This window comes from Heterocephalus glaber, unplaced genomic scaffold, assembly GCF_053883595.1.
Source record: "Heterocephalus glaber isolate CG9 unplaced genomic scaffold, H.glaber_assembly_v1.0 deba00001673, whole genome shotgun sequence".
Taxonomy (NCBI): domain Eukaryota; kingdom Metazoa; phylum Chordata; class Mammalia; order Rodentia; family Bathyergidae; genus Heterocephalus; species Heterocephalus glaber.
Genome location: NW_028258410.1, coordinates 5,366,353 through 5,438,441, shown reverse-complemented (window position 1 = coordinate 5,438,441; position 72,089 = coordinate 5,366,353). Strand labels below are relative to the sequence as shown.

General features: G+C 38.8%; 2 pseudogenes; one reads left to right on the top strand and one right to left on the bottom strand.

Moving 5' to 3' along the window:
* The first annotated feature begins 1,542 nt into the window (after positions 1-1,542).
* Positions 1,543-2,506, top strand: LOC106009059 (olfactory receptor 10AG1-like; annotated as a pseudogene).
* A 62,861-nt stretch (positions 2,507-65,367) lies between these two features.
* LOC106009060 (olfactory receptor 2T1-like) lies at positions 65,368-66,316 on the bottom strand (annotated as a pseudogene).
* Positions 66,317-72,089: the final 5,773 nt, after the last annotated feature.

Sequence of the window (72,089 nt, the reverse complement as noted above, 5' to 3'; positions counted from 1 at the left end):
ATGAGACAAACTTGATGGTGTCAAATGGACAGGTATAGTGGACTTGAGAAGAAAGGAAAATACAGACTTCTGGAAATTTGGAAAACAAGCATCAAGAAAACGCATTAATTAAGAAATTTTAAAGCAGTGTAAAATGCTTCATATTGAATAATTTTAATATAAAAGAGCGAGATGTTTTTGTTTTAATTTTGCTTAGATTTTTACTTGATTTTTAATTTTTAATTAGCATGTGTTTGCAGTACAATCATTTCACAACCATCTTGAGAAATGTGTATATGTACACAACACAGCTGAATTCTTTTTTTTAATCCCCTTCTATCCCACCTCCCTTTCTCCTTCTATAAATTTCCTCCCTCATTTATACATATTGATATTATTAATTTACGGTATCTCTCTTGAGCAATTCAAATCACAAATGAAGAGCACAATCAAGTATGGATATTACAAGCCAAAGACAGTTATCTTGCAAATGGGAAGGGGTCAAAGAGAACTTGAATGATAGGATTTTGGCAGAGAAAGGAGAAAGAGTACAATGAAGATATGGTTCGATTTCTAGTTCCATTTCTGTACTTTGACATCTACAATGGCCAGGGTATATCACTATTTACAATCAAGTTTCATCAAACTCACACTGTAAGAGGACAATATTAGCAAAAGAATATAGAGAAAAGAAGTTGGATTTGATTAAAAGGAAAGTATATAATAATGGAAACAAAAAAAGGAGAAGACAGGACATAGAAGAATAGTATGATGAATTAGTCACGCTTTTCACTAAATTCAAGTTTAGTTAATATTTATCATTCAGGGGAAAGGAGGTGTTAATAGAGAAAGTCATTATTATTCTGAGTTTAATAGATTTAATATTTGGTATATTGGATGGGAGAGGTACACATAGAAAAATAGCAATCATGCACTTATTTGCTTTGTAATGCAGAACAGATTTAGGAATACTGCTTCCACTGGACTGCTAAAGGAGGATATAAAACCCAATTTTTTACTAAGAATTAAAAAAAGCTTCCACAGAATGGCCTTGAAAGTAAAGAAGATGGGTGCTGGGGATTTAGCTCAGTGGTTTTGCCCCCTGCTGCGCAAGCATAAGGACCGGAGTTCAATCCCTGGTACCAAAAAAAAAAAAAGAAAGAAAGTAAAGAAGATGGAATACAATTATCAATAAAGAGAAAACCAATAACCTTGGCAAACAAGAGAAAAAAAAAACCTGTAAACCAATTCTAATTAAGGGCAAAGAAGGAGATGATATTGGTCTATGTGTTCTAAAGACCAGTAATAATGTGCATTTCTCAATACTCTTGGGTATCATGACAGCCAAGTGTAATAAAGTGTTAAATTTAATCTATTGAATGAAACTTAACTGCATGTTACTTTACCTGTGAAGTTTCAAATCTCATGTCATAGAAGAAGCAATGAAAATTAGAAATAGCATAAGAGATCAAGTAAGTATATCTACAGACCCAAGTAAGGTAACACAGCAGGGCATGTCATTTCAAATACAAGTGCATCGGTCAGCCTGAATACACCATATCTACAGAGGATGTGCAAATGGGAACAGAAATATCAAATACCACTATACTGTTGGAATTTGTTCTCTTGGGGTTTTCTGATATTCCCAACCATCAGTGGATCCTCTTTGGAACGTTTTTACTCATGTATCTGACAATTCTGATGTGCAATAGCCTTATAATTCTATTAGCAAAAGGTGACCCTGCTCTGCAGACACCTATGTATTTTTTCCTCAGCAACTCTTCCCTTGTGGAAATCTGTTATGTAACAGTCACGATCCCAAGAATGCTCATGGACATTTGTACCCAAAAAGGAAATATTTCCGTGGTTGCCTGCGCTACACAAATGTGCTTTGTCCTCATACTGGGAGGCACAGAATGTCTCCTGCTGACTGTGATGGCCTATGACTGCTATGTGCCCATCTGCCACCCCCTGCATTGTGCCTTTATCATGAACTCCAAATTCTGCCTGCAGCTCATGGTCTTCTGCTGGATCAGTACCGTTCCTGTTATGATTGGACAAACATGCCATATTTTCTCTTTCCCTTTTGTGGGTCTAACAGAATTGATCACTTCTTTTGTGACATCCCCCCAGTACTCAAGCTGGCTTTTGGGGACACATTTGCCAATGAGACAGCAGTCTATGTGGTGGTGATGGTGTTTGTCACTTTTCCCTTTCTGCTGATCATCATCTCCTATGGAAGAATCATCTCCAGCATTCTGAGAATGCCCTTGTTGGGCTGGAGGGCCAAAGCCTTCTCCACCTGCTCCTCTCACCTTACAGTTATGGTCCTATTCTATGGAACAGCCATCATCACTGATTTGCAGCCCAAACCAAGGCATGCTGAAGACAAGTGAAAGCTCTTCTCTCTTTTCTACACCATTTTGATCCCAACATCTATTCGCTGAGGAACAAGGATGTCATGTTGGCCCTGAGAAAACTACTAAGTTACCAGCATGGGGTTAAAGACTTGAAAACTCAGAAATAATATGCTGATGTGTTGATTATGCAGCATTCCAAATGTATTCAGAAATATCCAGATGTTTCCTGCCTAACTATAAATTGCTAATTTATAACATGATTATCAATTAATGTTATGTAAAATGATCTTGATTTTAGATATTGTTTTTAAAACCTTGATATAGTCAGCATAAAATTTTCACACTTTTGAAGACCATTAATCTCGTTTTGCAGGTCAATCCTTTTTCTCTTTATATGAGTATTGATCTATGATCTTAAACAGCAAGGTCCTCTGTTTTATCCCCTGGTAAAGAAAAAAGTATACATATGTTTATATACCTAGTTTTATATATTATCTTATACCACTAATATGTATAATATAAAAAGTTTTATTATTTAACTGTTATAATTATTTTAATATGTTTGAAATTTATCACTTATTCACTGCTAGACTTCCAGTGTACTATTTTGATCTAGAACACAAAATGGTAGAATACCAATGTGGAGAACAAATTTTATATGCTAATTACTCAAACATCTCTAGTTGATAGAAAATAAGCCAAAAGAGTTAAGTGCCTATTTTACTCTTTTTACACATAAAATCTAATGAAAAAAATACATTCTTTGATGATTTTCTGATATTTTCAATCTCCAATGTTTAAAAATATTTTCTAATCTATGTCAGAATCCTAGGAAAAATGGGACCTACAGTCCAATTTTTCATACCTGGGATCAGCCTAGCAGTTCATACTCCATGCATTTTCTCATTGAGTATCTTTTATATTTCATATTCTTAGATATTCATGACCTTATGGACTCAGCAAACATTTTGTTTCCTTGCCTTTGCTGTGCACTCATGCTCTGTCCTTAGTCTTGAAAGATGAGGGTTTCCTCTGGACAGTGAAGGCTGTGACAGCCAGGGGATTGCTGGTGTCCATGCCCAATGCCTTCCATTAGGGACCTCAAGCTTTGTGTCCAACTAACTACAGACTCTGGGGTCAGCAGAGTTTGGCATCAGATATGGAGTATATGGCAGATTTTGCCCATGTTGTTTGAGGAAGCTATGCAAATCAATGCCTTCTTGTGGGACTTTCTCTGAATACTAAGGCTATGCTGGTGAGGTACTTTTGTGAGCGAGACACTGGTCAGCACAAGTGTCATCCTGTTTTCACTGATCCTTTCTGTGATGATGCTTGATGCCCACAGGAATAAAACCATCCCACCATCCTCAAGTTATCCTCAACACCAGGAGAAGTCAGAACCTCCTCCACAGGCCTATCTCAGTGCTGGCTTTTTAAAGTATGTTTATGATGCAAACACCAGATATGCTTCCAAAAGAAACACATTTTTAAATTTTTCTATAACTTTGTTACTCTAACCTTTGACCTGGAGTTATATATTCTTAGAAATAAAGATCTCATTGTGGACTTGAAAAAAATGCTATTGTATAACATATAATGATTCATTTTCTCAATCAAATCTTGCCATTAGTTAGAAATACAGCTACTAGTTTAATTTCTATCTTAATAGAAATTGACTGTAATATATATTTGTTAACTTTATACTAGACCTTTTGAAATCAGAGTGATTCTAGGAGAGGTTCCATTCAAAATAAGGAATTAACTTTTCAGTGAATCTTGTGTATATCATATTCCTCTATTACTGCAGTAGTCACTAATGGCATTTGACTCTTTACTAAAAAAATGCAGGATACAAGGTCTAGTAAGTTATATCACTATATTTCTCCTAAATATCACAGGGCATTATTGTTCTTTTCTTATTAGTATTTTAAAAAGATGTCAGCTACTGAAGAGTAATCCATGTGGCTGATGGGATTACTGCCACACTACTCTAATCTGAACTACTTAGAACTGAGGAATGATGATCTTGTCTTCCATGCCAGCTTGGGGGCCTCAGAGAGCCTGTCTTAAACTCAGAATGAGCAAGGGCTGTCTGTGGATGGAGTTCAGTGATAAGGACATCAGGGTTGGATAACTTCTCCTGGAAAAAATAAAGGAGTAATAAGCGTGTCCATGTCTTGGGGCATATTCATTGAATAACTATAGAATTTTTATATGTTAAAGGCATCTGTACATTGAGTTGGCTTCCTTATGATTTAAAACTTAATAATTTAATCTATTTTTTAATCCAAAGAAAGATTTCCAATGGAACCTCAACAGAAGGGTTTCTATACAAAGATTTTAGAGTGTGCAGTGTATGTCAGTGGTGATAAGGAAGAAATGTATTTAAACCCTGGGCTGGAAACAAACTGAAGTGATGCAGTGTTATAATATGCTACAAAGGGATTCATAATATAGAAGTTCCTGACTCCTAGAAAGCCTCCAAGTGTAACCAGAACCAAGAAAGTAGGCTGGAAATGAGAGCCTACCCTGTAAATTGTCATTACCATTCTATATTTCAAATATGAAGTTTTTATAATTAGTAAAACTGGAGATGTATATTGCAATATCGTTCATGTTGTTCATGATAAAAGTTCATTACTTCTTTAGCTAGTATAAGTTAGGCTAAAAAAGATATAAGTGTCAATATGTGAAGCATGCATGTGTTACAGTGAGCAAAACCTTGCTTCTCTAATTCCAAGCCTGGGTAGAGGAGAGGAGGGAGGAACATTAAGAAAGGCAATGGGCATCAAATGCACAGCTTGGGATTTGGCCATCATTCCCCAGTGACTATTGTTAGAGTGAAATGGTCATGTGCTCTCCATAGCATCCTTGCCTTCTGCAAGATCTGGTGGGGTCACTGGGTGAGTGGTCAGGGATTTTGAATGCCAGCCCTAGGGTGACTGTTGGCAAGAGAGTATTTGGAACAACAAATGGAAATGATGTTTTGCAGGAGCCTAGAGTTAAATATTAAGATGCCATGTGTGAAAGCAGCAGAAACAGAAGGAAAAGTGCGATACTCTTACTTACAGAGAATTTAATGTTTTTGCAGAGATCTAGCTTGTTATGAACATGTACACTTCAATTGTTCTGGTTGGGGGGGGAGAACTATATCTAAATCCAAGAGAGTAAGTATGAAAATTTTTATGCTGCTAGGATTTCTGTATGGATATTTTCTATAATTTCTAGAATGCTGCAAAACTCAGAATCAATAATTGATAAATGATGGAATGGAAAACTTTAAGCTCAAAATTTATACACTCAGTATACAAATTTATTTTTTACTTTCCTATAATGAATTAAACTGAAACAAATGTGACATAACTTTAAGATTATGAAAACTACATATGTATAACATATTTAGTGTTAACAATCTACCAACCAAGTATCTATAATTTTTATTTGTAATAAATCCACCTGAATGATAAAATATTGTTTTGTCTATATTTTTAATAACTTCTGTGGCCCATTATGCACAGTGATGCATTCTATTTAAAGGGAAGCTAAACTGTAATTTGCTTCTCAAGCATAATTTTAAAGAAGATACTTACTTACTAAAAATGAGTTAATTACAATAACATCAATAACAATTTTCAAGCCCTGAAATTTGCCTACCTTAGTTATCTTTTTTCCCTCAGATTCCCAAGTTAATTTTAAATGAAATGAAGACATATAAAATAAAATGCTGATCACAAGAAGCTATACCAATCTGTATTTTTAAGCTTTGGATTCATATTTACATTTTATTCTAACATATTGTAATTACTTATTTATAAGGAAAGGTGTTACATGCATTTGAAAAGTATACTATAGAATGTTTTTTTAGTTCTTTTATAGGTACATTTTAGGTGTACAATTTGTTTACATTTATCATTGGGTGTTTGTACCTGTACGTGATATATCTTGTTCTTATTTTTTCACCATTACCTGTGTGCCCTTCACCCCCTCCACCCTTCCCTATTTACATAGATTTCATTTCCATTTTTTTTCTTTTCTAATAGATTTTTATTTCCCTCTTTTCCTTTCGCCTTCCCCTCCCTCTACTCCTTCATCTTTGGACCTTTTTTTCCTATTTCAAATTATCAATTATTCATTTGAACTATTTTAACCCTTGTTTACAATATCAGTTTCTCAAACTAGAGAAACTATTCAGCATTTACACATGTGTGTCCCATTTATTTCACTTAAGAGTATGGCCTCGATATGCATCCATTTAGCTATAAATGACTCTAGTTTTTTCATTCTTTATGGCTGAGTAGTACTCCACTTTATAAAAAAACCCACATTTTCTTTATCCAGTTTCCACTTGATGGGCACTTGGGCTGCTTCCAAGCTTTAGCTATTACAAACTGTGCTGCTATGAACATGGGTGCACATATATCTCTGTGGTATGATACTTTTCATTCTTTTGGTAAGATACCCAGCAGAGGAATAGCTGGGTCAAATGGGACCTGTAGTCCTAGATCTTTGAGATATTTCCATACTGATTTCCACAGTGGTTGCACCAGTCTGCACTCCCACCAACAATGGAGAAGGGCTCCTTTCTCCCCACAACCCTGCCAGCATTTGTTATTTGTTGATTTCTTTATAGCAGTCATTCTTTGTGGGATGAAGTGGTATCTCAGTGTTGTTTTCATATGCATCTCTCGAATGATGAATGACGTTGAACATTTTTTCATATATTTGTTTGCTACTTTTACTTTTTTGAGAAATGCCTGTTCATTTCAGATGCCCATTTTTGAATTGGGTCTTTGAATTGGGGTGTCTGATTTTTTTCAATTCTTTATATATTCTAGAGAGTAGTCCTTTGTCTGAGGTACAGCTGCTAAAATTTCTTTCCCTTATTGTAGGTTGCCTCTTAGCTCTGTTGGTGGTTTCTTTTGCAGTGAAGAAGCTTTTTAATAAGATGAGATCCCAGTTGTTGATTCTGCTGGTTCCTGTGCTGCTGAGGTTTTGTTAATGAAGTCTTTCCCTATGCCAATGTCTTCAAGAGTTCTACCTAATTTATCTTCCAGAAAGTTTAGGGTTTCTGTCTTAATATTTATATCTTTCATCCACTTCGATCTTAGTTTAGTGCATGGTGATAGGTATGGGTCTAGTTTTAATCTTTGGCAGGTTGAAATCCAGTTTTTCCAGCACCATTTATTAAATAGGCTATCTTTCCTCCAGTGAGGGTGGTTGGCTCCTTTGTCAAAGATGAGGTAGCTGAGTATGTCTGGAGTTGTTTCTGCATCTTCTAATCTACTCCACTGATCATCAGGTCTATTCCTTTGTCAGTACCATGCTGAATTTATCATAGTAGCTTTGTAGTATAGTTTCAAGTTGGGGATTGTGATACCCCCAGCCATGTCTCTGTTGCTTGGAATTGCTTTAGCTATTCTAGGTCTCTTATGGTTCCAAATGAATTTTTGGATTGTTTTCTCTATTTCTGTGAAGTATATTGTTGGAATTTCAATTGGCATTTCATTGAATCTATATAGTAGTTTTGGAAGTATGGCCATTTTCAGTATACTGTTTTTTCCTACACAGGAGCAAGGGATTTCTTTCCATTTTCCTTTGTCCTCTTTGATCTCTTTTTTTCAGAGTGCTGTAGTTTTCAGTGTAGAGGTCTTTTACTTCCTTTATTAGATTGATTCCTAGATATTTCATTTTTTGGGATGCTATTGTAAAAGGAATTGTTTCCCTAATTTCTCTCTCAGTGAGTCTGTTACTTGTTTATAAGAAGGCTATTGTTTTTGAGTGTTGACTTTGTATCCAGCTACTCTACTGAATCTGTCATATAAGTCTAGATGTCTTCTGGAGGAGTTTTTTGGGTTTTGTATGTAAAGTATCATATCAGCAAACAATGACAGTTTAAATTCTTCTTTTCCTATCTTTATTCCTTTTATTTCTTTCTCTTTTCTAATTGCTGAGGCTAATGTTTCCAGGACTATATTGAACAGAAGTGGTGCTAGTGAGCATCCTTGTCTTGTTCCTGATTTTAGGGTGAAAGCTTTCAGTTTTTGACCATTTAGTATGATGTTACCTGTTGGTTTTTCATAGATATCCTTCATCAGGTTAAGATAGAGACATTCTATTCCAATTTTCTGTACGGTTTTTATCATGAATGGGTGTTGGATTTTGTCAAATGCTTTTTGTGCATCTATTGAGATGATCATATGGTTTTTGTCCTTGACTCTGTTAATATGGTGTGTAATATTTATTGATTTACAAATGCTAAACCATCCTTGCATCCCTGGGGTAAATCCGACTTGGACAGGGTGTTAGATCTTCCTGATGACCCTCTGTATTCTGTTTGCCAGTATCTTGTTGAGGATTTTTGCATCTATGTTCATTAGGGAGATTGGTCTGTAGTTCTCTTTTTGGGTTGGGTCTTTCCCTGGTTTTGGAATCAAAGTAACACTTGCTTCCAGGAATGAATTTGGAAGTATCACTTCCCTTTCGATTTCCTTGATTAGTTTAAAGAGTAATGGCATTAGTTCTTCTTTACATGTCTTGTAAAATTCAGCAGTGAAGCCATCTGAACCTGGGCTTTTCTTCGTTGATAAATATTCTATTACATTTTCAATTTCACTCATTGTTATTGGGGTGTTTAGAATTTGTATATCTTCTTCATTTAACTTTTGTAATTCATATGTATCTAGGAATCTGCCCATTTCTTTTGTGTTTTCCATTTTATTGGAGTAGAGTCTCTCAAAGTAAGTATTGATGATCCTCTGGGTTTCTGTTGAATCTCCTGTGACTTCACCTTTTTCATTCTTAATTGCATGTACTTGTGCCTTTTCTATCCTTTTTCTGATAAGGTTGGCTAAAGGTTTATCGATTTTATTTATTCTTTAAAAAAACCAACTCTTTGATTCAATGATGTTTTGTATTGTTCTCTTAGTCTTCATTTCATTGATTTCTGCTCTGATCTTTATAATTTTGTCTCTTGTATGAGCTTTGGATTCATTATGCTCTTCTTTTTCTAGTAGCTTGAGGTTCTGCATTAGTTTATCTGAGTTTTGTCAGTTTTCCTAATATGGGCATTCACTGCTATGAATATCCTGTGTAGAACTGCTTTCATTTTGTCCCTTAGATTCCTTTTTGTTGTACTGCCATTTTCATTTACTTGTAGAAACTCTTTACTTTCATCTATAATTATTTCTGTGACCAATTTGTTGTTCGAGAGGGTGATATTCAATTTCGATGTGTTTGTTGGGGTTTTGCAGTTTCTTATGTTATTGATCTCCAATTTTATTGCACTATGGTCTGATAATATACAGGGGGTAACTTCAATTCTTTTACATTGACTTAGACATGTTCTATGAGCTATTATGTGGTCTTTTCTGGAAAATGACCCGTGTGCAGCTGAAAAGAATGTGTATTCTGATTTTCTGGGGTGGAACACTCTGTAAACATCTATTAAGTCCATTTGTTCAATAGCTTGGTTTAGTTCTAGAATTTCCTTGTTAACTTTTTGTCTAGATGATCTATTTGTGATAGTGGGGTATTGAGGTCTCACACCACAATTGTGTTAGTGTTTATTTGGTTTTTCATGTCTATTAATATTTGTTTTGTATCACTGGGGCACTTGTATTTGGTGCACATATATTTAGGATTGTCATCTCTTCCTCTTGGATTGTTCCCCTCACATGGATGTAGTGACCATCTTTGTCTCTCTTAATTAGTTTTGCTTTGAAATCTACTTTGTCTGCAAATAAGATTGCTACACCTGCTTTCTTCTGGGTTTCTGTGGTGTGGAGAACTCTTTTTCATCCTTTCACTTTCAGTTTATGAGGTTTTTTTGAGTTAGGTGTGTTTCTTGTATACAATGTATTGTTGCATTTTCCTTTTTAATCCATTCTGCCAGTCTATTTCTTTTGATTGGTGAATTGAGGCCACTAACATTGAGGGTTATAATTGACAGATATTGACTTATCCTTGTCATGATGTTTTACTTTTGTTGGCTCTTTTATTTCTTATTTTCCCCCCTTTCCCTTTACTGTCTTACCTTGTCTGGTGGCTTCCCTCTGTTAGACCTCATGGAGTTGTGACCTTAATTGCTTTTTTCTAGGATATTGTTTAGAATTGATTGTAATGCTGGTTTGGTGTTCATGAAATTTCCCAGGTGTTTTTTGTCATGGAAGTATCTAATTTCACCATCGATTTTGAAAGATAATTTTGCAGGGCACGGCAGTCTAGGTTGGAAGTTATTTTCTTTTAGGGCTTGAAATACTTCACTCCAGGCTCTCCTTGATTTGAAGGTTTGTGTTGAGAAGTCTGCTGTGATTCTGATGGGCTTTCCTTTGTAGGTGATTAGTTTCTTTTCTCTAAATGCTTGTAGGATTTTGTTCTTCTGTTGGGTTTCTGGGATCTTGACTATTATATGTCTAGATGTAGATTTCTTTTGATTATGGCTAGTTGGAGTTCTATATGCCTCACTAATCTGTATGTCCTCTGTCTGGGAAGTTTTCCACTATTACTTCTGTGAACAGTTTTTTTATGTCAATTGTACTTTCTCCCTTTCTTTTATGGACTCCTATAAGTCTTGTGTTATTCTTCTTTACATCATCTAGCAGCTGCTGAATTGATTTCTCATGGTCCCTTACTATTTTTAAGAAATCTCTATATTCATGGTCTCTAACTGCAATCCTGTTTTCTATATCTGATATTCTATCTTCACATTCCCTTAATCTGCTCTGGATACTTTCAATGGAGTTTTTGATCTCCTGAATATCTGTTTGAATCTGTTTCAAGGATTCCATTTCTTTCTTATGTTGGGAGATCATGGTTTCCATTTATTTCTTATGCTGGGTATTCATGGCTTCCAGCATGTTTCTGAGCTCATCTATTTTTTTTATCTGTTTCTGTTCTAGATCTTCTAATCATGTCTTTCACTCTGCTCACCATCTCTGTAGATATCTGGGAGATTATTTCTGCTTTGAATTTTTGTAGAGCCTCATTCATCTGTTTTGTTAGTTCCTGTGCTATCACTTCAGGGTATCCAGGTGGTTGATTATGGGAATTTTCCACCTCATTTCCCCCAGGATTTACCCTTGGTGGCATGGTAGTCTGAGTTTGTGCCTTGCTTAAATGTCTTCTCATTTTTGTTTTTGGTACTGTCCTTGGTTTAACTCCTGGCTTGATAGTTTGAAATTGCTTATTGTAGGTATCTTTGTTGCATGTAATTAGAACACTTATGGAATGATTGCTTCTCAGAGGTGTCTTCCAGATATAGCTGGTTTTCAAGTTTTGATTCTCTAATGACTCTAAGGCTATCTCATTTTCTTTATACTAGGAAGGTTCATTGACTAGGTCAATAACAACACCTTAGCCCAAGTGATACAATCAGCAACACCATTGCATCAAGTACATCTTCAAAAATGACATTTTGTGGTAGTTATTAATCTATCACCTTTAGCTGTGTGAATTAAATCAAGATCAAGGACCAATCCAACATATAGTGAATAAACTCTTGAATTTAACAACTTTACCCTTTGAGATGGGGAGTTAGAAGGGGTTGGGGAGGGAGGGATAGATAGGAAGAAGGATAGGGGAAGGTTAGCAGTGTGGCCAGAGGACATAGGTGAGAAGGAAAAAGAGAATAATAGGAAAAAGAAGAACTCCCAATGAGGACCAAAACAGTGACAAAAGAGGAAGATGAACAATGTGGGAGAGCAAGAGACTGAGTGTAAGAGAGAGTGAAAGAAAGGAGAAAAGAAAGAAGAAAAGAAAAGAAAAAAAGGAGAGAAAAACAAATATTTGCAAAGACAAGGAAGAAAAATTTAAAGATAAGAGGAGCCAAAGAAAAGAAAAGAGAAAAAAAATGAGTAACACTAATTTTGGAAATAAAAAATAACAATGAAGATGAAGGGCCTCTTTCAGGGTATGTCTCTGCTCTCACAATAGATAACATGGGTAGCAGTGTGCAGATATAAGTCAATAAGTCTTAGCAAACTAGTCACAGACCCATGAGATTCAGGCAGATTTATGGCAGCGAATCCTGAGTTGAGCTCCCTGTCCTCCTGTAGGGTTGAACTCTGCAGAGTTGTATTGCAGGTTCCAGCTGCCCTTCCCCTGAAGATAGTCCTGGTCCTGAGGGAAGGTGAAGATGACTCCAACTTACCTAGTACAGTGGTCTGGTGGTCTGGTGTCCCCTGTGTCTTTGTAGTATGGAATCAGGTGGCTGTACAGAGAAGAGGCCAGAGGAGCCAAAAGGGGGTGTCCAGTGGATTGCTGTTAGGGCGTGGGCTGAATTGGCATGTTCTGCATGACTCATGACCATGGTAAGGCATCCACAGACCTGCCTATCTGCAGCCGGCTGATTCAGCATGTTCTGCATGACTCGTGACCTTGGTATTTGAGAAGACCCAGCTGGCTGCACTGTGCTCTTTGCACTTGCTCTTCCACTCAGCTTAGGATAAGTGACAGTGTGATTAGACAGGGGAACAACTCAGGCCTGAGGACACTGAGATCCTTGCCAGCCCTTTATGCTGCATCTACTAAAAGGCTTTTGCTACACTCAATGATAATTAGGATGCAAAACAACTGACCTTCAAAAAATTATAATGTAGAAGTTTGTGTTTTATTTCTGTTCTCTGGATGAAAAGATGTAGGCCATGGTTAATGCATTCAAACTTTGTGGAAAGGGGACAAAAGCAACTCTGAGTGTAGCATAGGTGCAAATGAAATGATAGGTTCTCCTGGAATCTCCTTGGAGATCAGCAGGTAATGCTTGTACTGTGTGGCACACTTTTTCTATCAAATAGCACATAGAGATGAATTCATCCAAAATCAAGAGTTTTATTTTTCTAATTCTATGAACTGAACCTGAAGCATTTTGTCTAATGCACATATTGATGATATTGTGTCTCAGAACTGAATCCTAATTTCCCTCCCTTTTCATTTATAAGCCCTGTCTGGGGAAAACTCAGCATTTGAGGCTCTGGTGACCATTTAGGCACAGTCCAGCACTGGAACAATAGGTGCATTAGGCTCCCAGTGTCTCCTTATTTATTGCTCCTAACTGAAGCAGGTAGTATTCGGCACCATGGACCTCCTGTCATCCTGAGCTCAAGCCCTGGTGAAGGTCTGGATGGAGTTCATCCTCCTCTGATGCCTGAGATACCTCAATGAATCTGCAACATGATGCATAAAACTCAGTCATTTGTAGGAAAATATATGCACAGTGAGATCATATTGTTAAATGAAATAAATCAGACACAGCTTAAATATTTCATACTATAACTTCTGTAAGAAAAACAAATAAATACAAAGCAAAATAAAACATAAAAGATATATAATAATAAATAGGTGCATAAAATTTTTGCTAATATGGGAATCACCCTGCTGCAGACAGGCAGGTCTGCCCATGCCATACTTAGGTCCTGAGTCACACAGAACACACAGAATCAGCCCGCTGCAGACAGTCAGGTCTGTTCACGCCTACCGAGGTCCTGAGTTCCTCGGAAGACACCGAATCACCCTGCTGCAGAGAGGCAGGTCTGCTCACATCCTACCTAGGTCCCCAGTCACCTGAAACACATGCCGAATCAGCCCACTGCAGAAAGGCAGGCCTGTGCATGCCCTACCGAGGTCTTGAGTCATGCTGAAGACTCCGAATAACCCCACTGCACACAGGCAGCAACCTGATTCCACACTACAAAGACACAGAGGACTCCAGACCACCAGACCAAGGTACTGAGTCTCACTATTCCCGGGGCTAAGGTAGGGGCTTCTGAGCTGCCATCACACTGTTCCTGGTCCAGAGGAAGGAGCTTCCCGGTCACCATCACTCCCATTGCTCCCAGCTCAGAGGAAAGGGCGTTTGGGACACCTGCTGTCCAGCTGCTCCTGGTCCAGAGGAAGGGGTTTCTTGGCCACCATCCCTCTGGCTGCTCCCAGCCCACAGGAAAGGGCTTTTTGGTCACAACCTTTACCGCTGCTCCTGGCCCCTGTCCCACCTCACCCAGCTCAGAGGAGGTAATCCTTGCAGGCGCTAACAGCCCTGCACCCCAGTCGAAATGAGAAAACACGTAAATAAGTCTCAAAACCAGACTTCCAGATCACCTACAGCAACCCCAAAGGGAAATGAGATGGAAACCCCGATACTCAACCACCTGGACCCACTGAACTGGCAACAAAAGGGGATCTGGAAAAAATGAAATCAGAAATAATTTCTCAGATCACAGGAGAAATTGTGCCCCTAGTGCAAGACATGATTAATAAATCTAGAGAGGAGCTGAGGAACATGATGGAATCCCAACATAAGAAAAAAATGGAATCAATAAAAAACATGCAAATAGATTTCCAGGAGATGAAAAACTCCATTGAAAGTCTACAAAGCAGAATGAGCCAATGTGAGGACAGAATTTCAGATATAGAAGATAAGATTGCAATTAGTGATCAGGAAAAGAAAATGGCTTCAAAATTAGAAGGGAACATGAGAAATCAATCCAGCAGCTGCTAGATGATGCAAAAAAGAATAACATAAGACTGATTGGGCTCAATGAAAAAACAGGAGAGAGTGCAGATGACATAAAAAAATCTCTTCACAGAAATAATGGCAAAAAACTTCCCAAGCAGGGAAAAAGAGCTTGACATACAGATAAGTGAGGCATATAGGACTCCAAATAGCCTTGATCAAAAAAAAAAAAAATCTACACATAGGCATATAATTGTTAAGATTCCAGAAACACAACAGAAGAACAAAGTTCTACAAGCACTCAGAGAAAAGAAAAAATTCACATACAAAGGAAAGTCAATCAGAATCACAGCAGACTTCTCAACAGAAACGATCAAGGCAAGAAGAGCTTGGAGTGACATATTCCAAGCCCTAAAAGAAAACAGCTTCCAACCCAGATTGATGTACCCTGCAAAACTATCTTTCAAATTGGATGGAGAAATAAAATACTTTCATGACAAAGAGCACCTTAGTAACTTCGTGAATACCAAACCAGCACTCCAAAGAATTTTACCCAATATCCTAGGAACAGACATTGAGGATCACAACCCCAGGAAGCAAAGCAGAATGAGCCCATCTGGCATGACAAGAAATTAAATGTAAAAGGGGAGAACCCAACAAAAAGAAAAAGTCATGGCAATGACAAGTCAATACATTTCAGCTATAACCATCAATGTTAATGGTCTCAATTCACCAATCAAAAGAAATAGAGTGGCAGAATGGGTCAAGAAGCAAAATCCAACAATATGTTGCATACCAGAAACACACTTAATTCAAAAGGAAACTCATGGACTGAAAGATAAAGGGTGGAAAACAACACTGCATGTGACAGGAACCCCCAAAAAAGCAGGAGTAGCTATCTTCTTGGTAGATCAAGTAGATTTCAAACCAACACTGATTAAGAGAGATGAAGAAGGACACTACATCCTTCTAAAGGGAAGAATCCAAGAGGAAGAGATGACAATCATAAATATCTATGCACCAAACACTACTGCACTCAACTATATAAAACAAATACTAACAGACATGAAAAGTCATATATGCACTAATACAATTGTAGTGGGGGACCTCAACACCCCACTGTCACAAATAGATCAACTAGACCAAAAATAAGTAATGAAATACTAGAACTCAATCAAACTCTTGAACAAAAGAACTTAATAGATGTTTTCAGAGTCTTCCACCCCACAAAATCAGAATACACATTCTTCTCAGCTGCACATGGGTCATTTTCCAAAATAGACCACATACTCACATATAGAACATGTTTAAGTAAGTGCAAAGGAATTGAAGTTATCCCCGGTATATTATCAGATCATAGTGCAATGAAATTGGAGATCCATAGCAAAAGAAACTGAAAAAATTTCATAAACACATGGAAATTGAACAACACACTTCTGAATAACCAATGGGTCACAGAGGAAATTCAAGAAGAAATCAGACAGTTCCTTCAATTAAATGACAATGACAATACAACATATTGGAATCTATGGGACACAATGAAAGCAGTCTTACGAGGGAAATTCATAGCAGTGAATACGCATATCAGGAAAACAGAACGAGCTCAATTAAACAACCTGATGCTGAACCTCAAGCTTCTAGAAAAAGAAGAGCAGGATGACCCCAAAGCTCATACAAGGGAGGAAATTATAAAGATCAGAGGAGAAATCAATGCAATGGAGACTAAGAGAATGATTCAAAAAATCAATGAAGCCAAGTGTTGGTTCTTTGAAAGAATCAACAAAATTGACAAACCCTTAGCCAACCTTGTCAGAAAAAGGAAAGAAAAGGCCCAAGTACATGCAATTAGGAATGAAAAGGGTGAAATTACAACAGACCCAGCAGAAATACAGAGGATCATCAATACCTACTTCCAGAACCTATATGCCAATAAGATGGACAACACAGAAGAAATGGACAGATTCCTAGATATATAAGGATTACCAAAGTTGAACGAAGAAGTCCTAAAAATTCTGAACAACCCAATATCAACCAATGAAATTGAAAATGTAATTAAAATCTTATCAACTAAGAAAAGCCCGGGCCCTGATGGCATCACTGCTGAATTCTACAAGACATTTAGAGAGGAACTGCTGCCACTACTGTTTAAACTCTTCAATGAAATTGAAAGGGAAGCAATACTCCCAAATTCATTCCTGGAAGCAAGCAGCACCTTGATCCCCAAAGCAGAGAAAGACCCAACTGAAAAGGAGAACTATAGGCCAATCTCACTAATGAACATAGATGCAAAACTCCTTAAGAAGATACTGGCAAACAGAATGCACAAGATCATCAAGAAGATCATACACCCTGATCAAGTGGGATTCATCCCAGGGATGCAGGGATGCTACAATATACGAAAATCAATTAATGTAATACACTATATCAATAGAGCCAGGGATGAAAACCATATGATTATCTCCATAGACACAGAAAAAGAATGTGACAAAATCCAACATGCATTTATGATAAAAACCCTACAAAAAATTGGAATAGATGGTCTCTACCTCAAACTGATAGAAGCCATCTATGAAAAACCAACAGCCAATATCATAATACTAAATGGTCAAACCTGAAATCCTTCACACTAAAATCAGGAACAGGACAAGGATGTCCACTATCATCACTCTTGTTCAATATAGTTCTGGAAACATTAGCCACGGCAATTAGACAAGAGAAAGAAATAAAAGGAATAAAGATAGGTAATGAAGAAGTCAAATTGTCATTATTTGCAGATGACATGATACTCTATATAGAATACCCCAAGAACTCCAACAAAAAGTCTTCTAGCCTTAATAACCAAATTCAGTCAAGTAGCTGGTTACAAGCTCAACACACAAAAAATAAAAAGCTTTCCTCTACACCAATGACAGACTCATTGAGAGAGAAATAGGGTAAATAATTCCTTTCACAATAACATTCATAAAACTGAAATACCTAGGAATCATGCTAACGAAAGAAATCAAAGACCTCTTCTCTGACAACTATGGCAATCTGAAAAGAGAGATTGAAGATGGTATCAGAAAATGGACAGACATCCCCTGCTCCTGGATAGGAAGGATTAATATAGTGAAAATGGCAATACTTCCAAAACTGCTATGTAGATTTAATGCAATTCCAATTGAGATCCCACCAGCATACTTCATAAACCTTGAGAAAACAATCCAAAAATTCATTCGGAACAAGAAGAGACCCACAATAGCAAAAGCAATTCTAGGTAACAGAGACAAGGCAGGGGGGTATCACAATCCCCAACCTGCAACTCTACTTCAAAGCTATTGTGATAAAACAGCATGGTACTGGCAAAGAAACAGACTTGAGGACCAGTGGAACAGATTAGAAGATGCAGAAACAACGCCAGACACACTCAGCCATCTCATCTTCAACAAAAGAGCCAAACACTCTCACTGGAGGAAAGATAGCCTCTTTAATAAATGGTGCTGGAAAAATTGGGCTTCAACTTGACAAAGATTAAAATTAGTCCTATATCTCTCACCATGCACTAAACTAAAATCAAAATGGATTAAAGATCTAAATATTAAAATAGAAACTCTGAACCAGTTGGAACAGAGGTTAGGTAGAACCCCTGAAGACATCGGTGTAGGAAAATATTTTATGAACAAAATCTCAGTTGCCCGTGAACTAGCACAAACAGTCAACCAGTGGGATCTCTTCTTATTAAAAAGCTTCTGCACAGCATGAGAAACAACCAGCAGTGTGAAGAGTCAACCCACAATGTGGGAGAAAATCTTCACCTGTTCTTCCTCAGACAAAGGTCTACTCTCTCGAATATATAAAGAACTTAAAAAGATCAGACCTCTCAAATTGAAAGACCCAATTCTAAAATGGGCATCTGAAATGAAGAGACGTTTCTCAAAGAAGTAGAAATAGCCAATAAATACATGAAAAAAGGTTCTACATCACTAGTCATTCGAGAGATGCAAATGAAAACAACACTGAGATTCTACTTCACTCCATAAAGAATGGTTGCTATCAGGAAATCAACTAATAAGAAATGCTGGTGGGGCTGTGGGCAAAGAGGAACCCTGCTCCACTCCTGGTGGGAGTGTAGACTGATGCAACCACTGTGGAAATCAGTATGGAGATACCTCAAAGAACTAGGACTGGAAGTCCCATTTGATCCCACTATTCCACTGCTGGGGATCTTCCCCAAAGAGTTAAAGAATCATACCACAGTGATATATGTGCACCCATGTTCATTGCAGCACAGTTTGTAATAGCTAAAACTTAGAAACAGCCCAAATGCCCATCAACTGGAGACTGGAAAAAGAAAATATTTTTTTTCTAAAATGGAGTACTACTCAGATATCAAAAATGAGAAATTAGAGACATTTATAGCTAAGTGGATGCACATTGAGGCAATACTCTTAAGTGAAATAAATAGGACACACATGTGTAAATACTTAATAGTTTCTCTGGTGTGAGAAACTGAAAGTGTAAATAAGGACTAAATGTATAATAGGTAATGTGAAATAAGAAGAAAAGGGGCAAAGGGGAAGGAAGTGGGATGCCTGGGGAAAGGATAGAAGGGAATGGGATTAATATGAGAAAATGGAAAAGTAGGAACAAAAGCTTTGTAAATATGAAGGACTGGAGGGGTTGAAGGGAGGGCTGGGCAAGGGTGAAAAATAAGAACCAAGAAAGATTATGTAAAGTTGCAAATTTCCAATGATGAATGTCATTATATTGTATATCTAAAATGTACCAATTATTAGAATGAATAATCAATAATGTAAAATATAAAGAATAGTTCCAAAGGGGTAGGGATAGTGGGACGGCCAGGGGAAAGGAAAGAAGGGAAAGGAAAAAATGATGAGAAATGGCAAAAATGGAAATAAAGTCTTTGTAACTAGGGAAGGGTGGAGGGCATGAAGGGAGGTCTAGGAATGGGGAAAAAATAAGAACCAAGATGCATTATGTAAAGGTACAATTCCCAATGAGAAATGTAATTGTGTTGTATATCTACAATGTACCAATAAAAGAATTTAATGCAAAAAAATACTTGCTAATATGAAGGGACCCAATAGGTGTGGGGGGGAGAAGAAGGGAAGGGTATGAAAAAAAGGATTAAGATGCATTGTGTACATCTTCCATCTCCCCACAGGGAATGTGACCATGTTGTACTGCAAACAGTAACTAACAAAAATTAAAGTAAAAAGCAAAACACTTCTGTGACCAGAAGTCATTTCCTTAACCACTGATAATTTAAAGACTTCAAAGGAAAATACAGAAAGTTATACAATCATAGAAAAGCCTTGACTCTTTTATCTGAGAAGATACAGAGTTTGTATGTGACCAGCAACTTCATAAGGATGATATGAAACACAGGAAATTATCTTTCGAAAACCTAGGGTCACTGTTGCATAGGCCAATTCACTAAAAATGTAAGGCAAACACTTTAAAAGTTTTTCATTGGCAGCAAACCAATTCTCCAAAAACATTTGTATTTCACCTCAAGGTATTTTTGTATCAATGCTCAATTTTCAGAATATAAAAATATTTCCTTCTCTCCTTAGCCAATTCAAACTTGTTTAAAATTCTTTCCCCAAGACTCATATTGCACTAAATTCCCACAACTGTCTTATATACATTTGATCATTTCAATTTTCCTTCTTATTTTGAAAAAAAAATTCATTTTACTTAGAACAAAAATTACTCTATTCCCACAACAAATAAAGCTCGTGTATCAGTTACAATTCACTGCTGAAGTTTTAATCATATATATAAATATATATTAAATATATTATATTAATATATAACATATATTAATAATATTATATATATATTAAAGGAGACACAAGTTAGGCTTACAGTACCTCCTGCACAGTCACAGGTGGAAGGATAGAAAAGGGCTTTCAGCACCCTGGAGAAATGAAGGATGGCGTCAGGCAAAGGCCTTGAGCTCCCTGCGTAGTCATGGGTGAGTCCATACTCAGAACCCACTAGAATGAAGAAGAGTCTGCAGTGGAAGCTGGAGAGGGACATCCAAAGGTGATGGCCAGAAATGGAGCTCCTCTGAAGGAGAAAAAGGGAGAGTTTCCTCTTTACCTTCTTATTCCATCCAGGCTACAAGCCTACAGCCCAGTGTGGGTTTCCCTATTCAGTAAGTTCCATCCAGACACACCCAGAACTGTGCTGAACTCATCAACTTGGCATGTCTTATCCAGCCTGACACCATAGTTAGCTATCACACATTCACACACTGTTGGTTTTCCCTGAGAAAGCTGTCTTATCTTGCTTGTATATGTGTATAATGAGCTGTTTCCTTCACTGTTTGTAGTAACTTTATATACATACATCAGTCACAGAGCTTACTATTGATCATTAGTCATGTTAATTTTCAGTGATCACAAGAAGGCAGACAGTCACAAACTTGTCACCCCTGAAACCTGAAATTCATAATTTTCTCTGTCATCTTTGAAGAGTTCTGAACTCTCTTATGGAACACATCATCAGCATTGGGACAGAACATGTTTCCTAACAGTGCCTATATCATTATTCTCACTGTCTTGTGAAAGGTTAGAGGAGGTGGGATTTTTGTCTTCTTAATTTTTTTCACTAGTCTCAGAATTAAATTACTTGTACCAATTTTTCTCAACTTCACCTCTGTATCATTGGCAAGAAAAAGAGAAAACTTTCATATATTCGGTGGATATTTTGGAAGTGTAAATATATTTTACTTATTTCCTCCTAATTCACTTAGCTTTAAGTTAGATGTTGGTTATTTATACAGATGATACATTAAACAGCTCCATAGTATATTTGCCTTTCTACTGCCAACTTTGGAATATCATGTTTAGTTTATTATTAAGACTAGGTAAGGGCCAGGGATTTAGCTCAGTGGTTTTGCCACCTGCTGCACAAGCACAAGGACTTGAGTTTGATCCCCGATACCAAAAAAAAAAGACTAGTTAGGGAAAATATACATTTCTTTTATATTCACTGCTCACAATACTAAAGATGTGCCAGTTTGAATACATCAAATCAATATTGGCAAAAGTTGGAAGCAATATTTCATGTAAATTTTGTGCATCAATTTTTTTGGGGGGACTCATGAAGGCATAGATACCAAAAACTATTTTTTGCTGAAATTCTCTGAGGAAGTTTCTGGAAAGTATGAGCACTTGAAACAGCAGAATAGGTAAAGAACATTGCCCTCACTAATACGGCCCAGTGTCTTTAAACAAAGTGAGGGCTGCGATAAAAATACCAGGAGAGAAGGCAGTGGGTTCCCTGTGAGCTTGGATGTCCATCTCCTCCTGCGCTAGGATGTGGGAGCTCCAGGCCCATGCCCTTTGACCTCACTGGAACTTATTTCCTCTGATCTCCTCCTCAAGGGATTCAAGAGTATAGACTAAATCACTCACCTATATGACTGGTTCTCCACCTGGAAGGCGGAAGACAGTGGAACAACTTTGCCTCTAAAATTGCAAGAAAATTCATTTGATATATTTTTAGTTTTGAAGATTTATTAGTTTTGTTTTTCTACACGTCCAGAAGAAAACCCTGTTTTGTTCATATGTGTGTTTCTTGTTTTTGTGTGCTTGGAAATTTATTGTGTTTTGTAGCTCAATGAACTTCTTTAATTTTTTTAATCTTCTCCAGGAAATTCATACATCTCCCCTTGTTACAAGTGACCTATGGGAGTTTAGTTTCATTTTTTTGTGTGTGTTTCTTTCCTTTGTTGATTCCTCATGTTCTTTACACCCTTGAGCTGCTGTCATATTTGAAGCAGTCCCATGCACAAGGTTTTGGCAGAGGAATCCTCCAGCAGATGTGCTCCTAGAGATTTAATGGATATTGAGAACATTTCCATGAACACACCTGCCCCACTCCTCTTGGTTTCTCTTGTGTTCAGGGCTGGATCTTAGGATGTGTGCCTTAGCCTAATCCCAGAGTCATGGTGGATATGAAACTTTTATTTTTTCAAGAGATTCCCTTGAAAAAACTTTCCAAATTGTGGGAGGGATGTCCTGTCCCAAGGGGAAGTCAACGGAGACCCTAGAGGGAGAGTGAGAATGACAAAGGACAGGGGACACGAGAGATGGAGACAAGACAGGTTTCTGATCAAGTCTCCTTTATTGCGGAAGCTGCTACAGCATATATACCGTAGGGCTAGAGGGAAGGAGCAAGGGGAGGGTACTGGGGCTACTTCCTTGTTGCCGGGTAGACTTGCAGCAGGCCCAGACATGCCCGTAAAAGGCACTCAAGAGTTCTAGCGGGGGGGGGCAAGGCCCCCCACAGGTCCTCCCTTTAAAATTATAACTATAGTAGAAAGGCTTCAGGAGAGCCAAGCCTGTGGGGGCTGAGCCTATCTTGGGTCAGAGCGACATATGTGTCTGCACCATGCACCTTACCCGTCATTGGTTAACCAGAGAATCAAGGCTCTGGCACCTGTCTTAGGTGGCGCACAAGGGCTCTCTCATTGCATGGCATGTTTGCTCAGTTGCCCGTCATTGGCTTGTCAGCCCACTCACCAGGTGGGGCAAGAACACTTCGCCACAGCAAGGACCTAATTGACGGTCCGGCATTCATCCTGGTCAGCCATTGCCAATCTATGATAGTGGACCTGCATGGGTGCTGTTTTTATTGTCTCTATCTGGGCTCTAAGAAAGGCCATGATTTTGTTGTATATTATGGGCCCCAAAGAAATGAGCAGAAGTAGGCCCAATAAGGGTCCCAGCAAAGGGAGAAGATAAGGGAGGAAACCATTGAGGCCAGTCCAGAGGGGATTTTGGGAGAATTTTTGTCGTCGTCTGTTTAGATCTTTCTGAAGTTTGTGAATTTTTCCCTGATGATCCCAGATTTATTGGCATAGAAACAGCAATGTTTTTTTTAGGGTTATGTAAATCCCTCCTTGTTCCACCGTGAGGAGGTCCAGGCCCCTTCTATTTTGAAGGACCACCTCAGCCAAAGAATCAATCTGGTCTTGTAAATCTGTAAGAGTGTTGGAGAGAGCTTGAACATCATTAATCAACTGGTTGGATAATTTGGCATAGGAGTGTAATGCCACCCCGACGCCAGCAGAGCCAGTGTCAAGGGCGCAGGACACCCCTAGCCCCACGAGCAAGGGGACCAGTGAGACAGCCCTTTTATGTCGCCCAGCGATATAGTCAAAGCTGGGCAAGGGCACTGGCTCATCTCCAGGAATGAGGGTGATGTCCGAGAGGACAGTCGCCACCACACATAGCCCAGTCCAATTAGTGGGGAGGGAGGTGAATGCCAAGCTCCCTCCACAGATGAGCACGTGACCCGGGGCAGGGCAAATGGCGGCAGAGCCATTAAGCCTTACAGAGCAGAGAGAGAAATTTTGGACTCCAACAGGTATATCGAAGCTATCGTTGTGACCCAAACTTAGATAACAAACTGAGGCATTGAACTGTACTGGCTGGACCCTGAAGGGCAGAGAAAAACTGCAATTGTAACTAGAGCTGTTGGCATAGTCAGTTTGGTCCGCAACTGGCAAGGCGAGGGGCAGGGGTGTGCCAAGGGTCAAGCATAGCCAACAATCCGCAGCAAAGGCTGGGTTGGATGTATTGATCAATTGATAAGTGGCCTCTAAGACACTCAGGGTTTGGACATCAGGGTCTGGGCCTCGAGGTTTGGGAAGGGCCAGTGGATGATAATTTAGGGAGGAGTACATCTCTTGGATGATAGTTTAGAGCTGTTTTTGTATTCGCTCTTCCCTGAGCTGATCTGAAGGCCCGCCACCGTCAGATATATGAATTGGGGCCTGTGGCGGCCAGCAGACATCTTTGCCGGGACTGCCACTGTAGGAGGCTTGGCCAAATTTAGGATATCCAGTGGGACTGGAAAAGTCCCATTCACCCCCGACGGAGCCCCTGTAAGTTCTTTGTAGAATAGCAGTTAGATATATTTTTCCATCGGAATGTGTACATTGTTGGACTTCAGTGTAACAGGTAGAATGCATCTCTGTGGCCATGGCACAGCCGGTAGGGCATGGCCCTGGTTTGCCATTGATTGTTATTATGACTTTAGGCTTAGTGACACAATCCCATTTTTGGTTATATCCTCCCATTATCGAGGCCTCATAAACCAAGTAGGCAGTCTTGTTATCACAATCAGTACTATGGGTGTAACTTGTGGGTACGGGCCTGCCAGAACCCCCAGCACAGTCACAGGGGTTACCATACAGGGCAATGAGCAGTTGTTCCTTAACTGGTTGAAATCTGCTTTCTGCTGTTGGTGCCAGGAGCAGCAACAGGCCATGTAACAGAATCAGGGATGTCATCTTTTTTAACCTGTAAGCAAAATTTCATCCTGTGATGTAAGCAAGGCTGGGCTGTAGATAAGAGAATTAGGCTAACCTGATTAAGCTTTTGAAGATGACCAATGTGGACATATTACAATAACATATTTAGAACTTAACCAATGTAAACATTTTGTAATAACGTGTTCAGTGCTTAAATATCAAGGATAACCAATGTAATCAATTTATAACATATTTAGACAATATTCGTTGTGATGTGTCTCCCATAAGATTATAATTTAAAATTTACTAGGGGGTCCCTTTAATGAATTAAGACCAGAATAATCATTTTCTGGGTGTCCACTTTTATATTCATCAAAAGGAGTCCCCATAGTCTCTAATCATTTTGACAAGCAATTAAGAATATATATATCTTTTTATTTTACAACTGTTTATTGTAATTTGATTATTGCATGTAGGTGACAATACACATTACTTTTATAAAATAAATCTCAGTGGCACTTTGATCAATTAGCAACCTGGGAAGGAAGGCATGCCTTTAATTTAATAACATTTATCTGTAAGCCAATTTAACGATAGGCGAATATCTTTTGAAAAGGAAAGAAAAGAAATATTGAGCTCAACTGTACGAACACAAACAACAGACAACAGACAAACATATGAGACAGTTTATAAAATTAGGGTGCACTCAAATATATCTGGCCAAATTGAATTATACTATTCTCTTTATGATTATTAGATTATAATTGTAGGCGCCATTGTTAACTGGTTGAAATTGGACAATATTAGGTCATTGGTATCATCAATATGCTTATCAACTTGTTTCACAAAGCGTTCTGGAAGCCACCTGGCCAACTTCATTTCCTTGGAGTAAACACACATTGACCCTCGGCCCCAGATGAGTATGGGATCAGGCCCATGCCATGAGTGGTCCAGGGGGTCTCTCCACATCACAGAGGCAAATTTTTTTTGCGTCTCTGGCTGCCAGAAATGGTTAGCTGTGGATAATCCCTTAGCATCCAAATTTAAAAAGTTAAGAATAAATAGTGCATGTGATATTAGGTTTCTGGGTGACCCCTTGATAGGGTACCATTCTCCCCTTTTTATTTTCTCTAATGTAATTTTGAGTGTGAGGTTGGCTTTTTTTATAATGTCTTGTCCTTGTGGATTATATGGGATTTCCGTTATGTGTGTTATATCTAATTGTTTGTAAAACTTTGAGAAACCAGAGCTGGTATAGCTTGGACCATTGTCTGTTTTAATTTGTTGTGGACATCCAAGTACTGAGAAGGCAACTAGAAGGTGGGCAATTACATGTTTAGTAGCCTCTCCAGATTGTAGGGTGGCAAATATGAATCCACTATATGTATTAATGTTGACATGTATATATTTAAGATTTTTAAATTCAGGGTAATGTGTGACGTCCATTTGCCATAGGGCATTTGGAATTAAGCCACGAGGATTAACTCCCAGATGAGGTGTGGGAAGATGGAGGGTGCATGTAGGACAGGTTTTAACAATTTGTCTAGCTTGTTTCCTAGTAAGTTTTTACATGAGGTAAAGCGTGTGGGCACTAAGATGATGTAGCTGGTGTGCCTTTTGTGTCTGGTCAATCTGAACGGGGGCATCAATATGTAGTGAGTAGGCAGAAGCCTGAGGTTTTGTGGCCAGGTCTGTTAGTCGATTACCCTCTGTAAGCGGCCCAGGTAGGTTAGAGTGGGCACAAAGATGTCCAATAGAAAAGGGCTTAGATCTTTTTTTAATTAGACCTTGTAATTGGATAAAAAGGTTACCTGTCTGGGAAACGTTTTTTATCTGTCCACATGTTTTTAATAGAGGTTCCGATTGGGCAATGTAAGCACTGTCTGTAAAAAGATTAAAGGCCTCTTTAGGGAAGGCCGAAAAAACCACTGTGGCCGCATGTAACTTGGTCATTTGGGCAGAGGAACAACTGGTTTGGAATTGGACGGTGTTAGTGTTCCACACATAGGCAGCCATCCCTGTGGAGGAACCATCTGTGAAGATTAACAGGGCCTCAGTTAATGGAGTAGGCGAGGTGACCTTTGGAAAAATAAAATCATGTCTATTGGCAAAATCAATAAGTTTATCTGGAGGATAATGATTATCTATAAGGCCTGCATAAGAGGCGAGGGCAACTGACCAAAAGTCAGTAACTTGTATAAGCCAGTCAATTTGTTCTTTACTGTAAGGTTGGAGGATAATGTCAGGCTTCTTCCCAAAATGGAACTTTCCAAGGTGTCTGTCCTGGGCAATAAGGTCAGAAACGGCTTTATAATAGGGGGTGATGATCCATTTGGGTGAAACGGGAAGGTGTACCCACATGAGGGGTGTGGTCTGTCAAAAAGCAGCAGTAGGGGAAAGCGTGGTCTTGTAGATAATATATTGTAGTGGTAAGCCATAATCTATAAAGGTAACAGTTTGACAAAGAATTGCTTGTTTTACCAAGGTGATGGCCTCGTGACCGGTGGGGGTAAGCTCCCGAGGTGAGGCGGGGTGACTATCCCCTTGTAAGATATCATAAAGGGGCCTTAGTTCTCCTTTAGCTAATTTAAGATAAGGCATAAGCCAATTTATATCTCCAAGAAATATTTGAAAATCATGAAGAGTTTTTAGGGTATCAAGGAGAAGGGTAAGTCTTTGGGGAAAAATGTGGGGTCTGGCCATTTGGAAACCTAAAAAGGTATAAGGGTCTTTTAACTGTACCTTATTGAGGGCAACCTGGAGGCCATGAGCCTCAAGGGCTCGGCGGAGCTCGGCATAACAGGTTAAAAACTTATGGTTATGTTGTCCAGCAAGCAGAATATCATCCATATAGTGTATAACATACATTTGGGCCCAAGATTCACGTACGGCCTGAATAGCTGAAGCTACAAAGGACTGGCAGAGCGTGGGGCTATTTGCCATGTCTTGAGGGAGCACCCACCATTGGAAGCGTTTCATTGGAGCACAGAAATTGGTCGCCAGAAGGCTAAATGTGAAGCGTTTTTGATCAGCAGGGTGTAAGGGAATGGTGAAAAAACAGTCTTTTAAATCAATGACAACCTTATAATACCCAAGGGGGATGGCTACTGGTGAGGGAAGACCGGGTTGTAAAGGTACCATAAATACCATGGTCTTATTGACTGCTCTAAGATCTTGTAAGAGTCTCCATTTTCCTGACTTTTTTTAATGACAAAGATGGGAGTATTTCATGGGGAATTGTTGGGGATGATATGGCCAGCGTGAAGCTGTTCCTGTACCAGCTGCTGAGCCACTAATAACTTATCTTTGGAAAGGGGCCATTGATCGACCCATACCAGATCATCTGAGAGCCAGGTGATCTTTTTAGCGTGGTCCGCAGGAGTGTCAATGACCCCTATGGAAAATGGCCTAACCCTGCTGGGGGGGGTGAAGGACTGGCTCAATGGGCTGTATAATACCTGCAGAGTGTTTATCTAGCCCTTTTCCTGGAATGTACCCATTTTTAAACATCTGCATAGTGACGACTTTATTAGGGCTAGAGATAATCATCCCCATTTGTGATAATAGGTCCCTCCCCCATAGATTAATGGGTAACACTGAGATGATATAAGGTTGAATGGTGTCCTGATTGTCATCTTGGTCTTTTTAGGTCAGATCTTTGGCACTGTGTTTAGGGTTTTGACTCTGACCTATACCCTTGAGGTGGGTGAGGGTGTCTTTTAATGGCCACACCTGAGGCCAATCTTTTCTTTTGATGATAGTTACATCAGCACCGGTGTCTACCAATCCAGAAAATTGTCTTCCATCTAACCATAAGGTCATGAGAGGCTTTTGGGCTGAGAGTATTTTCGACCAGTAGACATCAGATGAGCCGAATCCCTGGTTGTCTCTGACGTTGTTAAGAGTCTTATTAGAGGTAGGGAGAAGGGGAAGGAGTAACAATTGAGCAAATCTTTGACCTGACTGAATGGCGTTAATGGCTTTGGGTGAAGAAATTATAATTTTAATCTCTCCGGAGTAATCACTATCAATCACCCCAGGGTAGATCAGCAGCCCATCCATAGTGTTGTTGCTTTTGCCTATTACAAGCCCAAAGGTCTCCTTAGGCAGGGGTCCAAAGATCCCTGTCAGAAGGGCCTGTACCCCCATTTCTGGAGTCAATATTGTGTGGGCCGTGGAACTGAGGTCCAGTCCGGCACTTCCCGTTGTTGCTCTGAAGAGGTCTGAAATGGATTGTTGTTTGCTGGAGCAAGGTTGAGTGCCCCTTAAATTTGTTTGGGTCTGGGGGCCCGGGGCTGGCCCCCTCTCCCTTTTCCCTGGTCTGGGTTATGGGCAAGTGGGAGGGGCTGACCCTGAGCGTTTGTCTTGGACCTGCACTAATTCACCCAATGTCTCCCTTTATTGTATGGAGGGCAAGGCCCCAGAGGTGTGGCCCTAGGGGCTGACGCCCTAGGGGCCTGACATTCCTTTGCAAAGTGACCCGTTGCCCCACATCGGAAACATTTGTTATCCAGGCGGCGTGACAAAAACTGCCTGACCATGTAACCCTACATGGCGGCAGCCATAGGGAGCCCCTGTTGGTAGGCAGTCCCAATTTCTGAGCAAAGGCGAATGTAACCTGAGAGATTAGTTTTTTTTTTATAAGGGCGGATGGTGGCCTGGCAAGCAGCACTGGCATTTTCAAAAGCAAGCTGTTTAACAAAATCTGTCCCCGTTTCTGTGCTCCCAAAAATCCGACCCGCTGCTGTGAGCAGGCGGTGAACAAAATCCTCGAAGGGCTCATCAGGCCCCTGTCGGATATTGGTGAGAGAAGCACTCACATCTCCTTTAGAAGGGAGCTTTCTCCAAGCTCTAGTGGCTGCGGTCTGAATCTGGGCATACAACCCCACATCAAATTGCATCTGTTGGTCACTGGCGGCATAGGCTCCATCCCCCAGAAGCATATGGAGTATCTAACCATTACCCGCCTGAGCATTGTGTCTAGCAGTATCTCGGCAATTTTTTACATATTCAGATTTCCATAGTAAATAGTCACCTCCTGTAAGGGTGGCACGGGCCAGAGTCTGCCAATCGATTGGGGTGAGCCAATTTTTTGCCACCAATTTTAAAATGGCCATTGTGTAAGGTGCAGGGGCCCCGTATTGAGCTGTGGCCATTTTAAGTTTTTTAATGACCTTAAAATCGAAACCACTGTGGTGTCTCTATGCCTGTCCCTGCGCATCAGTAGTTTTAGTTACAGGAAAGGCTTCCACATTTTTAAGTTCTAGGGATACTCCCGACCCGGATGGCACCCTAGGGGCCGCCCCTCTAATGGGGGGTAGTGGCTTAAGTTTGTCCTCTCTACAGACATTTTCATGGGTTTTGTCTGTTTTTAAGCCCTCGAGCTGGGTAATAAGTTCCTGGTGTTTCTTTTCTAATCTTATTTGTTTTTTAGAAATTTTTTCTTGTCTCAGAGTTCCCTTTGGGGATCAACAGCAGGGCATGCCAAAGCGGGCACATTGGGAGTGTTGGGTACCGGAACATAAGGAGGCGGACCTTGGACTACAGGCAGTTAGTCAGGATTATGATATCTGGCTGCCTCCTCCTCAAGATTGGCCCAGTCAGCCTCCCCCAGATCGTTCTGTGGCAAGGGGGGGGTGTCTGAGGTGGCGGAGGGAAGGGTACAAGGTCGGTTCCTCTTTCATTGGTGGGGCAGGGTTAGAGGCAGGGGCTGAAAGAGTGGAGGTGGATGCTGAGGAGCACCAAAGCTTTTCTTTAAAAGGCTTGGATGAGGCAGAGCCCGCCTGTAAACCCTCGGTTGCAGTTTTTTTTGCCTGACTCATTGTCACTATCAAAAGACATCAAGTCTTCTTCCTCATTCTTTGAGGAAGTTCAGTCCCGCAGGGGCTCGGGACTAGGTGTCATCTTGGCATCTCGGGGGGTATTTACATACTCCTCACTCCGAGGGGGAGTGACCCAGCCTTCCTCTGATCGGAGAGCTGTCTCCCTGACCTGGATGGCTTGAGTCACCACTGGATCTTTTGTTTTTTGGGAGATAATTTCCATCAATAAGATTCCAATAAGAAAATGCAGTAATCGGGACCTTTCCTGGTCCACAAGTAGCATAATAATCTTTAAGGGCCTCCCCTACTCTTTTCCATCTCCTCTCGTCGATGGTACCCTCGGTGGGAAACCAAGGGCAGAGATCTCTAACATAATCAAAATATTTTAACAACTCTTTGACTGTAACCTTTACCCCTCGTGCCTGTAAAGTTTTTTTAAGACCTTCTACAAACAACTCATGTTGGCTAATATCCTGTCCCATAATCGCTGCTCAACTCACCGAGGTGCAGGAAAGACGGCAGGTTCACATCAAACGTAATCCTCTTTTTTCTATTTTATTTGTCACTTCTATTTTATTGGGCCCCTGAGCAGTGTTCTTCACTGGATCCCCCGTTCTTGGGCCCCACTTTGGGTGCCACTTGTCCCGGCCCGCGGGTAAGTCAACGGAGACCCTAGAGGGGGAGTGAGAATGACAAGGGACAAGAGACACGAGAGATGGAGACAAGACAGGTTTCTGATCAAGTTTCGTTTATTGTGGAAGCTGCTAGAGCATATATACCATAGGGCTAGAGGGGAGGAACAAGGGGAGGGTACTGGGGCTATTTCCTTGCTGCCAGGTAGACTTTCAGCAGGCCCAGACATGCCCGTAAAAGGCACTCAAGAGTTCTAGCAGGGGGGGCAAGGCCCCCCACAACTATGCTCTTTTTAGAATGTACCTGCGTAGCCATGACAACTTCTGTAATCTCTCACCAAAGGTGTGTGATGGACTCAGAACATCCTATCAGAACAGTTTGCTCTAGTCCTCTCCACTGCTCTGCTTTGTATAAATCCTGCTTGCTCTATTCCCAGGGAAGGCCTAATGGAATTAATCTTCATAAGTGTAAAAAGGATTTGTGAAGAAGCAAAAAATTCTATTTGGGTCTCTCTAGACTGACAGGGCTCACTTGCAAAGCACTCTGCACTAAAAGTCATTTTTTGTTCCTATCTTCATGCAAAGAGGCATCTTGTGGAGTTGTCAGAGTTTTCTGCTTCACTGGCATATTTAGAAGTCGTCAGATCAGAAGGCATTTATAGAAGAAGCTTATTGGATAAGACTGAGTTCCTATGGGAATCAAAAGTCACAGAACAAACACTTCTGTGTTTCTGGTTCACATTACACCAGTGACATGGTAAGAGATGCTCACAAAAGCTGGTTGTGAAAAGAGGGGATCTTCACAGACTCCTTGAGAAACTCAAGGTATAGAGACCTCAAGATGTGCAAGATTCAGTGGTGGCAAAAGCAGAGCCTTCTGAAGGTAGGGCCCAGGCCTATTATATGGGGTCCTCTGAGGTGGCTCATTCACAGTGCTGGGTGGATGTTCTCATTCACAGAAAAGCCCTGTCCCTGCAGGGGCTGTCTTCCCTCCCTGGATGCCGCATTCTAGAACTGAATCCAGTGATCTATTGAAGAGTTGGACTGAAGATTTTCCTCTTTGGTTCTACAGAATAAAATATGTTCTCTACAAAATCTGCTTTTAAATGAACTCTCTTTCAGGCTCTTTGCACAATTCAATGATTTAAAAATATTAAGTGAAATTTTGCACAAAGCAATGAAATTTGTCACTATATCTGAGATACTGAACATGTACATGTGTGACTTTTGGTCACAGACTCACACACACACACACTATGCATTACATGCCATGTTGGTCATACTTCCAGTGGTTCCTACTCACAGTTTTATGACCACATCAAAAACCCTTTTGTAGTTTAGATCTAAACTGTCCCTCATATGTTGTTATCTTGACTGGATCATGCATGCTGTCTTCATCAGTGCATTCATCCAGGGGAGTTCAGTAGCTGACTATCCTGCTGGGAGGTGGGAATGAGTTGGAGGTGGTCATTGCAGAAAAACTCTCCTCCCAATACCTCCTCTCTGTCTGTTTTTTGAATTCCATGGGGTGACCACATCTCCTCTGAGATCACTTCTGCATTACCACTTCTTTTGGGGGCCAGGGAACTATGGACTGAATCATCTAAAATCTATGGATAAAATAAAGTTCTCCTCTATGTTGTGGATGTTGACTCTTTTGTTCCAGCAATGGTAAACATGTCCATTTCCACCTCTCAAAAATTTGTTCTCCCTTCTCACTAGGTTTCTACTAGAAATAAAATTATTACACATGAACACTGTATAAAGAAAACAGTGGTCTGATTGGCCTTAGGGGACATCAAGACAGTGAAAGGGCTGGTGTGGCAGAGGACCTAGAAACTATGAAACACAAAGTGCATAGCTCATTCTAAGTGATGTTTTACTTACTCAATTCCTATTCATGAAAAAGTAAATTTTAAACAATCCAAATAACAAAACATCATGGAAAGCATGGTAAATTACATCATTACATTAAGGAATCTTATTCTTTGTTATGAGAAATTATATCAAAATACTCACTTTAGAAAATTTTAGGATTTGTATCAGAGTCATGTTTACATTCCCATTATGCCTAAACTTATTCATTTCAGCTGAACATTCTCTAGTCAGTAAAAACTAACTTCCCATTCCCCTCTTCCCTATTAAGATAAAATCATTGATATGGAATTTATTTACATGAAATATTTATGTTTATTAACATCTTATAATTTATATAAATAAGAATATGGTTTACCAAATTATCTCCCTTGTGAATTGTGGACAATGAGATTTCCCTAAGCAAAGCATCATTTTCATTAATTAATTTTAGAAAATAATTTTTTAAAAATACATGCAATGTTTTCTGATATGATGAAATTTTATGTTTTAGGTAAAATCAGGAGTTTCTATGCCACTATTGTTCTTATCTTTTAAAAAGTAATGTCTATTTATTACAGGATTAATTTTTAAAAATATTTTATAAACATTTATTCAAAGATCTTTCAAATTTGGAAAAACATATATTATTCTTATTTTATATTTCAAATAACTTAAATAAAGGACAATGAAAAGGCTCCAAGGAAATCCTGTTAGAGGAGTTCAGTGCCAGTACGAAAATTCAAAAATTTTAATACAATTCTCATTGTAGCTTCTTTGGTTAAAATATAATTGTCTCTAAAACTATCATGACATTGTGAAATAATGTGAACAAGAAATTTTTTATACACACAGCACAAGAACAGTGGTCATCAAACTCTGCATGATGCCACGATCAACAGTATTTGCTACAAATTACCAATGTCAATGAGCTATTTTTATCTGATATCACAGATAAATTCTTTCACTGTATTGTCTACAATATTTCACTTTCCCAGAACCACAGTTTGGGAATACATTGATTCAGTCAATGGTTTAATTATTTACTTAATTACATAATATAATTATTTTTCTATTTCAATGAAATACAAAGCACCTAAAAATATAGCCTCACACTGAAGTAATCCTTCAATATTTCCTGCCTATGTTTCTGCTGATTAGTAATTTTCTATTACCAGCTGTTACTTCAGGCCCATGTAATGGTTTGCATGTGTTTGATGCAGCATTTCAAGTTTAGGAGAAAACACATTGAAAGAAATTTCACCCGACCCATGTGCAAGCATGAGTCTTACCAAGAAAAGTCATGGGACCCTCAGTAAGTTAAAATAATAACCCTAAATACTATTTATATAGGAATAGTGAAGAAATTAGACATCATTTCTATATATAATAATTACCATGGGTTTTTTTGGTGAAGTTTCCACTGCCCTTCTTCTCAACTAATTTACTCACTAAACTCATACTAAAAAAATTCCATGATTTTTTAAAAACTATAAGAAGTGATAAAAATATATAATGAATACTTAATTTTAAAATCACCACAGTGATTAATCTCCTCATAATACATGCCGCATTTTAAATACAATCACCTTGGGTTTTTTCCCCCATTAAGTTTACTGGTATGTTTTAGGTATAAAATACATTTACATACATCATTGGGATCTTGTACCATTACATGGATATCTTGGTTCTTGTTGTTTTCCCCTCCACCTGTCCTCCCTTCACCCCCTCCATGCTTCCCTATTTGCAAAGATTTTGTTTCCATTTTTTTCCCTTTCTCATATTTTTTCCCTTCTTTTCTTTTCCCTACTTCTCCCACTTCCCCTGCTCATTTAGACCTTTATTTCTAATTATACCTTTTAAATTTAAAATATCAAGACCGAGGAGAAATTACCACAGATTTTACAGAATTTAAAAGGATATAGAAAGCATATTACAAAAATCTTTTTTGAAATAAATTTGCCAACTTCTAAGAAGTACCTTGGAAGACAAATTAATGCAACTAACTCTGGAGGAAATATAAAATTTGAATAGCACCTATTAAAGAAAGTATATTCCTAGCTTGAAAACCTACCTATATGACAACAGCAGGCTCATATACATTTTAACTGATAAATTATAGCAAATATTTAAAGCAGAAAAAAGAAGGAACGCTTCTCCCCTCATTTTAGGAACTCAATATTGTGCTAATCCTAAAACTGGATAAAGACAATAGAAGAAAGAAGTATGAACATAGATAGAAATTTGTTTAACAAAACACACTATTAGAAGTCAGATCTGGCAGTATGTAGAAAGTAGTTTTGTTACAGGGATAGCAGTGTTGGTTCAGCATTGGAAGACCCACCCCCAAAAGTCATCATTTTAAGAGAGGAAAGGAAAAAGCCATATGATCCTCTCACTAGTTGGAGAAAAAGTATTGGACTAAATTCCACAGCTCTTCATGGTAAAAGCTATCAGCAGACTAGAAGTAGAACAGAACCTTCTCTACAGATTAAAGACATGTACTCCATACTTCCAGTGAGAATACCTTATATGAATGGAGAAGAGACAATGCTTTCTCCTTAAGGTGGAGAACAAGGGCAGATATTCTTGCTCTTTATCTGTCCATTAAACTTTGAAACCTAGGCTCCACCAAAATAGTCTGGCAATAAAATGACACAATTAGGATAGGATTGGCAAGGTAGAAGCAAAATCTTTATATATAGATGAAATGATCATCTACAAAGAAAATCTTAAGAAATCTCTAGAAGCTCATAGAACTTGTATTTTAATTTAGCAGGATTAGAAAACACAAGGTATATATAAAGTTTCAAGTCTATTTATACTTGCTATAAATGAAGAATTGGATATTGTAATTTAAAAGTTATGTAGGAGTACAAGTTCCTAGAAAAAATTTTTAAAAAAGAAAAAAAAAAACAGTGAACAATCACCTTGTTAATGCCACTTTCTGAAGCAGACCTGTAAGTCCTCCTTGTGTCTCTATGGATGTGATCAAATGCACAGTCAATGCTCCTGATGGATGTCATCCAGTGGAAAGGAAGGCTCATAGAAATATGATGGTGTGTCCTCATGTACCTGATCAGTCAACTCGTCCTGTGTGACTTCTAGCTCTGGCCCAAAATCAAAATGACCATTAAAGGGAAGCATGTGGAATACATTCAAGACATTAAGGTAGATGTGACATTATTACTAAGACACTCAGAAAAGGAGACTTCTGAAACTGCTTCAGAAAGTGGCAGGCATGAAAGGATGAGTGTGTTGGAATCCAGTTGGAGTATTTTGAAGAATGAATGGCAATGTAATATTACTGTATTTTAAAATTAGATATTCACCGTATATTTTGAACAGAACTTGTATATTATAATTTTAATTAATTTTATTTGTACATTTCAGGAATTCAACATAATGAAATTCATCAATGGAGATCTATATCTTTACATAATACATCTTGATTCTTATTTTTCTCCATTCCCCTGCCCTCCTTTCAACACCTCCAACTCTCTCTATTTACAAAAATTTTGTTCACATTTTTTCATTTTCTCATGGTAATCCCACTACTTTCTTTCCTTTCCCCTCCCACTCTCACTTCCATTTCCCTTTTCTCCCTATTTCACATTATCTAGTATACATTTTTATCCTTATTTACACTTTTAGCTACTCATAGAAGATAAACTATTTGGTATTTACACCTGTGTACTAAATATTTCACTTAAGACTCTCACGTCAACGTGCATCCATTTACCTGTAAATTTCTCTCATTTCTCATTCTTTATGAATGAGCAGTACTCCATTTTATAAAAAAAAAAACTCACATTTTCTTTATACAGTCTCTACTTGATGCTCAACTGGGCTGTTTCCAAGTTTCAGTTATTACAAAATGTGCTTCTATAAACATGGGTGCACACATTGCTGAGATATGATCTTTTAATTCTTTTTGGAAGATACCCAGCAGGGGAATAGCTGGGTCAAATGAGACCTCTAAAACTAGTTCTTTGAGGTATCTACATACTTATTTCCATGGTGGTTGAACCAGTTAACACACCCACCAAGAGTGGAGCAGGGTTCCTTTTTCCCAATAGCCCTGCCAGTATTTATTATTGGTAGATTGTGTGATAGCAGCCACTCTTTCTAGGGTGAGGTGGAATCTCAGCATTTTTTTTTTGTATTAAATTCTTTTATTGGTACATTGTAGGTATACAACACAATTACATTTCTCATTGGGAATTGTACCTTTATATAATGCATTTTGGTTCTAATTTTTTCCCCATTCCTAGCCCTCCCTTCACGTCCTCCACCCTTCCCTATTTACAAAGACATTATTTCCATTTTTTCCATTTCTCATCATTTTTTCTTTTCCTTTCTTTCCTTTCTCCTGCCCCTCCCACTACCCCTACCCCTTTGGACCTTTTCTTCCTATTTTACATCATCGACTATTCATTCTAATAATTGGAACACTTAAGGTATACAATATAATGACAGTCATCATTGGAAATTTGCACCTTTACATAGTCTCTCTTGGCTCTTATTTTTCAACCTTGCCCGGCCCTCCCTTCAACCCCTCCAGTCCTCCCTATTTACAAAGATTTTTTTCTGATTTTTCCATTTTCTCATATTAATCCCATTCCCTTCTATCCTTTGCCCTAGCCATCCCGCTTCCTTCCACTTTGCCCCTTTTCTTCCTATTTCACATTACCTATTATACATTTTGTCCTTATTTACACTTTCAGTTTCTCACACCAGAGAAACTATTCAGTATTTACACGTGTGTCCTATTTATTTCACTTGAGTACTGCCTCAATGTGCATCCACTTAGCTATGAATGCCTCTAATTTCTCATTTTTTATGGTTGAATAGTACTCCATTTTATAAACAAAACCACATTTTCTTTATCCAGTCTACAGTTGATGGGCATTTCGGCTGTTTCCAAGTTTTAGCTATTACAAACTGTGCTGCTATGAACATGGGTGCACATATATCACTGTGGTATGATTCTTTTAATTCTTTGGGGAAGATCCCCAGCAGTGGAATAGGGGGGTCAAATGGGATTTCCAGTCCTAGTTTTTTGAGGTATCTCCATACTGATTTTCCACATTGTTTGCACAAGTCTACACTCCCACCAGCAGTGGAGCAGTGTTCCTCTCTCCCAACAGCCCCACCAGCATTTGTTATTGGTTGATTTCATGATAGCAGCCATTCATTCTGGAGTGAAGTGGAATCTCAGCGTTGTTTTCATTCGCATCTCTCGAATGACCAGTGATGTTGAACATTTTTTCATGTATTTATTTGCTATTTCTGCTTCTTTGTCTGAGAAATATCTGTTCATTTCAGATGCCCATTATTCAATTGGGTCTTTAAAATTGGGAGGTTTGATCTTTTTAAGTTCTTTACAGATTTGAGATAGTAGACCTTTGTCTGAGGAAGAATAGGTGAAGATTTTTTCCCACAGTGTGGGTTGTCTCTTCACAATGCTGGTGGTTTCTCTTGCTGTGCAGAAGCCTTTTAATAAGACGAGATCCCATTTTTTGATTGTTTGTGCTACTTCATGGGCAACTGAGGTTTTGTTCATAAAATCTTTTCCTACACTGATGTCTTCAAGGGTTCTACCTAACCTCTGTTCCAACTGGTTTGGAGTTTCTATTTTACTATTTAGATCATTAATCCATATTGATTTTAGTTTAATGCATGGTGAGAGATACAGGTCTAGTTTTAATCTTTGGCAAGTTGAAATCCAATTTTTCCAGCACTATTTATTAAAGAGTCCTCCAGTGAGGGTGTTTGTCTCCTTTGTTAAAGATGAGATGGCTGAGTGTGTCTGGCATTGTTTCTGCATCTTCTAATCTGTTCCACTGGTCCACAGGTCTGTTTCTTTGCCAGTACCATGCTATTTTTATCACAGTAGCTTTGTAGTAGAGTTGCAGCTTAGGGATTGTGATACCCCCTGCCATGTCTCTGTTACCTAGAATTGCTTTTGCTATTCTGAGTCTCTTCTTGTTTCAAATGAATTTTTGGATTGTTTTCTCAAGGTCTATGAAGTATGCTGGTGGGATCTCAATTGGAATTGCATTAAACCTACATAGCAGTTTTGGAGGTATGGCCATTTTCACTATAGTAATCCTTCCTACCCAGGAACAGGGGATGTCTGTCCATTTTCTGATATCATCTTCAATCTCTCTTTTCAGAGTGCCATAGTTTTCAGAGAAGAGGTCTTTGATTTCTTCTTTAGGATGATTCCTTTATATTTCAGGTTTTTGGATGCTATTGTGAAAGGAATTATTTGCCCTATTTCTCTCTCAGTGAGTCTGTAATTGGTGTAGAAGAAAGCTATTGATTTTTATGTGTTGACCTTATAACCAGCTACTTGACTGAATTTGGTTATTAAGGCTAGAAGACTTTTGGTGGAGTTCTTGGGGTCTTCTATATAGAGTATCATGTCATCTGTAAATAATGACAATTTGACTTCTTCATTACTTATCTTTATTCCTTTTATTTCTTTCTCTTGTCTAATTTCCATGGCTAATGTTTCCAGAACTATATTGAACAAGAGTGGTGATAGTGGACATCCTTGTCTTGTTCCTGATTTTAGTATGAAGGAATTCAAGTTTGACCATTTAGTATGATATTGGCTGTTGGTTTTTCATAGATGGCTTTTATCAGTTTGAGGTAGAGACCATCTATTCCAATTTTTGTAGAGTTTTTATCATAAATGCATGTTGCATTTTGTCAAATGCTTTTTCTGCATCTATGAAGATAATCATATGGTTTTTGTCCTTGGCTGTATTGGTATAGTGTATTACATCAATTGATTTTCGTATATTGAACCATTCCTGCATCCCTGGGATGAATCCCACTTGATCAGGGTATATGATCTTCTTGATGATCTTCTGCATTCTGTTTGCCGGTACCTTATTAAGGATTTTTGTATCTATGTTCATTAGTGACATTGGCCTATACTTCTCTTTTAATTTGGGTCTTTCTCTGCTTTGGGGATCAAGGTGCTGCTTGCTTCCAGGAATGAATTTGGGAGTATTGTTTCCCTTTCAATTTCATTGAAGTGTTTAAACAGTAGTGGCAGCAGTTCCTCTCTAAATGTCTTGTAGAATTCATCAGTGAAGCCGTCACGTCCTGGGCTTTTCTTAGTTGAGAAGTTTTAATTACATTTTCAATTTCATTGGTTGATATTGGGTTGTTCAGAATTTTTAGGTCTTCTTCATTCAACTTTGGTAATCCTTATATATCTAGGAATCTGTCCATTTCTTCTGTGTTGTCCATCTTATTGGCATATACATTCTGGAAGTAAGTATTGATGATCCTCTGGATATCTGCTGATCTGTTGTAATTTCACCCTTTTCATTCCTAATTGCATGGATTTGGGCCTTTTCTTTCCTTTTTCTGACAAGGTTGGCTAAGGGTTTGTCAATTTTGTTGATTCTTGCAAAGAACCAACTCTTGGCTTCATTGATTTTTTGGTATCATTCTTTTAGTCTCCATTGCATTGATTTCTCCTCTGATCTTTATAATTTCCTCCCTTTTATGAGCTCTGGGGTTGTCCTGTTCTTCTTTTTCTAGAAGCTTCAGGTGCACCAGCAGGTTGTTTAATTGGGCTCGTTCTGTTTTCCTAATATGCATATTCACTGCTATGAATCTCTGTCATAAGACCACTTTCATTGTGTCCCATAGATTCCGATATGTTGTATTGTCATTGTCATTTAATTGAAGGAACTCTCTGATTTCTTCTTTAATTTCCTCTGTGACCCATTGGTTATTCAAGTGTGTTGTTCAATTCCCATGTGTTTATGAAATTTTTTCAGTTTCTTTTGCTATGGATCTCCAATTTCATCGCACTATGGTCTGATAATATACAGGGGATAACTTCAATTCCTTTGCACTTACTTAAACAAGTTCTATGTGTGAGTATGTGGTCTATTTTAGATAATGACCCATGTGCAGCTGAGAAGAATGTGTATTCTGATTTTGTGGGGTGGAAGACTCTGTAAACATCTGTTAAGTTCATTTGTTCAAGAGTACGATTGAGTTCTAGTAATACATTACTTATTTTTAGTGTAGTTGATCTATCTATTTGTGACAGTGGGGTGTTGAGTTCCCCCACTACAATTGTATTAGTGCATATATGACTTTTCATGTCCGTTAGTATTTGTTTTATATAGTTGGGTTAGTGTTTGGTGCATAGATATTCATGATTGTCATGTCTTCCTCTTGCATTCTTCCCTTTACAAGGATGTAGTGTCCTTCTTAGCCTCTCTTAATCAGTGTTGGTTTGAATTCTACTTGATCTGCAAAGAGGATAGCTACTCGTTCTTTTTTGGGGGGGTTCTTGTCACATGCAGTATTGTTTTCCACCCTTTAACTTACAGTCTATGAGTTTCCTTTTGAATGAAGTGTGTTTCTTGTATGCAGCATATTGTTGGATTTTGCTTCTTGACCCATTCTGCCACTCTATTTCTTTTGATTGGTGAATTGAGACCATGACCGTTAATGTTTATAACTGAAACATATTGACTAGTCATTGCCATGACTTTTTATTTTGTTGGGTTCTCCCTCTTTACATTTAATTCCTTGTCATACCAGATGGGTTCATTCTGCTTTGCTTCCTGTGGTTGTGATCCTCAATGTCTGTTCCCAGGCTATTGTGTAAAATTCTTTGGAGTGCTGATTTGGTATTCAGGAAGTTCCTAAGGTGCTCTTTGTCATGAAAGTATCTTGTTTCCCCATCCATTTTGAAAGATAGTTTTGCAGGGTACATCAATCTGGGTTGGAGGTTGTTTTCTTTTAGGGCTTGAAATATGTCACTCCAAATTCTTCTTGCCTTGATGGTTTGTGTTGAGAAGTCTGCTGTGATTCTGATGGGCTTTCCTTTATATGTGATTTGTTTCTTTTCTCTGAGTGCTGGGAGAACCTTGTTCTTCTATTGTGTTTCTGGAATCTTAACAATTGTATGCCTATGTGTAGATTTTTTTTGATCAAGGCTATTTGGATTTCTATATCCCTCACTTATCTGTATGTCAATCTCTTTTCCCCTGCTTGGGAAGTTTTCTGCCATTATTTCTGTGAAGAGATTTTTTATGTCATCTCCACTCTCTCCTGTTTCTTCATTGAGCCCAATCAGTCTTATGTTATTCTTCTTTGCATCATCTAGCAGCTGCTCGATTGATTTCTCATGTTCCTTTATAATTGTGAAGCAATTTTTCTTTTCTTGGTCACTAATTGCAATCTTATCTTCTATATCTGAAATTGTGTCCTCACCTTGGCTCATTCTGCTGTGTAGACTTTCAATGGAGTTTTTCATGTCCTGGAAATCTATTTGCACCTGTTTTATAGATTCCATTTGTTTCTTTTGTTGGGATTCCATCATGTTCCTCAGCTCCTCTCTAGATTTATTAATCATGTCTTGCACTAAGGGCATAATTTCTCTTGTTATCTGAGAAATTATTTCTGATTTCATTTTTTCCAGATCCACTTTTGTTGCCAGTTCAGTGGGTCCAGGTGGTTGAGTATCAGAGTGTTCCATCTCATTTCCCTTTGGGGTTGCTCTAGGTGATCTGGAAGTCTGGTTTTGAGACTTATTTACATGTTTTCTCATTTTGACTGGGGTGGGGGACTGTCAGGACCTGCACGGATTACCTCCTCTGAGGTGGATGAGGTGGGACAGAGGCCAGAGCAGCAGTATGGATGGTGACCCAAAAGCCCTTTCCTGTGGGCTGGGAACAGCCAGATGGATGGTGGCCGGGAAACCCCTTCCTCTGGACCAGGAGCAGTGGGATGGTGGCTCAGAAGCCCCTCCCTCTGGGCTGGGAGGGGTAGAACTCAGTACCTTGTTCTGGTGGTCTGGTGTCCTCTGTGCCTTTGTAATGTATAGTCAGGTGGCTGCCTGTCTGCAGTGGGGTGATCTGGTGTCTTCCGAGTGTATGCACAGACCTGCCTGTCTGCAGCAGGCTGATTCGGTGTGTGTTCTGTGAGACTGGGGACCTTGGCAGGGTTTGGGCAGACCTGCCTGTCTTCAGCGGGGTCTCAGCATTGTTTTCATTTGCATCTCATCAATGACCAGTGATATTGAACATTTTTTCATATGTTTATTTGCTATTTCTACTTCTTTGTCTGAGAAATGTCTCTTTATTTCAGTTGCCCATTTTTGGATTGGATCTTTAAATTTGGGAGGTCTGACTGTTTTTAAGTTCTTTATAGAGTCTAGATAGTAGTCATTTGCCTGAGGAACAGCTGGTAAAATTTTTTTCCACATTGTTGGTTATATTTTCACACTGTTGGTGGTTTCTCTTTCAGTGTAGAAGCACTTTAATAAGAAGAGATCCCACTTGTTGCTTGTTTGTGCTAGTTGAAGTGCAACTGAAGTTTTATTCATGAAATCTTTTCTTTTTTGTGTGTGTGTTTGTTTTTTGTTTTGTTTTGTTTTGTTTTTGTTTTGGGGTTTTTTTTTTCATATTCATGAAATCTTTTCCTGCACCAGTGTCTTCAAAAGTTCTACCTGACCTCTTTTCCAGCAGGATTAGCATTTCTGTTTTAATATTAAGATCTTTAATCCATTTCAGTTTTAGTTTAGTGCATGGTGAGAGATATTGGTATAGTTTTAATTTTTGGCAAGTTGAAATCCAATTTTTCCAGCACCATTTATTAAAGATTCTATCTTTCCTCCAGTGAGGGTGTTTGGCTCCTTTGTTGACGGTGTGGTGTCTGAGTGTGTCTGGAGTTGTTTCTACATCTTCTAATTGGTTCCACTGGTCCTCCTTTCTGTTTCTCTGCCAGTAGCATGATGTTTTTACCACATTAGTTTGTAGTATACTTTCAAGTTGGGTATTGTGATCCCCCCTACCTTGTCTTTGTTGCCTAGAATATTTTTTTTTTATTTTAGGTCTCTTTTTGTTTCAAATGAATTTTTGGTTTGTTTTCTCAAGGTCTAGGAAGTATGTGGCTGGAATTTCAATAGGGATTGCATTGAATCTATATAGCAGTTTTAGAAGTATACCCATGTTTATTATACTGGTTCTTCCTATCCAGGAGCAAGGGATGCCTTTCCATTTTCTCATATTCTAGACAGCTGTACTTTTCAAAATAGAGGTCTTTGCTTTCGTTAGTTATGTTGATTTCAAGGTATTTCATTTTCTTGGATGCTATTGTGAAGTTAGTTGTATCTCCAGTTCCTTTTTCAGTAAGCCTGTTGTTCATGTACAGAAAAGCTATTGATTTTTGTGAGTTGACTTTGCATTCAGCTAAGCTACTGAATTTGTTTATCAAGTCTAAAAGACTTTTGGTGGAGATATTCTGCTTTTCTACATAGAGTATCATGTCATCTGCAAATAATGACAATTTGACTTCTTTCTTTACTATCTTTATTCTTTTTATTTCTTTCTCTTTTCTCATTGCTGTGGCTAATGTTTCCAAAACTATATTGAACTGGAGTAGTGATAGTGGAGATCCTTGTCTTGTTCCTGATTTTAGTGCGAAGGATTTCAGTTTTTGACAAATTAGTATGATATTGGCTATTGGTTTTTCATAGATGCCTTTTATCAGGTTGAAGTAGAAACCATGTAGTCCAATTTATTTGTATGGTTTTTATCATAAGTGCATGTTGGATTAAGCCAAATTCTTTTTCTGCAACTTTTGAGATGATCATATGGTATTTGTCCTTGGCTTTATTAATATATTGTATTATATTTATTGATTTACATATTTTGAGCCATCATTGAATCACTGGCGTGAATCCCACTTGGTCAGGGTGTATGATCTTCTTGTTGATCTTCTCCTTTCTATTTTCCAGTATCCTATTGAGGCTTTTTGCACCTATGTTCATTAGTGAGATTGGCCTATAGTTCTGGGTCTTTCTCTGCTTTTAGGATAAAGACGATGCTTGCTTCCAGGGATGCATTCAGGAGTATTTATTCCTTTTCAATTTCACTGAAGAGCTTAAACAGTAGTGGCAATAGTTCTTCTCCAGGGTAAGGCATTTAGATCAGTGGTTTCTCTACCTGCTTTGCAAGCATAAGGACCTGAGTTTGATCCCCAGTACCAAAAACAAAACAATAAATAGTTCTTCTTTAAATGTTTTGTAGAATTCAGCAATGAAGCCATTAGGGCCCTGGCTTTTCTTCTTTGGTGTGATTTTAATTATTTTTTCAGTTGCATTATTTGATATTGGGTTGTTTACATTTTTTATGTCTTCTTAGTTCAACTTGTGTAATTCATACATATCAAGGAATCTGTCCATCTCTTCTGTGTTTTCCATTTATTGACATATAGGTTCTCGAAGTAGCTATTTATGATCCTCTGGATTTCTGCTGGGTCCTTTGTAATTCACTCTTTTCATTCCTAATTGTATGGATTTGGGCCTTTCCTTTTTTGATAAGGTTGGCTAATGGTTTGTCAATTTTGTTTATTCACTCACAGAGCCAACTCTTTGCTTCATTGATTTTTTTGTATCATTGTCTTAGTCAACAATGCATTGATTTCTGCTCTGATCTTTATAATTTCATCCCTTTTATGACCTTAGGGTTTGTCTTGCTCTTCTTTCTCTAGAAGTTTTAGGTTCAGCATCACATTGTCTATTTGAGCTTGCTCTGTTTTCCTAACATGAGTATTTACTGACATGAATTTCTTTCATAAGAATGTTTTCATTTTGTCACCTAGATGCAACTTTGTTGTAATAACATTGTCATTTTATTGTAGAAACTGTCTGATTTCTTTAATTTCCTGTGTGTCCCACTGGTTATTAAGAAGTGTGCTGTACAATATCCATGTGTTTGTGAAGTTCTTCTAGATTTTTTTGCCATAGATCTGCAATTTCATTGCACTATGGTCTGATAACATACAGGGGATAACTTCAGTTCCTTTGCACTTACTTAAACATGTTCTATGAGTGAGTAGGTGGTCTATTTTGGAGAATGACTCATGTGCAGCTGAAAAGAATGTGTGTTCTGATTTGTGGGGTGGAGCAATCTGTAAACATCTGTTCAGTTCATTTGTTGAAGAGTTTAAATGAGTTCTAGTATTTTGTTGTTTATTTTCTGTCTAGTTGATATATCTACTTGTGATAGTGGGGTATTGAAGGCCCCACTACTATTGTATTAGTGTTTATTTGATTTTTCATGTCCATTAGGATTTGTTTGATATAGTTTGGCACAACAGTATTTGGTGCATATATATATATATATATATATATATATATATATATATATATATATATATATATATGATTGCCATTATTTCCTATTGAATTTTTCCCTTTACATGGATATAGCATCCTTCTTTGTCCCTCTTAATCAGTGTTAGTTTGAAATCCATTTAATCTGCAAATAAGTTCAGTACTACTTCTTTTTTAGGGCTCCTGTCACATGGAGTATTTTATTCCAGCCTTTAACTCTCAGTCTATGAGTTTCTTTTTGAATTACATGTGTTTCTTGTATGCAGCATATTGTTGGATCTTGCTTCTTGACCCATTCTGCCAGTCTATGTCTTTATAATGGTGAACTGAGACCATTAACATTGATGGCTATAACTGATATGTATTGGTTTATCCTTGTCATGAGTTTTTCTTTTTGTTGGATTCTCCTTTGCATTTAATTTCTTGTAGTGCCTGATGGATTCATTCTGGTGGGGTTCCTGGGGTTGTGATCCTCATTGTCTTTTCCTAGAATATTCTTTAAAAGTTTTTGGAATGGTCATTTGGTATTCATGAAGTTCCTCGGGTACTCTTTGTCATGAAAGTATCATATTTCCCCATCAATTTTGAGAGTTTTGCAGGGTACATCAATCAGGGTTGGACACTGTTTTGCTTTAGGGCTTGAAGTATGTCACTCCAAGCTCTTCTTACCTTGAGGGCTTGCACTGAGAAGTCTGCTGTAATTCTGATGGGCTTACCTTTGCATGTGATTTGTTTCTTTTCTCAAACTGCTTGTAGAATTTTGTTCTTCTGTTCAGTTTCTGGAATCTTAACTATTATATGCTTAGGTGCAGATTATTTTTTGATCATGGTTAGTTGGAGTCCTATATACCTCACTACCTACATGTCAAATTCTTTTATCCTGGTTGGGAAGTTTTCTGCCATTACTTCTGTGAACATCTTTTTTATGTCATTTGCACTCTCTCTTGTTCCTTCATTGACTCAATTAGTCTTGTTTTTCTTCTTTGTATCATCTAGTAGCTGCTGGATAGATTTATCATGGTCCCTTACTATTTTAAAGAAATTTTTATTTCCCTAGTGACTAATTGTGATACTGTCTTCCGTATCTAAATTTCTATCCTCACGTTTGCTCTTTCTGCAGCATAAACTTTCAATGGAGTTTTAAATCTCCTGGAAATCTGTTTGCATCTGTTTTATGGATTCCATTTGTTTCTTACTTTGGAATTCCATCATGTTCCTCAGCTCCTCTATTTTTTTATCTGTGTCTGCTCTTGATTTATTAATCATGTCATGTACTATGGACACAATTTCTGTGGTCATCTGAGAAATTATTTCTGATTTCATTTTTTCCAGATCCTCTTTTCTTGCCAGTTCAGAGAGTCTAGTTTGTCGCATATTAGATTGTTCCATCTTGTTGCTCTTTAGGGTTGCCTTAGCTGATCCGGAAGTCTGGTTTTGAGACATGTTCATTTGTCTTCTCATTTCAACAGATACAGCCTTCTGCACATTTGTTGAGGTGACTTCTTGCTCACCTAGTGGTCTTCACTTCTCAGCAAGGCACCAACTGGCCTTTTCTCTGCTACTCACCACTGCACCAATTCTTGGGGTCATAGTGGTGGCTGTTTGGATTCCTGTGCTGTCCTGTCATCTGGGAAGGGTTCTGGCTGGGGCTGGTGCACACTTGTTATGGTAACTAGATATGCCTATGGCTTGAGCCTGCCCCCCTACATAGCTGCTGACTGGCAGACCTTTTCACTGAGGGCTGTGCATCCTTGTGGCTAGTGTCTGAGAAGGCTTCTAGCTATGATTGATGCACATTTAGAGATGGAATCTGAGTTGGCCTCTGGTTATTCCTTGTGCAACTGTGCAGCTCTTCTCTAGGATGGCCTTTGAATGGGGCTGTCTTGTGTGGCTGTGAAGCTCTTTTCCAGGAAGACCTTTGGCTGGGGCCTGTGGTCCCAAGGGGCTTGGGTCCAGGAAGAGACTTTGGTTGATATGCCTGCAGCTGTGCCTTTCTGGTCCACAGGGATTCTCACTGGCATCTACCCATTTGCAATTCTTCAGAGAAGAATTTTTTTTTCCTGTGTTTTGTGTCAGTCTTTTACTTGAGGGTGTTCTAAAATTTTTTATTTCTTCATATATTCTAGATATCAGTACTGTCTGAAGATTAGTTGGAAAAATATTTTCCCACTCTATAGGTTGTCTCTTCAGTCTGCCAGTTATTTTCTTACTGTCCAAAGCTTTTAAATTTAAGATGATTTCATTTGTTGATTCTTGCTATTATATCAGGTGCAATTGGTATTCCTTCCAGAAACTACATACCTATGCTGTTTTCAAGAACTTTACATGATTTAACTTCCAGCAGATTGTGTGCTTCTGTTTTAAAATTTAGATCTGTGCTCCATTTATAATTTAGTTTGGTATATTGTGTGAACTAGCATGTAGATTCAACCTTCTGCATATGGATAACCAGCTTTCCAATTACCATTTGTTACAGAGATTCTTTTTCCTCCAGAGTATGTTCTTGGTCCTTTTGTCAAACATCAGTTAGCTGAATATCCCTGGAGTCGTTTCTATATTGTGTCACATTGAACCGTTTGTCTGTTTTTATGCAAATATCATGATGCTTTTATAATTATAGCTTTGTAGTATAACTTGAAGTCATGGATTGTGATGCCTGCCTCTTGCTTTGCTCTTGGGACCCAGGAGTGCTTTCACTATTCTGGGTTCCTTCGGATTCCACACAAATTTTAGGATTGTTTTCTCTTGTTCACTGAGGATTAACATTTAGTTATTTTCATTGGCATTGTTTTAAATGTGGGTATCAATATTGGAACTATGACCATTTTGGCAATATTATTTTAGCCTATAGAGCAATTGGAGATATCTTTATATTTTCTGATATGTATTTGATCTTTTTCAGAGTGCTTAATTTTTTGATATAGAGAGCTCTCACTCAAAGATGAAGATTTATTTAGCTACTATTTTGTTTCCCAGAACAGGAAACTATTTATGCATGGAGGGATCCTGTTGTATTTTATGAAATATGGACCATTGATTTTCCAACTTTTAATTGCACATTTGTTGAAATGACCCTGTAAACCATATTTTCTTAACAACACATGAATTGCAAATATTTTTCTCCCACTTTTTGTCTTTTTAACTGTTTGAACATTAATATGTTTCAATTTTTTATTTTAGTCTATCACAACTTACTCTTTTTAAATAGATATTATGATCATATGAAAATTCATTAGGTGCTGTATCTCTGATTTTGTACATAGCACACATGGTGTTAGTGAGGTTGATCAGGCTTGAGCAGTTCTACCCCTATGATTTTGCCCATTGCAGCCCACACAGTCTCTCCTTTGGGCTGATGTTACTTGTTCCTAGCAGTTTTAATTGGCAAATATTTGTGTTGCTGGCCTCTCTCACATTCTGTGCTCTTTACTGTATGTTAGGTTTTACTTCCACCACTTCATACACCCACCTCTTAGAGCTTCTTGTCAAGCCTCTGGCTAGAATTTCTGTGGCCCCATAATCCTCTGTTATGCATCCTAAACAACCAGCAACACATGGATGATGCCAGGGTCTATTGCCGGCTTGAGAAGTAGCCCAGCCTCCTGGATCATGGTTGCAGGAGCCTTGGATCACCAGCATAGCTGAGCACCATGAAATAACACTGAGGAAACAATCTCTCCAGGCAGCCTTTCTTAAGCAGGGAGATAAGGGATTCACTTCAAAAATGAAAAGTTTATATTTAGCACCCTTCAGCCAGCAATAAATGAGGCCTTGCCCATTCCTAGTCCACTTGTTCCTCTCCCAATTATGTGATGCCTTTAGAATGGAGCTAATCTTTATAGCGACCAAAAGTTGTTTGATGCTAACCATATGTGTATTTTATTTGAGCCAAATTTTAAGATTGTTAAACTTTTTCTATTCTATATTTATCCCCAGATCTCACTATGCATCTAGCCAAAAGCAGGCAGAAGTACCTATGACACAGCCTGAATTTTGGGCTGCCTTGAACTTTTCTCCACCAGGACAATGTATCCCACTGCCTTTAATACTAGCTATCTTCAAAGTCTTAGGACATGGGCAAATACAGAATGATTTTTTTTTCCAGAATGTGTACCATTCGTACCTCTTGTCTATACCCCATACCATTCTATTTCCCCACAAAACCTCCTGAGCTTGGTCTTTACTGTCCTGATTTCTATCAGCATTCTGCTCCTCTGAACTTAAAGCAGGATCACCATCAAACTCCAGGCACCACACTGTAGAGCTCCTCTGTCCCACATACTCAAACCTTTCCAAAATCCTCCATCAAAGCAATTCTAAACTTCATAGCCAGGCAGTCACAGAAATGACTTTGCATCTTGTGCCTTTTCTGGTATAATCTCATCTCTGGGACCAAATATCTGACATACACAACTTAAACGAGAAGAGGTTTAATTTGGCTAATGGTTTCAGAGGATTTAGTCCATGTTCAGCTTTCTCAAAGGCAGGCACATCATGGCAGAAAGGCATGATGAAGACAAGGTGCAGAACAAAGGAATAGTGCCAGAAAGCAAGAGGGTAGAGAACAAATATAGACTGCAAGGTCATGTATTGATGACAGACAGATACACCTATAAATGCATTTTACTCTTGTTATAGGTGGCTCCCACCCAGTGAAGATGACCTTAAAGCCTAATCATCACAGTCAATATCCCACATTAAAATGGTTTTCCAAATCCTTGGGCATTGGTGCCAGACTCTGTTATTGTCATAATTTACTTACTAGATCCAAATACACAATTTAAAATTCATGATGTCAAGTTAGTTAAATGATTCTTTATGTAGGGGAGAGGGGAAGGAGATGTTACCAGAACCTCTGCAGTGGGTCCTGGTCTCCTGCGAGCTATGGCAGCACACGGCGAATTACAGGAAAGGTAGAAAAATGAGACTGAGAAGAAGCTGAGCTTTGGGTCTGATCAGTGCTGCTCTGGGCAGCAAAGACAAAGCCCCCAGCTTAACACACCTTTTATTCAGTACATCGGGAGAAACAAATGTAACAAATGACTTGCAGAGAATTCAATAGTTTACATTGGGATAAACAAGGTGTAATGGAAGGCTTGCAGAGAGTTCAGTACATCTCCGGCAAACAAGATGTTAATCAGTCCAAGAACAATGAGGAACTGAGCAGATGTTTATTCTCCCAGGATGTTTCTTGTCCTGGAGAATCACAGCATCACTGGATCACTGAAGTCTCAGTTGTGACCGGAGGCCAAACTGGAGTTATTCTGTAGCTGGGCTGTAGGCAAGAGAACTAGGCTAACCAAATGATTTATCCCTAGAATTATGTAGCATTGCTCCCAACATCTTTATATTATCATTTTTCCATTATTCTAACCATAATGTGGCCATGTGACATGTAGATGGCTCTATATGAACATGAAACATTCTTGAATATTACAGCACATGGGTAAGAAAATTAGAATGGTTGGTGGAAGATAATAGTAAGTAACTGTATATATTCATTATGAACAACACTCAGGAAACCAACTAACCAAAGAGAAATCCATCATAAATGAGACTCAGGAAGGAGTAGCATTGTTTAGCTAAGTAGCTCCTATGTTGATTTCTCTCAACAGAGTTTCCTCTCACCAGATGGATTTATCCAAGTACAACACTATCTATTGAGAGTCACCAGATGACAGTCACTCTGATGTTCATCTAAAAGATGGCACAAAGAAATCCCACTGTCTACATCAATTTAGATATTTTTTGGACTGGGGATTGAACTTGGGACCTTGTGCCTGTGAGGCAGGCTGTGGAACCACTGAGCTAGATCCCTGTCCCGTATTAATCAATTTAGAAAGACAAGGGAAGTTTTCTGGACAAAGGTAGCTTTACTTGCAGTAGACAATGTTTGAGGTAGCTTTCTTGTCATAATTTCATTTACATTTATGCCAAGTCATTGCAGGGCATTTCCAAAAACATGCCCACTTAAATTGGTTTATACAAGATGCCAAATTTTTCTTTGTCCTTTAGCTTAAATTAAGATTCATAGATAAATATTGACTTTCAATTAGCTATGAGTGATCCCAGTACCAATAGAAATTAATTTCCACTTTAGGCAACATGAAATTTCTCACATGTGTGCTAGCTCAATAAATGTGTCACAGATGAAATTATATTCTGGACACACACAGAAGAGAGCTCTCTGCAGGATGCTTTGGGCTTTCTTGTCTACCATTAGGGAAATACTAGCAATATGCATGTTTGTTGATCCATTATTGAAGATTAAGATATTTTTGAACGCTACTAAATATTACAAAATTAGCATTATAAATTTGTCTCTAAACTGTTGTGTTATCTCTTGTTTGGTTTTCTTATTCAATCTGTGGTATAATTTAACCATAATACACTCACTGTTCATTTTGTGTAGCACAACATTAAAACTGCCAATCTGAATGTGTAAAGATAAAATCTAACCCTGAAGATTCAAATGGTATATTTGATACACCGATTAAATTTCATCACAAAGTAAACCAGAGAATCTTAAAGATCACGGAAAATAGTCCTGTTTAATACAATGTTGTGGCTTCTCTGTGGTCTGTCCCCTAACACACGTTCCCCTATGTGAGCGGAAGTAGACATGATGGGAGCTTTAAGAGGTGGACCTACTGAGATGCAAATGAAAGTGGTTTAGAATCCTCAGAAGAGATTAATAGAGTGCCTCCAGGAGTGACCTGTTTACCAAAATTTGCTTCAATAGTGGAAGCTGCCCTCAGCTTCCCACCAACACCAGGGCCCATGCCATGCTCTTAGAAATCCAAAAACTGTGTGATAAATAAATACACTGAAGAAGTAAATTCATCACCACAGGAATTTTGTTATGCTGAGGACAAAACAGACCAAGACACAGACCAAGACACAATGTTGAGTTAGATTTCCTGAAGGATTATAAGTTCCTATTTACTCAGCTATCTATCCATGTACCATCATAAAAGCTACACTGAGGACAAGCAAGCTTTGTGAAAATAGGGGAGAAGAGCCTGGGTCCATGAGCTTGGGAAAGTTGTGGAGCAGTCATCTGCTTCTGAGGAGAAACCTCCTGCTTGGGTCAGCTCATAGATTTGGTTAAACAAAAAATAAACTACCTTGCCTCAATATAGGACTAGAAAGGGTCAAAACTGTAATACACTTTTATATTTTGCTGGTATTCTTTATTTATTCCACAAAACAACACCTGATTTCTTAAAGAACAATTGAAGGTCAGGAACCAAGGCCCTATTGTTGAATTTTTCATGCTCTGATTTTAACTGTTTATCCTAGGTATGGGTCATGCTTATTTTGGAACAACTTGTATTGAGTCTCTGGAAAACAGGAATAAATGGGATGACACCCCACTTTCAATCACAGCACACTGAATGTGCAATGCCAACATTTCAGGGATTTGCTATAATGTAAGTAAATTAAATTTATAATCAGTTCTGAACTTGAAAATTCATTGAATATCCACTGATGCATGAAATATATTTCCTTTTTATTAAATGTCACACATACACACACACACACACACACACACACACACACTACTTCTTCAAAAACTCCATTGGAAATTTAATTAGTCTCCATGGTGTGGCCAAAGCATCCTAGCCAATTAAAAGACAATCAGAGGCTGGAGGAAAAGTGGACTCCTTGGAGGATGGGATCACCAGGTCCCTGGAGCTCATCAGAAGTGTCACCCACTGTGTCCTTGGTGAACACTCACCAGGCTCACAGCTATTTCAGAAGCAGGACTGAATGCAAAGTCCACACTGGGAATCTCACTGAGAAGTGAGTTTGAATTTACTCAGTGAAGATTGAAGCAGGATGAAGGATTTCATCAAGCCACTTATTATTGAACAGAAGAAATATTCATGTTAGTGAGGTTATACTCACTGCCTCATGGCTTAGGTAACTTTGCATATGTTAATTTCTGCATTTCTAGTAACATTAGCAAAGCATAAGTCACATACATGTACCTGTGAATACAGACTTCAAAATTTTTAGCTAAGGTACCAATTTCAGCTCCGTGTGATACATGTGTACTTGTAGAAAAGCAGACTGTTCCAGTTGCTATTTTTTATTTTAATAACTAGTTCTTCCCATGTTTTCTTAGGTGATGTGTTTCATATGTGGCCCAGGTCCAAAGGCAGAAATCATATTGAGGGAAATTCGCCCTGGAATAGAGCATCAACACCTGCCAATTTAATATTTTCTTGAGCTGGATTTAAAACAGTAATGAAGAAAACTATAGACTAATGAAATTTATGAGGGCATTTCTTGCAAATAAAATCATGTAAGCAAAAATAGTCTTTAACAAAACTGTTGAGATGTGTAGTATGGTTATTTTTAAGGTAAATTTTTATAAAACCTGGATTTCATATAAAATAAAATAATGCTGATTTTTTAGATATATTATTATATTTCAAACATTTCACAATTTATAGGGAATTAGCAATCATGCTCACACTGTTTTCCACATTTTAAAAGTGTGAGCTAAGTAACTCCAACATATCACTGAGAACATAAATGAGGGGATAATCCTTGGGATTTTTCTTCTGAACAGGATCAGGATGCACTGTGCAGAATGGAAATGTAAGGTGAATTCAGCTCAGGGAAACAAGAATTTTTTTCCACTAAGGAGGAAGGACATGTGATAAGAAGAGATGGAGAAAGGGAACAAGGCTTCTAACCCCATTAGTTATTTTGATGAAAGTAATTAAAATTACCATAGTGTTGTTTGCAGCACTGATCTACACCAAGTGACGGCATTGGCCTCATCAGGTAGCATTGGATTTGAGATTGACATTTTATGCTCACAGGATTTTCTCTTACTAGAGAAATAAGGGTAAGGGGGAAAAAACACAGGTAATTCAAGGAATTGCCTTATAAAGTACTTGAAAACAGTGAAAGCTATATAAATGTACCACTGTCAGTAAATCATTATTTTTATGCACATATAAAGCAGAATCGTGGCTGCTGTTTCAATGGCAAATTAATTACCTCTAAAGTATTAAAGGTGCAGATAATATTTTCAATACTATAATCCTTCAATTCTTTTTTTTAAATGAAAAGAATAATGCTGAGAATAGACTTCTTCATATAAGTAATTTTAACAGTAAAAATATAATTTGTAAACATATCATTTGTGATACGAATACTTTGAAACAAGCACAAGTAAATAAATTAAATTTAAAATAATGATTTCAGAGTAAAGGGATTGTAGCAAAGTTATAAAAGCAAACAGAGGAGAATTCTGGATAGATAGGTTGCACCTAATTAAATATTAGAATCCATTCCAATGAGAAGGTTACATGTAGCAACCTAACTGCGATTCATTTTTCTTTCTTTCTCTTTCTTTCTTTCTCTCTTTCTTTCTTCTTTCTTTCTTTCTTTTTTTCTGTCTTTCTTTCTTTCTTTCCTTTTTTCCTTCTTTCTTTCTTATCTTTCTTAGATTGGAACAGCCTATCCACTGCCAATAGTAAAATAGAATTATAGATCCCAAAAGAAATATCATCTTGCATAGATGACAGTGCAAAGTGGGAAAGAAAGGGCTCACTCACAGGTCTGGAAGAGCACCTGAAGTAAGAGAGAGGTGCCCTGTGACCAGACTGGTGTCTTTTTGGGAAAGTCATAGTGAAACATGACCAAGTTCACCCATTAGACCTGTTAGGGGAAAACTGTTGACAGCATCTGCTACAAGAGGGGCTGCATCACAGACATTCTCCACCCATAGGATGAGGAGCAGATGTGGGATTTGAATATGTTTGGTTGTAATGGAAGCTCTCATAGATCAGGGAAAGCCATGGAAAACTAAAGCAAATGGAAAAAATACTTGAGGTTCCTGTAGAAATATAAAACACTTAAATATGGGGAATAGGTAAAAGATTGCTGGGACTGGGTTGAATTTTTAAGTACTTTATTGATTAATTCACACTTTTTATGATTACACACAGTGGTAGACTATGTATCAGCAGTTTGGGAAAGGAAATTGAAATGGAAAATGTGCAATCACTGTATTTCAAGATAATTATATTCATTTATTTTCTCCCAAGTTCTTGATTAGAATCCACACCGTAGGTCTAAAGGATGCTCTGCATTCTGCTTGGATCATCCTCTGCTCACTTTAACCTCTGACTCTGTATAGACCACAGCATTTGAGAAGACATGGATAACCTGACAGTCTTCACAGAATTCCTCCTCATGGATGTCACGAGCTGCCGGGAGCTCCAGGTTCTACAAGGTGTGTTGTTCTTAGGGATTTATCTGGGAGCACTAACAGGGAATCTTGTGACTGTCACTGTCATCATGACAGACACATGTTTGCACTCTCCCATGTACTTTTTTATAAGCATTGTGTCACTCATTGATCTTGGAAGCATCACAGTTGTTGTTCCCAAGGCCATAGTGAATTCCATGACTGACAATAAGAGAATATCCCTGACAGAGTGTGCTGCACAGATTTTCCTGAATATCCTTTTTGGAGCAGTGGAGATTGGCCTCCTGGTGGTCATGTCCTATGACCGCTATGTGGCCATTTGCCACCCTCTGCACTATGGGCTCATCATCACCCCAAGTCTGTGCTCCCAGGCTGCAGCTGGTTCCTGGGCCTCTGGTCTGGTCTACTCTGCTATCCACACAGGTGCTCTGTTCAGGCTTCCCTTCACCAAGACCAATGTGATCCAGCAATATTTCTGTGATCTTCCTCAAATTTTTAGAATATCATCACCTGATGTCCAGTATTCTGAATTTGTAATCATTGTTGTATGTGTCTGCCTTATCTTATCATGTAATGCTTTCATATTTATTTCATACTTTAATATATTTTCAACTATACTTAAGATCCGTTCAGTGGAATCCCGTAACAAAGCCATATCCACCTGTACCCCACAGCTGGCCATTCTCCTTGTGTTTTTCATTTCTGTATCAGTGGCTGTCTTAGGTCCCACTGCAAAGAAACCTTCCCTTAAGAATCTGCTGAATGCCATGTTCTACACCATGATGCCCCCATTTGTGAACCCCATCATCTACTGTCTACGCAACAGGGAGATCAATGCTGCCCTGCAAAGAATGTTCAACAGGTATCCTGGGTTCATATTCAAGGGTTTTCCTGACTAAAACAAAAATGTCAACTCTCATTTGAAAATAGTTCATTTCATAGCTAAGGCATGTTTTAAAAACAATATCTACATGTGTGGATAATCTATGTTTAGTTCTCTATTTTTAGTTGTCTTAACTTGCTATGGTGAAATATAAATTTTCCTGTGAAATTTCTTGCTCAGTTTGTTGTAAATTTTATGCATGTTTACAAAAACATTGACAAAATTTCTAGTGTACATTGACAAAATTTCATGAATATATTTGGAAGGATGCTGCACACATCATTAGGAGTACTGCATGCCTTATGTGTTACCTCTTAGCAGATGGCTGTGCTGTTGAGAGAAACTCAGGTGTGGGATCTGACTAACCTGGAGAAGTGCACTAAGTGGTCCTGTGAGAAGACTCTGCTGTCTGCACTGTGCTCTTTACACTTGCTCTTCCACTCAGGCTGGGATACGTGACAAGGAGACAGGGGGACAACTCAGGGATGAGGACACAATTGGGCAATCAACACTGAGACCCTTGTCAGCCTCTTCTGCTGCATCTGCAAAAACCCTTTCCTCATTCAATGAAAATCAAGACAAAAAAACAACTGACCTTCAAAAAGAACTGTACTAAACCCATCACCTGGACATGTCTTATTCAGCCTGACACCACAGTTAACTATCACATGTAAGGACCCTGTTGCTTTTTCTTGAGAAAACTGTGTTTTACTTTGCTTGTATAATTGTACAGAGAACTGTTTCCTTCACTGTTTGGAATAATTTCATATACATACATCAGTCACAGAGCTTACTGTTGATCATTGGTGAAGTTCATTTCCAGTTTTTCCTAGAAGGCAGGAAGAAGGAAACCATGTTGTCCTACAACCTGCAATTGGTAATTTTTCTGTCATCTTTTAAAGAACCCTGACCTTTCTTGTGGTACCCTTCATCAGCATTGGCACAGAACATGTTTCCTAATACTCCCAATATCTGTAGTCTCACTGTCACATGAAAGGATGGAGTGGCCACAATTGTATTTTTGTCCTTTTAAGTTTTTTCACTTGTTTCCAGAATTATATTCCTTGTACAGATTTTGCTCAGCTTCACCTTCATATCATTGGCAAAAAGAAACACAAAACTTTCCCATATTTGAAGGATATCATTCAAGTATAAATGTATTTTACTTAGTTCCTTGTAACTCACTTAACTTTAAGTTAGGTGTGGGTTGATTATGAAGATGATACCTTAAACAGCTCCATATTTTACATGTTTTTCTACTGACAACTTTGCAACTTTGAAATACCATAAGTTTATTAAGAACTGGTTGGACAAGTTGTACATCTTTATTAGATGTACCACACATGGTACTGAAGATGATGTGCAATTTTTAACACATCAAACCAATATTGCCAAAAAGTTGGCCAGCAATAATCTCATGTGAATTTTATGCATCAGTTTTGTTAGACACATGAAGGCCCAGATATCAAGTAGAACATCTTCAACAGAAGTTTGGTGAGGGACATTCTGGAAAATATGAGCATTTGAAACAGCAGAATAGGTAAAGAACATTGCCCTCACTAATGCAGTCCACTGTCTTTGAACACAGTGAGACAAAACCAGGGGAGAAGGGAGTGTGTTCCCTGTGAGATTGGACACCCATTTACTCCTTCCTCAGAACGTGGGAGCTCCAGGGTCATGGCCTTGGACTTAGACTGCAATTTCTGTCTTTGGATCTCCTCCTCACAGACATTCATTAGTAGATTAAATTATTCACCAATATGACTGGTTCTCCACCTTGAAGATGAAAGAAAGTGGAACACATTTGCTCCATAATTACATAAATATTCTTTTAATATATTTTTTAATTTTAAGACTCATTAGTTTTTTTTCTACAGGTTCAAAATAAAACCCTATTTTGTTCATTTGTGTTTTTCTTGCTTTTATTTGGTGGGAAACTTCTTGTGATTTGTAGCTCATTGAGCTCTGTCAGATTATTCTTTGCTCTCAAGATGTTAAGCTTGTGAGACAGGCAGTGCCACCACTGAGCTAAAACCCCAGCCCAGCTGCTCTCTTATATGAAGAAGGGACATCCTCCAGGTTGTGGCAGAGACACTCTCCTAGAGATTTAGGAGACATTCAGAACTTTCCTATGAATGCACCTGCCACAATCCTCTTGCTTTCTCTTGTGGTTGGGCTGGATCTTAGAATATGTGCCTTAACCCAATCCCAGAGTCAAGGAAAATACAGAAACTTGTCTTTTATTTTTCCCAGGTATAAATCTTTCCAAAGCATGGCAAGGATACACACATAAAGATTCAGGAAGTGTCAAAACTCCAAACATGTCCAAAGCAAGCAAACAAACAAATCATACTGCAAAATATATTACAAATTGTCAAAAGAAAAAAGAATCTGCAAACCAGTCAAGAGAAAAGAAAGCCATACAGGTGAAAAATCTCCCAAAAGCTGAGCAGACTTCTGATTAGATACCTTTCAAACCCAGAGAGAATGAGGCAATGGCTTCAAAGTGCTGAAAGGGAAAAGAATCTCCATCATGAATGTTTAAGACTGTAATTCTTTCCTTTAGAAATAAAGGAGAGAGAAATACTTGGTAACACCACCAAAGTTGGGGAACATTGCTGACCTGAGCCAGGCCTGACAAGTCATCCTCAAAGATTCCTGTATATTGAAACAAAAGTATGGGAAGTAATGATAGGAAGCAGCAGTGGGGAAGCACTAAGGTACCTTCCTAGAGAAAACAAAAAAATCCCTTGCCAGGTGAGGGGAGCTCCAGAGCAGGCAGCCTCTGAGGCATCCAACCTCAGGGCTTTCTTTTCAGACTTCAGTGGGCTGTGTTGCTGGGCACATGAGAATGAGATCCTGTTGTTGCCATTTTTAGTCAGGACTCTGATGTCAGGAGAACAGACTCTGTGCATGCTCATGTCTGGGCAGAATTCACTGGGGTTCCCTCCCATGTACTCCTGCTTCCTCAGGGCTTATCTCAGTTTCCTCAGTCCCTTGTCCTCCCCGACCACTGCTTCTCAAACTCCTTGTCTGTGTTCCATCCAACAGACACACAATACATTATTCTCACTCACTCATGGAAGATTCTCAAAGGGGATTGTATTTCAGTCCTCAAAAAATTCAGTTTTTGGATTTTAAATTTATTTAATAATATTAAATATTTAGATCATATTATTATCTTTCTTTCATTTAATAATTACTGGAGAATTAGTATTTGCAATTATTCTCTTGTACACATTTTAAATTGTGAGCTAATTTCAAAATACTAGTGAGAAAATGAAGGAGATTTAGAAGGAACAATCCTTAGATTTCCTCTGCTCCACTGTATCATCATGATTGTGAAGAATAGAAATGGGGACCAGGGATTTAGCTAAGAAGTTCCACCACCTGTCTCACAAGTGTGAGGTTTCCAGTTTGAACCCCAGTACCCAAAAAAAGAGAATAGAATTAAATTTAGCACTTAAGATATGTAATAAGGAGAGATGGAGAATGGGAGGGAGAATTTTATGGTGAATACCTGTTATTTTGATAAAGGAAAGCAAAAATAGGTACAAGTGTGGTTTCCAGGAGTAACCTATGGGATGTTAATAATATCAACTTGTCAGTTAGTACTGATTTTGATAGTAACTTTCTATGCTGAAAAGGAGTAACCACAAGTTATTCAGAGAAAGCCATTCATATAAAATATTCTGTAAAGAACTAGAAAGCCATATAAATGTATGACTAAGCAAACAATAATTATTATACATGGAAAAATTATAAATGCTTTTGTAATGTCAAATTACATATATAATATTAGCAAATATATAGATGTTAATAGTTTACATATCACATTTAAATTTAGTTTCTCAACAATGAAAATAAAATAATGCTGAGTTAAGATCTCTATATAACTAATTGTAGTATGGAAAGAATTTCTAAACAAATTACTTATGATTTGGAATGCTTCAAACAAGCTCAGGTAAGTAAGTTAAATTTACAATAATAATTATAGAATGAGGAGATTTTAGCAAAAGTTTTGAAAGCAAGTAGAGGGAAGTTCAGAGAGAAAAGTGGCACCTAAATAAATATTAGAATCCATGCACAAGAGAAGGTTGCATTTCAGAGGCATATTTCAAGAACTCTCTTTGTCTGTTTCAAGTTAAAACATGCAGACAAGAAAGCACATGATGGGAACAGTTTCCATATCACCAAAAGGAAAGGAGAATTTGTATGACCTGAATTGAATGTCATAGATGATGATGCAAAGGGGAAAAGAAAATGCTGACACGCACACCTCTTGAGACCACCTGAAGGGTGGAGAATGGTGTGGGGTGACCATTTGCTGCCCTTCTCAGCCTGTTTACGTAGAACTTAACAGAATATATATCAGCAGTTTGGGAAAGGAAGAGAAATACGCACATATACTGGATTTCAGAATGCTTTATTTTATGAATTTATTCTATCCTGATTTCTTGATTAAGAGACATGCTGTACTGTTACCATATGCTCCACAATTTGCTTGCAGCATCATCAGCTCACTTTAACCTCTGACTCTGCAGAGAACTTGGCAGGTGGGGAGATGTGGACAACCTCACCATCTTCACAGAATTCCTCCTCATGTATGTCACAGGCTACCAGGAGCTCCAGGTTCTGCAAGGTGTGCTATTCTTAGTGATTTATCTGAGAGAAAAAACAAGGACTCTTGTGACTGTCTCTCTCATCATGAAATATGCACTTCTCCACTATTTCATGTACTTTTTTGTAATCATTGTGTCACTCGTAGGCCTCGGTAACATCTCAGATATTGTTTGCAGAGCTATAGTGAATTCCATGACAGGCAGTAAAACCACATCCCTGACAGAGTGTGCTGTGCAGATTTATTATGTGCACTATTTGCAGCTGTGGAGATTACCATCCTGGCGGTCATGTCTTATGGCCACTATGTGGCCATTTGTCAATCTCTGCACTATAGGCTAATCATCACCCCAAGTCTGTGCTCCCAGGCAGAAATTGGCTCCTGGGCACCTGGTCTTGTCTACTCTGTGAGCCACACAGATGCTCCATTAAGGCTTTCCTTCACCAAGACCAAGGTGATCCAGCAATATTTCTGTGATGTACCTCAAATTCTGAGTATTTCATCTTCAGAAATTATAATCAGCAAAAGCTCTAGCTCCATTTCTATTTCTTCCAATTCCTATTTCTTTAAATCCCTTTTCCCTTCCTTTCCTCCCCCAAACCCATATCTTTTTTCTCTTTCCATTTGAACAAGTTCTTACTAATATCTATCATTCAACAAAGGTAAACACATCAAGTACAAGGCAAGTTCATTTTAAACTGTCAACATAGGAAAAAATAAACTATGCTGTAAAATATACATAAAGGTAGAACTATAAAAAAATGACAGAGGAAACCAGTCTGCAGTGGCTCTCACGGTGCCTTTCCATCCATTTGGCCTGGATGGTGGTGGTCCTGTGCTCTGGGACTGGGCAGCACCCCAAAGAGCATTGTGTGCTGATGGTCTCCAGAGGCTAGGGTACAGGCACCATCAGCACGCTGCCTTGCAGGGGGCTACACAGACCCCTGTGCTGTGCTGCAGCTTCCCTGTGATCCAGGGGCACAAAACAGAAGGAGACAGTGTCTGGGTTTGCTGGGCTGCTCACTGGTGGTACAGGCAAGAAAAAGTAGTACCTTTTCCTCACAAAGACATCATCTTGAAAAAAGAGGTATCAACAAAATCTTAACAAATTCATCAAAGTAATCTTTGTGGCAATGGAGGCTTCTGAAAGAAAACTCCAAAGATCCAGGGAAAAAATGTGTGTTTTTGTGATGGTCACCTGGGAGTCTGATTAGAAGATACTGCGGTGAAATCTCATGGTAATAACTTCAGAGAGAGGAAGTGGGAAAGGCTGGGACCTTCCTGGCCTGTTTGTGAAATCTCCTCCCTTGAGAAGCAGGTCAGGGTCCTCCTAGAATGAGGGACTTAGGACCTCCCTTCAGAGGGAGGGAAGAGAAATCTTCCATGGGATCTCTCAGGGAGGAAGGAGTAAGAAGGGAAGGAGGTGCCCTTTCTACTTCCGCAATTTTCTCAATTTATTTCAGCTTAAAATTTCCAGAAAAAATATTCAGGACACCAAGGTCCCATATTCTGGGATGTCAAAATCTGAGCCCTGAGAATTGGATTTAAAAACTTTCACATTCACATACATAGCCCTAATAGACTAAAATAGTTGCAGCAGTTAAAGGACATAGTCAACTCTGTCAAACAAAAGTGTCATTATCAGTCAGTGTCTGCACAGCAATAGCAATCCGACTGTCACTGGGTGGACCTGTGACAGGAGAGAGACTGAGGAGGTGGGAAGGGGATTAGGAATGGAGGGCAATGGGGAGGGAAATGGAAGTAAAAGCATGAGGATGGGATATGTACAGGAAGCGAATCCCAATGGAGAATGTATACCTAATAAAATAAATACAAAGAGAGGAGATGGGGACCTCAAGTCACCCCACCCAGTGAAGAGCTTCCTGTCCCAGAAAAGCATTTCCAGATGTGATAAGAAGAGGCACAGGTAGAGGTGTTAGGCAGAAGGAAACAAGCCCACACTGAGAAGGCAGTATGGGTGCTAACAGACTAAGGTGCAGGCCCAGCTGGGGTACTTATTTGTTCTTGAAGGCGCTGGGGACTTAGGATGTGTTTTCCTAGTGTCTGTTTTGCTTACACATTAGCAGGATTGTTCAGAATAGGAACCATTTGCATGTGTTTGAAGTCTATACATAGTGTGCATATAACACTGAATCTGGGGGAGGAAGTCTGTGGAATTTGTGAACCTGTGGTATTAGAGGAAAAAAACAGGCCCAATTTATATGAGAACACCACAGCCCCAGTTTATAAGCTTATTGTACCTTAAAGGCCTTAGTATTTTTTTTCTTTTTTGCATCATAAGTATCCTGGAAGGGAAAATATGCATGGTAACCTTGGGTAAATTTTTTCTGTCTCTTTTCTTCCTATGCATGTCTTCTAGTCTACCTCACAGCTGTTAGGATTGTGCTAAAATAATCAAGCAATAATTACAGGACTGCAATACTGAAAATTAAGGGTCAGACCTGAAGATACTCTGTTTTGCATTGTTCTCCTCTCATTGCATGTACTCTTGCTTTTCTCCTTCTACCCAGAGCCAAAGCTATGTGGCCTCTATATTATAGCCTTTCCCACACCCTCAGAGGGCTTCACCCCAGATTCTCCTCAGATTCTCTCCTGAGACATTGATTTCCCCCTTGGCACCAGATCATTCACCTCAAACCTGAACAGGCATTAGATCATGCACAGGAGAAGTGTAGATTAATTCCGGATCCCTCTCCTGTATAACTTGGTGTCTTCTGTTACTCAGAGAAAACTTTATTTCTTCTCTGCATGCTGTATCATACATTGTCCATAACATTTGAAGATTTGAGTGACCTCCTATACTTACAAGAGTCAAAGGTCCTGGGCAAAATTTTCTCATTCCTCTTTGTGGAAGCCACTGGATATTTATTTTGCATACATGTGAACAGGGTAGGGAAAGGGAAGACATCAGAAAGAAAGGAAGAGATGAAAAAAGAGAGGTTAAGAAGACAGTTTTAGTCAATGTTTGCTTTCCTGTCCACCCCAACCATTCCTTCTGGTTCTTCCTACATACAGCTCAACATGTCCAACCTGACTCAGTGTCCACATCCCCATGCCATGTGACCAAGTCAACACTCAGAAGGCCTCTCTGGACACTTGGTGGAAAGACCTCAGCCTCCCCAGTGCACCCATCAGTGCCTCAGCCTTGTTCCTCAGGCTGTAGATGAGGGGGTTCAGCATGTGTGTGAGGATGGTGCAGAACACAGAGAAGGCTTTGTCCTGGGCTGGTGTGTGGTAAGAGTGTGGCAGCATGTAGGTGTATATGGCAGCCCTGTAGACCAGGGTCACCAGGGTCACCAGGAGCAAGTGGCATGAACAGGTGGAAAAGGCCTTCTTCTTCCCCTCCACAGAGATCATGTGATGGACAGTGGTCAGGATGCAGGCATAAGAAGTGATCATCACAGAGATTGAGATGAGCAGCATCAGCACACAGCATGTGTACATCACCATCGCAGACAGGGCTGTGTCTGCACATGCTTGGCTCACATGGTGGGCACCTCAGAGAAGTGATGAATCTCCCGGGAGCCAGAGAAGGGAAATCTCATGGTGATGGCCATCAGGAGGAAGCCATCCAGAAAGTCCCCAAACCAGTATCCTGCTGTGATGATCCAGCACACCTGGCAGCTCATAAGCACCAGGTACCACAGAGGGCCACATAGCAGTCATGGGCCATGAGCCCCAGCAGGAAGAACTGGGCCCCCACTAGAGTGAGATTGAGGAAGTGCTGAGCTGTGATCCCCACAAAAGAAATGGTTCTCTGGCCCACCACATAGTCAACTAGCATCTTGGGCATAATGGTGGAAATGTACATCATGTCGACCAAGGAAAGGTCACCGAGCAGGAAGTACATGGGTTTGTGGAGGTGTGAGTCAGTGTGGATCAGAAAGATAATCGTCTCATTGGCCAGCAGTGTGGTGAGGAACATGACAGGGATGGTGGCAAACAGGAGACCTGAGGTTTCCACTCTGGTGAACAGTCCTAGGAAGATGAAGTCCGTAGAGCATGCATTGTGCCCTTCCATTGCCCCTACTGTGGCACTGAAGCAACCTCAGAGCTTCCAAATAAAATGATGGATGATGTTTCTAGGGAAATAAAATGGCAATATAAATTCGTTGTAAAGCACAAGGATTCTAAAAGGTGACAGAAAAGATTGAAAAATACTTTATTTTATTGAATTCATATGTAACAGTTTATATCAGAATGTGAATCTTTATCAGTTTTAAATAAAACTGATTAATAATTTTTAAAAATATCCTTAAGTTTATTGGTACATTTTAGATATATAAAACAGTTACATGAAATAGGAATAATCAAAAAATGAAAAAAAATATTTTACAAGATGTCAGGAGGTGTTACTGTACTACAACAATACTGATAACAATACCATAGGGTATATACCACACCATACAGCTGCTGAACATACCATGTTATAGTGTGAATATTTGTGAACATATTGTCTCAGGTGGATTTAAATTAATGTCATTATTAAATGCACCTTCATTATGGCCAGCATAACCTCCATCTTTAAAACACCTTTGATTCTGGTGACTTGCCTATGTTGTCACTCAGTCAGTAGTGTGAGTAGTCTAGGACTTGAACGTGAAGTCCTTGACTACATCCTGAGTGGAAACTTCCTGTCAGGCCATCCAGTTTGTGCTGGATGAAATGATTTGGGCGATACAAACTATTCTTGTAAATTCAGACTGAATCATCCAATAAAGAAGAAATTATGTTAAAAATGATTTTTGTTTATTTTTAAGACAAAGATTTTGACTTTAAAATGAATTATTGTTTAGATTATGATTAGCATAATCATTTTACAATCAGTATTAGCCTCTGGGATTCAGAGGAAATAGTGCAAGGATATACATATTGAACTATTTTTGACCTATTATTTTTGGGAAGTGGATATTTTTTCATGGTACTTATTAAGAAGAACTCAAAAGACTGTGTCTCATATAATTTTTGGTTATGATAAAGAATACAAATGGAAACACTATATGAGAGTAAAGGGTGATATTTCCCATTTTAAGGCTAAATATATACAAGGCATTTTACCAAACTGTGAGCTAAATTGACCACATTAATCTAATACTCCTCTAAATATTGTAAAGTTGTGAGCACTTGAGTCATTTGCACAGAAAATGTAATACTATTGAACATAGTGGTGATGGCACTGTGAAGAGTTTACTCTGTCCCAGGGGTGTGCTGAGAAATGGTTTGTATCTGCTGACTTTTGGTCCACGCTCAGTATAAATTCAGGAAGCAGGGAGATAGGAAATCCTTCTTTGGCCCATCAATAGGCAAGTCATACTGGGTTCAGGCTGTTAGTGGGGAAGTGTTTGCACTGGCAATGTCAGCTCCCTCTGTGTTCTACACATGCCCAGAACAGCAGCTACACCTTGACTGCATCCACCACACAACATGTGTGAACCCTGCGAATATCTGAAAATTTTACCTAGGTATAATCATTAATTTGATTAGCGAAAAATATTCATAAATGAGAACTTGCACAATGTATTATAATCTGTACTGCTTTATTTAAGAATGCAAATAATGTTTACCATTTTATTTCATTATTTCAGACTCATTAGTGCCAGATTTCATAAATTTTTGTAATACTATGTGCAATCTTATCTCATTTACAACATGTATCTTCTGTCTTATGACTATTAGTATTTGCAATGTTGAGGATCAAACTCAAGACCTTGTGTCTGCTATGCATGTAGTCTAGTAAACCATGCCTTAGAAGAAAAACTACTGCACAGGTAGAGGAATGGCCTATGTATCAGTTCTTTGAGACTGTCTACATTTCAGTTTTAACTTTTATCCTGTCCTAAGTCCTCAATAAGTAGGAGAATGAACATGTGCTGATGCATTGTTAAATACATTTCTAGGCTCTCTGTCCATATTCAAACCTAGGGGTTTTTACAATTAAAAATAAATTATGTGAAAATAAGAGAAAATTTCAGAACAAAATTAGAAGAGAACAGTAGTTGACAAACGGTGCATAATTATCTTCAAAGCAGTTACTCAAAGTACAAGACAGACCTAAAAGATTCTCTCTCACCAAAGGGAAACACTTACTAGAATAAAGCTTTCTTTTCAATGAGCAAAGAGAAACTGGCATATATATTAGAATATTTTGAGTCAGTAGAGTAGGTAAATTACAGGATTATTTGAACTTCTCCCTACTTCTTATGTATCTATCTTCTATTTTGCTCCTTATTTGTCTATATATATTTTATTATCTCAGGCTGTCTACCTTCTTCTCCTGCTAGTGAATGGATGTCTACTTCTGTTTTGCAGATCACAAGCTTTGCCTTTTTGGTCATGAAAGGTCTAATTTGCCAGGCAGGAAGCCCCTAAAATGTGAACTTCAATTCTAAATGAAATATCTGGTGCAGTGTATTATCTGCTCTATGAGGAGAATAATGAGATGGACCTATACATATTGCTGGACACAGACTGTCATTTTGCTATGATGTGGTATAAAATAAATGATAAGAAGGCACCCACACTGATTCTGTGCCTTTACACAGGAAGTTTTCTCTACAGTGATGGAGTAGACACACATTGAGAAAAGTGAAGAGCTGGATGGCCTGAGCTCTTTTCCTTCTCTCCACATGAACTAAATCTGTGACCCTGGAGTGTCCTTGAGTTCCCTGAGCCTCATATCTGTATATTAGGTTGGGTTAATAAAACACACAGGGCTGCTATAGGGAGTAAATAAGAAATTTAGGTTTATAAGTAAAACCATGTTATGCAATACAAACCAGAATGCCAGTGATAATAACATATTACAGTTTTTCCACTCTATTGATAAGTGTGTGAGAAGTACAAATCTCTCTTTTAAACAACCCAGATACTCAACTAAAATCTGAATTTGAGTGATAAATATCTCTTGATCTTCAGGTCCCTAAAGCCAGGGAATCTGAGCACATTTCAGCACTTAGAATCTATTTCTCATTTTCCTCAAACATCCCTTGACTTGAAGGAAATGGTATTAGTCAAAATTTTCAGGAAAAAATAGAGGCAGTATAAATAAGCCTGCAAGAAATCTGCATGCCTTTGTGGGTCATAGATCTATTTGGCCTGCAAATTGTACCCAAGAAACAAAAGTTATCAGATAACATGGCATGACTATTGAATAAAATAGCCTTTCAGGCTTCATTAGGTTACTGCTTATTACATAACATAACATACCAACAAAAGGCAATGCATTCATTCCATGGTGACATTTGGAAATATTCTCTCCTTGGCTTATGGTGTGCATAATTTATTGAGGACCCATGGTTACCAAATTCTGATGTGCTCATGGCTACAATTAGCAGGCAGGATGAAGCCTCAGAGCAGGTCTGTGATGATCACTATACCCATCACTCATATCGAGTGGCAGTCAACTCTGTTTCCAAGTTGCAGCTGGTCAATTACCACCTGCAATGTTTCTGCCAATTGAAAGAGCAGAACCCATGTTCCTGCATCACTGAGTCTTGCTTCTGGGAACTTCTGTGCTGCCTTGGATCAAACCTACCCCATGCTACTTCTCTTTGACCTTCCAATCTCTGGTAAGCAATATTCTTCCTTTTTAACACTAAACCCTTCATAATATGAAGGTGGGTACTGTTTCCCTTCATCCTTTTGTGTGCCAGGCTTTCCTTCACAATTCTCATACATATTCCTGTATGCATCCTACAAAAAATGCTCCAGTTTCATGTATTTGCATGGGATGATTTTTGCAATGTCCCCTTAAAAATGTGATATTTCAATTTATAAAGGTGATGATAGGTATGGGTTTGCAATACAGGATACACTGGAATATTACTTTTCTGCTTCCATATCAGAGACATCATTTCAACTCATTATATACATTTTAAAACTTATTTTCACATAAGAGGTTTTCAAACCAGGTCAATATAAGGTTGTAAAATGTTGAAATTAAATGTAAAAACACATATTACTAAGCCTTGTCTGTGTTCCCAAATCTTTCTCAGTATTTCCAAAAATTGAAATCATTAAAATAAAACCAAATTGAAATTGAATAATAAAAAATTAGATATTAAAACAATGTACTTGGCCAATTTGAGAGACTTAGAGCCTCTCCCTTGGTGAGCCACAGAGCCTTATGCCAGGACCCTAACTGCCCAGGAGCAGAGTGAGGATGCTTCTGGAGACCTGCACTCCTAGTGGGGTCCATGCTATGCCTGTGGGAGGTGGACAGGAAAAATGCCTGAGACCCTTAGGTGGGCCCCTGAGCAGTGCAGGTGTCCACACTCTGGGAAGTGACTTGTGGGTTTATTTGTCTCTCACTGTAAGGCAAAGAGCCTGGGCTTCAAGTACCTGGGAGAGCAGCCTTTCATGAGCTCTGGGACTTTAAAGCCAGCATCTGCAGCTCTCCAGTCTTCCATGTCCTTATCTGAGAAACAGGACAAGAACCCAGGAACCAGTACTGTGTAGACAACACCAGTTGCTTCCTGGTCTGCACTTTAGAAACTGAAACCAGGAAGACCTTCTCCATGTAGCCCTTCTGTGCTTCTAGCTAATGCTCTCCTGAACCAGTCAAATTCACAAGACTGAGGCTGGCTAAAGTTAAAAAGGTATTAAAGAAATACAGGATTTACTAGGATTATACACACAGGTACTGCAGAGGAAAGATGAAGTGTGCTGCTCTACTCAGCATCTTCATTGCAGCCTGGGATTGCAAGGGACCCTGCAGGTTCCTGAGCCTGCCATCTCCTTCCCAGGGCAACCGGCCTTTAGGTGGAGTGGGGCTGCCTCTCCTCCACTGGACCTGAGCCTCACATGAGCAGCCCATCCTGCCTCAGTTTCCTCAGATGCGACCTCCATGACAAGGGGTGGACAGATGGAGGGGGAGGAGTTAGGGAGAGGAAAGGGTGCAAAAGCACTGTGCTGTGTTCTATACATGAGCCAACTCCCCACAAGCATGGCCACTGTTATGCACTGCAGGCATGGAGTCGTAGGAATTTTAGAAATGTAAGAAGAATACAGATTCAGTCTGCCCTCTCTGTAATGTGGAAAGTCAGTCATTGCCTTGCACATGCCATTTATAAAGAAATGCTATGAGTAATCAGTCCAGAAGCTCTCACTTGGGAAATCCCTGCCCAGTTTCCACAGGCCTGGGCAGAATAAGTAAAAGATTGGCCTAAGTGTAGTACAAGCTCCCGGATGATTCACTAAATTGCTTAAGTTTTGCCTAAAGTTTTGCATTGTTTAGACAAAACCTGAGTCTATTCATTGATTAATTTAATTTTCAGAAAGCTTTCTGACAATTTCTTCATTTTCCTTCCATCACTTTCATTTGGCATGCCTCTCTTCATACATGCAGTGTGCAAGCTCCTTATGAAATCCATCAGCTAGAGCATGCCTTGATAGATGCAGGGAGGTGTGCAGCCCAGCACCAAGACTCTGTTCCCTGGCTCACACCACGGCCCATCTGAGGAGAATCCGTGCTCACTAAGGGCATGACAGTCAGAAGTAACTCAGTGAGCAAACTCACCAGCATGCCAAGATCTCTGAGTGCAGGGAACAGAGACCTTTAAACATCCCTGCTCTTTCTAGAGGGAGAATGACACAGGGGTGGACATAGTTTCTCCGCACTTCCCACTGAGAACATGCAAAGCAGGGCCTGGCACCCAGGAAACCATGGCCGGCAGCGCCAGTCCACCACAGTGCATGGCTCAATGCTGCCATGAGGAGGCCGCTGCACAGGTCTGAAATGCGGGGCAGAGGAGCCACAGTTGATGAGGAGGGGGCTCAGAGAGGCCTGTGGTCAGTCA